The sequence below is a fragment of the Neolamprologus brichardi genome, chromosome 2, assembly GCF_056152115.1.
Source record: "Neolamprologus brichardi isolate AB-2024 chromosome 2, ASM5615211v1, whole genome shotgun sequence".
Taxonomy (NCBI): domain Eukaryota; kingdom Metazoa; phylum Chordata; class Actinopteri; order Cichliformes; family Cichlidae; genus Neolamprologus; species Neolamprologus brichardi.
In genome coordinates this window covers 552,388-624,476 of record NC_142105.1, presented here as the reverse complement: position 1 = coordinate 624,476, position 72,089 = coordinate 552,388, and positions in this window count along the sequence as shown.

The following is a 72,089-nucleotide window of genomic DNA, read 5'->3' as shown; positions in this document are numbered from 1 at the left end:
CATATTCAGGCTTTCCAGTACTATGAGGATGTGCTTATGACACTTTTATTGCAATAGGTTTTTATGTTAAAGCTTTTATCAGGGTACCCAACAAACAAACAAAGTTGCTGACATGTCCAGAAACATTACCTTTGCTTCTTTGTGGTCATTAAGATATCAATAAAATGAACGTATTTACATAAAACAGTTCTCTGGTCCTGGTTAAATAGTTGCCTAGTGGTAGGTACGGGGTCACAGCACAGAGCGGATGCAGCGAGGGCGTGATCCTGGAGATTGTGTTGGATGTCTGTCGCATCAGGTAGTAATGGGTCCAAAGGACATTGTATTTAATTCTCCTCCACATGCTCCGAGGGTCATTCGAAGAGCTCTCTTCATGCCCACTATCAGGCATTGTTGGGCTACATCTCCAACTCTGAATGCAGCATCCTACACCCTCAGGAGGGACCACACTTCTGGATTCATTCAGGTGTGATCAGAGGAGCCAAGGTATGTCACTTGTCTGTTTGTGGACACTCTTTCAGCTACACTGTCACCCCAACGGTTACGTACTGATGGAACATGGGGAGTGTGTCTTGCAGATGACCATGGTTTAAATCACTGGCAATTGCATACAGAGCCTCCGAGCTGATGGTGTCATGTAGCTCCTTTAAGGCAACATTAGCATGCAGGGGGACATAAACAGCAGCCAGCCAAACCAGCACCAGCCTTCGCTCACACGGATGTCCCCCTCCTCGTGTTTTCCCCACCGGCTGGTTCTCATCTCAGCAGAAGAAAGTCCACCTGAGTGTGTCGTTGTTGAGCTGGACTCTGTCAGCACAATAACACAACAGTTCTACTGCAGTTGAGACTGTGTAAGGATGAGATGCAGATCTGTTTTATTATCCAGATTATGAACAACAGACAGAAAAGGTGATGGCACAGCAGGTCTACTGGCTTTGGCGTTTAGCTTTGCTAGCAAATGCTAGCTTTGTTATCACACTGGCGAGTCATTGGTTCAGGTACGTGGATGACACCTGGCTGAAACTGAAATCAAAGGACATGCTCGCACTGACTTCATTGAAAACTCTGAAAACAGACGTGGTCAAACTGTCTCCTGTAATTCAAATGATTCTCAAAGTGACACATATATTACTATTTAAAAACGATGTTTATATGTGTCTATTTCTAACATGCTTAAAGGTGCAAATAAGTCAGGATGCCCAGGGTAAGTGTGCGTTTCACTTTGTGATATAGTGTCTGCTAAGCACTGACAGAGCGCCACAGTCCACGCAGAGGCCAAACAACAGCTCAGCTGCATTTAGCCCTTCATGCTGTTTTGTGTTATCCTTTCTTTTGAATGTGGCACACTTTACAACTCTGAGCCTAAATCATCGTGGTCTCAATCTGACTAAATGTTAATGGGATATATGAGTGCAAGAAGAACTGAGAAAGGCAATTGGTTTAATTGATGCAGCAGTAAGTCTCAGGGTCAGGAGGGTTAAATGTAGCAGCATACATAGGAAGCTGCTTTTCCTCTCTTTGCCTCAGCATCTTGAATTTGGAGGTAGACCAAAACCTTTGTCTTGTTAAATTTATAGGCACAAGTGGATGTTTTTGGCTTTCTCTCCAAAAGTTGATTCTGTTCATCTGGACGATTTCAGTGGGAGAAACATTTCATCATCATCCAGGTGACGTCTTCAGTCTCAGCTGACTGCAGGTTTCCAACCTTATAAACAGGACATTTGCATAATGACTGAAACCAGACCACTGAAGGAACATCGGGCTGGGAGGTCAGTTTCTTAATCATGATTATGCGTTCCCTATGCCATTCCCCAACTCTGAAAAAAGTAACGCCGTTATTCCCATCACTGGTTCAGAGAAATCAGAGTTACCCTATAATGAAATACACAGTGTGTTTCTTAATGCAAAACAATACATGGGTTAGATACTGAAATCTAAGAATGCACGCAAAGAAAAAAGATCCTCAAAGTAGAGTTTCAATTCAATTCAATTCAATTCAATTCAATTTTATTTATATAGTGCCAAATCACAACAAAAGTCGCCTCAAGGCGCTTCATAGATACAGAGAAAAACCCAACAATCATATGACCCCCTATGAGCAGCACTTTGGTGACAGTGGGAAGGAAAAACTCCCTTTTAACAGGAAGAAACCTCCAGCAGAACCAGGCTCAGGGAGGGGCGGGGCCATCTGCTGTGATTGGTTGGGGCGAGAGTGACTGGAAAGGAAAAACTCAATGCATCATGGGAATCCCCCGGCAGCCTACATCTATTGCAGCATAACTAAGGGAGGATTCAGGGTCACCTGGTCCAGCCCTAACTATATGCTTTAGCAAAAAGGAAAGTTTGAAGCCTAATCTTGAAAGTAGAGATAGTGTCTGTCTCCTGAATCCAAACTGGAAGCTGATGCCTGTTTGTTCCCAACGGCCCGGGTGATCTGATCTTGTTAACACTGCTGACAGGCTGAATGAGTCTTATAGAAAGCCTTGTCTTAGCCTTGATCTTTATAACCACAGATCCCATTTCATCCCAGTTTCAACAATCAGTAAGAAGAGAGGCTATCTGGAGCATGTGCACATTAATATTAATCTTTAACAGGGCTGTCAAACAAAACAACTGCTGCATAACGCCCGCCGCTATCTTAGTATGATTGGTCACATGACTGCATCACATGACTACAATGCGTCATCGTTTTTGAAAAGGCTCCGGGTTCGTTGTCCACACTGTGTCGCGGAAACAGCGTTTTCAAATGTATCCACTTTGGAGAGCGTTTTCAAAACGCCGTCTCAGTGTGGACGGAGAAAAGGAGAAAACGTGTTAGTGTGGACGTAGCCTCAGTTACCCATGATGTGTGCATAGCTGTGAAGCCAGTCTCCCACTAGTTTGTGATTCCTCTCTGCCTTTCTCTTCTCTTGGTTGTTTAACAGAAACAAAGAAGGCAGCCAGCAGCTCAGCTCTGCACTTGGTTACGCACAAATTACTCTAACGGAGTATGAATGTGTGGAAAAACAGAAACAAGTGTTTGTGTGTGAATGGGTGAAGAAGTTAAGTCTTTGACAGTAAGAACCACTGACCACTGTGACAAAACGCACACGCAGTGTGTGAAAGAATAACTTGCATTGTTTCATCAGTCTGTCACATTGTTGTGGAGGAATTTTGTCCCACTCTTCATTACTGTTTGTAATTACTTCAGTCTCATTGCTATGACACACTACAGTAACTTTGTACCACAACAAAATCCAGTAGGTGTAAAATCACATGTTTGAATTGCTATGTTAGTCAGAAGTAACCTTCTCTTAGTAGATTCTGTTAATTTGTGCTCAGGCATATTTTCTCTCTATAAAACTTGTTTTTCCAGGTCTGATCTACATCAGTTAGTCTCAGCCTCACTTGGCTGATTGAATCTGAAGTTTTTGCTGCTTTTGATCAGTTCAAACTGGCTGGTGTGATTGCACCAAGAGAGACCGAGAGAAAGAGCTTAAAAGCCTCCCTGAGATCTTAACACAAGTAATAGCAGAAATCCTGGCAGCTAACAGCCACAGAACCATGGTTTCTCGTTTTGAATGTGGAAGTCTGAAAAGATGATCTAACATTATTTCCCAGTTCACTCTGTTTGACCTTTTGTAATGAGTTCATATCAAGAAGCCCTTTTCTTACACACATAAATAATCATAATAAAAATATGTGGAAAACATTGTCAGCAGTCCATGATGCATGTGTGAGTGTGAGGATGAATTTTGAACGTCCAGTGAGAGCGAGAAAAGAAAGGGAGCGAGGAAGGATGAAGAAAGAAACTGAGGTGCTGACCATGCAGATTCTGCTTCAGGGGCACCCCAGCTAGCCACATCCATCAGGCCCTGATGCTAATGGCTGTTACAGAACTGCATCCTCCCCACCATGCTCAAATCACCAGCTACAGCCACACACATACACACGATGCAACACCCCCTCTTAGCCTGCATGACAAAGGAGACTTGACACAGAAATGAGTTGAAACTAATGACTCTAATGAGTCTCGCTGCCCCCCTGCCAATGTCTGCCGTCATTACTGCTGTCCCTGCAAGTGGCTCCAAATGGCTGTTTTTAGTCTGGCAAACTGCCGCTCCCCTTCATTGAACAAGTAACAGCAGGAGGAAGTTTCTTCCAGAGCTGTCCTATGAAGCCGTGTTCTCTTAGAAGTGTTTAGATAATTATCTCAGAGACTGATAAACCGCTCTGTGTCCTCTTTTGATTTTGGAGATGTTTAACCTGCACTGATTTCTGGAAGGGGGCATGTTTCCTACATAAAGAAAAAAACAGCTGTCAGTAGGTTTTTAACCCTTTAAGACCTACCATAGAACCAAGTCCGCCAGAGCTTATATTATGTTTTTACATGTTGTTTAATAATATGTCTGCATTAAGTGCATAGTAATTACATAAATTGCCAAAAAGTGCAATAAACTACAAAAACATTGAAAATCGTTTTTGTTTTTTTAACATATATTTCTAGTTAGAGAAATTTAAGAGGCTCATCCCTCAAAACTGTAAATACAAAAAAGTTGCACAAAATAGTTTCCCACCACAGGAAATTTATTTTGAGTGTCTTCATAGTTTTATTTTTGAAATATACCAATTTCTATATACTGCAGGAAAAACAAAAATAAATATTATAGTGCAAATTTGCAAAAACACAGTATATGCATCAAAATTAACTATTTCCAGCAGTGCAATATGAGTCCTAAGCATCCCAGAAACGACACAGAAAGTCATAAAGTCAAACACGCGAAAATGACGTCACTTCCGGTTTTGGGCAGGTCATTGCGGACATACAATAGTTCGTGCTGACGTCTATTCCAACGTAGGAAGTGTTATGAACAGCTGATCGGATCGGCAAAAGTGTTTCTGGAATATTATGTTTTTGTTGCTGCAAGTGCTTTTTATGCAGTTTTTGCAAAACTATATGTGGAAGGAAACTGTGACCGAGGACAAGCTGATGGCATAAGATGTAAGTACAACTCCTCCGGTTTCATATGCAAAAAAAATTATTGCGCTAGCTCACGTGGTTGCAGAGCTACCGGGATTTAAATGTAGTTGAGCAAAACGGAGCGTGCTGCTCTGACCGGTTTTAAAGGGTTAAAAGGAATCACTGCTCTTTGACACATTGGGGTATATACCATGTCTCATGTTCTTAACCAAAAGGAAATAATCTCACACCCTGACTGCCTAAACTAGCTGACAGATGTTGCTGCATAGTTGCCAAATACAGAAAGGTTCAAAAGTATTTTTACAAATTGGAGTTAGTGTTTTAACAATCCAGAAACCTTTATCAATGCCCGGACTTCATATGAACCAATGAAGCAAGGAGTGTCTTAGAGTCGGTCCCCAAAGGAGTGATCTTGTTAGACAACCAAACTTTCTGACCTGGTTGGTATGATGGACCCTGTGACGATCTGCCAGGCGTTTGTTTTTTTCTTTGGTCCTCAGGAGCGCTACTCCAACGATGGTGGTGTTGGACAGAGAGAACTGTGTGGTCTCCCTCAACTGCGGGCAGGAGTGGTGGCAGATATCCAAGAAAAACCTTGAACAGGAACTGACCAGTTGCTGCAGAAGTCATGGAGTTGTGGGCGTACTCCACCCAAGAAAGCTGTGGACTCCAAAGAGAGTGGTTAGCAAACATAAAGAGCAGCCTCCTGTCCTGACTGGCCCTCTCTGTTTGACCATTGGTTTGAGAGTGAAATCCTCACTACAGACTGGCCTGGCCCTCAGCTCCATACAGACTCCTTCCAGACCCGAGATGTTACTGGTTTCCTCTATCAGACACAATGTGCTCCGGGATGGTGTGATAGTGGAAAACGTTGTTGGTAATTATGTGAGCAGTTTCTCGGGCAGTGGGTAGTTTAGGGAGAGAGACGAAATAAGCTGCTTTGGAAAAACGGTCTATAACGATGAGGATAGTGGTGTTACCGGAGTAGCAGGGTAAGCCAGTGACGAATTCCAGAGCCATGTGTGAATTTAGTGCACCCAGTGAATAACTTTTCCTCGGACAGCGGTGTGAACATACAGGCGATTCGGGGTCCGGTTCCGCTCACTGGGCCTCTCTGATGATGGACTCTATTTTAGCGAGGTTTTTGTGGTCTCTCCAGATCACGAGTGGACGCTCTGTCCTCTCCAGTCAGTGCCTCCACACCTCCAGCACCAGCTGGATGGAACTCCTGATTGCCCACATCATAACTTGTGTCACATAACAGTCACCTCAAGGTGCTTTATATTGTAAGGTAGATCCTACAACATACACTACCGGTCAAAAGTTTTAGAACACCACAATTCTTACAGTTTTTTATTGAAAATTATACAGTTTAATTTCTCATTGCACTCTGAAATGAAAGCATATTACAAATACGCAAATCAAATCAAAATTTATTTCTTTAGCACATAATAATACAACAAAGTTGGCCAAAGTGCTTCACAGTCGGTCGGAGCAAAAGCATAAGACAGAATAAAAAACAGTTAAAAAGAGGGGAAGAAACAATTTGGTAAACAGCATAACTAGCCACGAAATAACAAACTAGTTTGAATCAAAAGCCAGACTGAAATAATACGTTTTAAGATGCAATTTAAAAGACTGGATGGACTCGCAATTGGTGAAGAAATTATAGACCAAATATATTCTGACTCATCAAAGTCGCCCCCTTTGATATAACAGCTGAACACAGCCGTGGCTTCTTTCTACAACAGAAATCAAATCTTCTCCCATATCTGTAGCAGAAGTTCCCATGAATGTGGACCTTGTAGCTGCTTTGCTTTCACTCTTCTGTCCAGTTCAAACCAGCTCGATGGTTTCAGTCTGGAGACTGTGCTGGACCTCCATGTTTCCAAGCTCACCATCTTGTTCTTTGTTCCTGAGGTGGTTCTGCCACAGCTTGGACTGTTTGGGTCTTTATCCTACTGTAGGATGAAGCCCTGACCAACTAGGTGCATACCAGAGGATCCTGCATGGTGCTGCATGAATGCTGTGGTAGCTGTTCTGGTTCAGGGAGCGTCTCTGTACCAGTCACTGACCCTGGATCAGCAAACAGCCCCAGACCATCACACTTCCTCCTCCATGTTTGACCGTTGATGCCACACACTGTGGAACTTTCACCTACTCCACGACGTACAAAGATCCTGCGTGAAGATTTCAAACTTTGATCCATCCGTCCATAAAACCTTCTTCCAGTCTTCAGTAGTCCAGTGTCGGTGTTTCATGGCCCAGACGAGCCTCTGTGTCTTATTCTGACGTCTGGCTTTCTTGCTGCAGCTCGTCCTGTCAAACCTGCAGCTCGAAGTTTCTCCTCACAGCTGAAACTGAGACTTTGGGTCTCCTGGGTCTTCATGACGCAGAAGGTCAGTGCCACAGGTTTGTAATCCTAGGGACCACTGGGATGTGACGTCTTCAGTACAGGAACGAGGTATGATGTCTTCCACAGCACTGGGACCCTCTGCAGACTAAGACTCATCATGAACAGTTTATGAAAGACTCCACAAAGCTGGAGGACACAGGCCTATAAGAAGCAAGACTCACCCTGTGTGGTCCAGCAGACGTGCCTGAGTTGAGTCTCCTCATTTGTCTGTGAACCTGGTCGTGAGTGAAAGTGACAGGTGAGGGAGGGGGGTCAGGACTTTTAGAGAAAGCTATTGTGCAATGTGGAGAAAGGAGAGAGAGTGCTGTGGCTGTGGATTCCAGGCTGACTACAAGGAAGTCAGTACAGAGATGAGCATTCAAAGTGAGTGTTTGACATTTTTCATAAGGTTGTTTTGGACATATCTTTATGGAGTCTGCCCTGTTGCTGCTCTCTTCTTTGGACTGATTAACTTGCTGCCAGTCTTCCTGTGCATGGTCACTCTCTGTTTCTGATTGAATGTTGCATTTTTACTCAGCCCCTGTCCTCACCTCTGTTTTCGATTAAATTATTTGCTGTCCACAGGAACGTGTGTAGGCTGAGTGGCCATCTTTTCCCAGCAGAAATGGTGTTGAGTCCATGGCCAGTTGTGCGCTGTCCTTTAGAATCTATGCCTGTTATTGTGAATGTTTTTAACAATACTCTCTGCATTAACTAAGAGTTAGGGTAGTACAGGGTGGGCCATTTCTATGGATACAGCGTAATAACATGGGAATGGTTGGTGATATTAAAGTCCTGTTTGTGGCACATTAGTATGTGTGAGGGGGCAAACTCCTCAAGATGGGCGGTGACCATGGTGGCCATTTAGAAGTCGGCCATCTTGGATACAACTTTTGTTTTTTTCAATAGGAAGAGGGCCATGTGACACATCAAACTTATTGGTAATGTCACAAGAAAAACAATGGTGTGCTTGGTTTCAACGTAACTTTATTCTTTCATGAGTTATTTACAAGTTTCTCTTTGTTCACAGCCATGTCAAAGAGGTTAACACGTGAGGAGCGGATCGAAATCGTGTTGATATCTGGTGAACGCAGTAACCGGGTCATTGCAGCAGATTTCAATGCAAGACACCCTACGAGACCACCCATCTCCCATGCTACAGTTAGCAAACTGCTTGCTAACTTTCGTGAAACTGGTTCAGTGTTGGATTTGCCAAAATGTGGACGCAAGAAAACTGTCACTAATGAAGAAGCATCAGTGGCTGTCCTCGCTTCATTCAGCAAGAGCCCACACTAGCACTCGCCGCATGTCACTGGAGAGTGGCATTAGTCGAACATCCCTTCGGCGAATATTAGCTACTCACAAATGGCACCCTTACAAACTCCAGCTACTGCAGCATCTCAGCGAGGATGACCCAGATTGGCACAGAATTTGCAGAATGGGCAAAACAAAAATTGGAACAGGACCCTCAGTTCACGCAGAAGATTTTGTTCAGTGATGAGGCAAACTTTTATGTGAATGGTGAAGTTAACAAACAAAACCACCGCTATTGGTCTGACACTAACCCACATTGGATGGATCCTCCAAGACTGTTGGAACAACAACAGTGATGGTTTGGTGTGGTATATGGGGAACAACGATAGTGGGTCCATTCTTCATCAATGGAAACCTCAAGGCCTCTGGATATTTGAAATTGCTACATGATGATGTGTTTCCCTCTTTATGCACTGAAGCTGGCACGTTCCCTGAGTTTTTCCAGTAAGATGGTGCACCACCACATTATGGGTGCCAGGTCCGAGCATTCCTAGATGAACAGCTTCCTGGAAAGAGGATTGGTCGTCGTGGGCCAGTTGAATGGCCCCCAAGGTCTCCCGATCTGACCCCCTTAGACTTTTATCTTTGGGGTCATCTGAAGGCAATTGTCTATGGTGTGAAGATACGAGATGTGCAGCACCTGAAACTACGGATACTGGATGCCTGTGCTGGCATTTCTCCTGTGGTGTTGCTATCAGTGTGTGAAGAGTGGGAGAAGAGGGTTGCATTGACAATCCAACACAATGGGCAACACATTGAACACATTTTATAAGTGGTCAGAAACTTAAACGTAAATAACTCATGAAAGAATAAAGTTACGTTGAAACCAAGCACACCGTTGTTTTTCTTGTGACATTACCAATAAGTTTGATGTGTCACATGGCCCTCTTCCTATTGAAAAAACAAAAGTTGTATCCAAGATGGCTGACTTCTAAATGGTCACCATGGTCTTGAGGAGTTTGCCCCCTCACATATACTAATGTGCCACAAACAGGACTTTAATATCACCAACCATTCCCATGTTATTACGCTGTATCCATATAAATGGCCCACCCTGTAGTTGTAAACTAAGTATAGACCAACAATTCTATGTTTTGTGTGTGTGTGTGTGTGTGTGTGTTTCTTTTTACATCTGTTAAATTCATGTGTGTAACCAAGTCTGTGTCTTTTGTTTGGGATGCTTGTGTTGGGACCGGGATAAACAGTCCAGGTCTCTGCTCCCATCTCTTGGCAGCCTCCTCTCTTATTTGAACGAACCATAGTGATCTTCACCCAAAGACCATCATTCCTGCCAAATCTCCCACCACCATCAGTGCTGGCTCCAAGCCAGGGACTGAAGATGCCAGCACTGGCCTCCCGCTGGGTGGCCCCCACCGGTCTACCAAGGTCAAATGTATTTAGCTCCACTTCTCAGGTAGTGATGGTGATGGTAGTAGGAGTAGGTTTAAGAAGACAGTGCAGACCTGAGAACTGAATAAACATTAAAGCTTGAGGAAGAAATAGGCTCATAAAAACAGAAGCTTGTTTTTTCTTTGTTTGTTTCGTTTTTGTGAAGATGGAGAAATTTAGCTAACTGGCTCATGTCCAAAACATGCACTCTGATAGGCTCTGCGTCTGTAACTTTGTTTGTTTTCATGAGGGCTCTGTAGGCTGTAAGATAACCTTTGTTATTTGCATCCATAGAGATGCACTATAAAACAAGATTAATGGGCTAGCAAAGTATGTTAAACTTGTTTTTTTTATTCATGAGGTTGCCTGTTTTTGCCCTGGATAGATCTCTGTAGTAACCTCTAATCAACACACTATTTCTTTCTTTGAAACATTCTTATTTAATATGATTTATTGTTACGTTTTTGCCTAGTCTCAACAGGACCTGGAAAAACTAGTCCATGCATCCATCTTTAGTAGGCTTGATTACTGTAACAGCACTTTACAGGTCTACCTAAAAAATCAATCAGACATCTACAGCTCATTCAGAGCTCTGCTGCTCGAGTCCTCACTAAGACCGAAACAGGGGACCACATCAGTCCAGCTCTGAGGTCTTTACACTGGCTGCCTGTCCGTCAGAGGATAGACTTTAAAGTTCTGATGCTGGTCTATAAAGCTCTGAATGGGTTAGGACCAAAATACATCAGTGACCTCCTGACCCAGTATGAACCTTCCAGATCCCTCAGGTCATCTGGATCTGGTTTTGGATCAGTTCCCAGAGTCAGAATCAGACACGGAGAAGCCGCATTCAGCTTTTATGCTCCTTATATCTGGAACAAAGCCTCAGATCAGCTGAAACACTCAGTTTATTTAAATCCAGGTTGAAGACTCACCTGTTCTCAGCTGCATTGTTTTACTTTTAAACTTAAATTTCAAAACTTACATTTTAAATACAGATTATCTACGGTTCCTTTTTTTTAAATTTTAAATCATGCTTTTTGTTTGTTTTTTAATGTCTCTGTAAAGCACTTTGAATCACCTTGCTGCTGAATTGTGCTATATAAATAAACTTGCCTTGCCTTTTCCTTCAGTAGGTCTGTGATACACAACTGGGATCTTCCTCACTGAACTCAACTTTCCGACACACCTCAGTGCTCCAGTGAGGTCTATTCAAAATTCTTCAGGAGCTGGGTTGTACACTGGTTATACATCCTTTCAAATCAAACCATTTTCCTCCTCACAACAGGACAGCATCGAGTAGCACGTGGCCAAATTTATCAGAATGCAGCCTTGTGAATTCAGCCAAAACCTCTGGAACATCTTACTTTCACCTTCGTTTGTTTATAAAATCTATCCAGTAGAAGTACCTTACTCAGATTAAGTCAACTAACCAGTCAGGCAAACCCATCTCCATATTCTATTTTAACATAAACTCATCCTTACGCCTTTACAAGCCACTGCACCATAGCCTCCAGCTGCCACTAGTTCCCTCTGAAGCCTTCTTTAAACTCCAGGCAGTGTCCTCCACATATTTTGGTTTTATATTACATTTATTTCCTGGTGCCCTTGGTGCAATCCTATTACAAAATTCTGGAAATACCACAATCTGGTGCTATATCTGCATTAAAGCTCGTAGAAAGGCATCTAAGTCAACAAAATAACAGCTGCTTTGTTAAACACAGATGGGGGAAAGCCATAGCAATTAAGAACCATAGAGGCATTCAATACATTTCTCGGATGCATGGGATAAAAATGAAATTAGGTGTTCACATGTATCCAAGAGCAAGTAATTATGTAGTCCTGTTATTAAATACCAGGACTACAGGACTAATATTCTAAGCTTTTCCTACTGTCCTCTTACATTAGCTAGCTAGCTAGCTGGGTCACAAAGATTGTTGGTTGAAGTTAATGTTAGAACTGTGCACACATGCTCAGTGCACACTCAGAGGGTTACGGTATGAAGGGTATGAATACACCTGGTAAAATAAGTAAATGTATTTCTAAAGGTATTGTTGATATGAAATTATTAATAGATGTTGGTCACAACACATTCAATCCAAAGATGCAAAGAAACCAAACCAGATATGCCCATAAACTGTGTAAAATGAAGAAATGACAGAAAAAGTATTAAACACCGTTACTAAAGTTTGTTTCATACTTTGCACACAAGCCTTTGTTTGTGATGACAGCTTCAGGACATGTCCTGTATGGAGAAACTAGTCACACACATTATTCAGGTGTGATTTTGGCCCATTCTTCCACAAAAATCGGGGTCATTCTAGCATCTGGATTTTCTTTCTCTGAAACCAAGTGAGGGTTTCCTTGGCTGTGAAGAGAGTTCAACTTCGGTCTCATCTGACCAGGCTCGAGTATTTCACTGGCTTGTCTAAATGATGTAGAGCAAACTTTAAACGTGCTTCAACATGCTTTTTCTTCAGCAATGAATCCTGCATGGTGATGATGCACCTTGATTAAAAACTGAAAAAAAATGAATTGATGATGCATATAGGCCATGGTGGTTGAGTGCGTTACTCAAATGGATTTCTTTGACACAGTTGTACCTGCTGATTCCAGGTCTTTCTGCAGCTGATCCTTGGCTCTTGGACAACTCTTGTGATAATTTGTTTTACTGCTCTTTCTGAAATCTTGCAGCGAGCACCCGGTTTAGACCCCAAAAGTGCTCACGGGAACCTTCACTTTAGAAATTCTTTTGTAACCATTGCCATCAGTATGTTTTGCAACAACAAGGTTGCAAAGGTCTTGAGGGAGCTCATTGGTTTCGCCCATTATGTGATGTTTTGTGTCACACTTGGTAATGAGACACATTTTAAAGGACCATCATTTGGGACTGAACCAGATGATATTAATTTGCACTAAGTGGCAGGATTGCTTCTTTATTACTGTTACATCTGATGTCATGATTTTTCATTTGTTTTTGCACCTTCCTTTCTCCATGCATTCAGTTCCTTAGCCCTGTGCCATTTCTCATTATTACGCATATCTTAATTTATGGATCTATGGTCTGATTTCATTCTATGTGTGGATTGGACCGACGTCTGGTGATAATTTAATGCCAGTAGCACCTATATATATACATACACATACATACATACAATTATGTATTTACTGTATGTATGACTCTACTTTGTTTTTCTCTAATCCAAACAAATTCAAACCTGTGCACCAAATTCTTGTTGTTAAAGTCAATAAAGATGTATGCTGTGCATCATTCCACCACTGAAGAAAATAAACAGCTCAAATAAAACATTAAACCCCAAAAATGATGTCATGGCTTGGTGATGATACATTAAGGACCATGTTAATATGAAGACGACATCATTCAGTGATAAGTAGATAAAAGCTGGTTATCTGGTGGAAGTGTTGACCAAACACTTGCACCTATTACAGCATCATACAACATTATACTGCATATACACATGATTGGAACATGTTCCAGGTAGAAGGTCCACACAGCAGCCTCTCAGGCCCAGAGCCAGGATGCTGTTGAGATCGCTGGCAATGCTCAGCCTGGTCACTGCTGCTGTTTGCTGGGACTGTGCTGGAAACCTTTGGCTGACCAGATGCTGGTCACAGTGGAGAGAGGATACACCTGCTGAATGGTGGCAGCGATGCTGAACCACACTAACTCGTCCCATCAACATAAGAGAGGATAGAGGCCACGTGATGAACTGTATTTCATGAATTGAATGAAAAGAAAGACATCACTTCATGTTGGAGTATATATACCAAATTTTACAGTGTTTATTTATTGGATAAAATAAGTTAAATGTCACCGTTATTACTGTCCAGACGGAAACGGCGGGGATGTCCAAATTCAGGCTGCATCCTCCTGAGGACCCAGCCTTCACGGTCTACGTATGCCAGGTCCTCCGAAAGCCAGGTAGGCCGGAAGTGATCGACTGTGAAATTGGACGTCTAGCCTTCAGAATTACGCCACGAGCTCTCTCGGTGGACTGAAACTCAGCCGTCTGCTCCTTGCTATCTAAAATATAACATAAATTCTTGACCATCTCACACTTCTGTTTAATCGGTTTTCTGTTTGATGTTTATTCAGCTGTGTGAAAACCCCTGAGGAACTCTCCCGAAGGAATTAATAAAGTTTTATTTAATCTAATAATTTTAATCTCAGCCAAACCGATTTACTCACAAACAAATAAAACACTGAAAAAGGCCAAACAACAACATTTTTGAGTTATCTTAAGTGACTGATACATCACGTTTAACCTGATAGCCAAAGACTGCGGGGGTCTGAAAACGATGTGCCGGGAGTTCGCTGTTCTCGTCGGCTCAGATATTTGACGTTTACACAGCTACATTCTCACCTGAAAATATGTTAAAAGTTTATTTTATGACACAGAAAGAGTAATAAGAGTAATATTAAAGCTAAGTAGCTGCCGCCATTGTTGGAAACTGGAATTGGCTGGGCTTCTAGGAATTCTGGGATATGGTTTTTCAATTTTGTTGTCCGGGTGGAATATCGGGAGGAATTCGGGAGAATGATGGCTCCAGGAGATTTCGGGACTGAAATTCGGGATTCTCCTGGAAAAATCGGGAGGGTTGGCATGTATGGGTGTATGACAGCTGCTCTACATTAAGAGTATTTGTAATATTTTAGGCTTCCAACATGTGCAAGCTCTTTAATGAAAATATTTTAATGCTAAGACATTTTTACTGTTTTTATTCATGATCAGTGTTATAAGACAAACAAACAAAACATTAGTAAAGCAATTATTCACTTGCATTCCTGAGTTTAGTTTCAGTGGTTGAACGTTACACTTGATTCATTTCTGACTTCTGGGAGTGGTCCAGTGTGCCGGCTCACATTTCTGTATAAACATCAGTTTGTTATTTGCCTGATAATATAATTTTTACTTCAACTTTATTTATACAGCGCCAAATCAAAACAACAGTCGCCTCAAGGTGCTTTATATTGTAAGGTAGACCCTACCATGGGGTGAGAGGCAGGGTCCTGGACAGGCCGCCAGTCTGGTGCAGCGTAACACAGAAAGACATTCACTGCTATGGGCAATTTAAAATGACCCAATAACCTAACCCCACTACGTACATGTCTTTGGACAGAGGGAGAAGCCCATGCAAACTCCACAGAAAGGCTCGATGGTGGATTTGTACCAGGCCCTTCTTGCTGTAAGGCAGCAGTGCTAACCACTGTGCCACCGTCCCATTATGACAGACACAAGTACTGTACTGGTTTCTGTGGTGCACTACAGAACATGGAGGCAGGCAAAAGCTGTTTTCAGAGGAGCGTGAGAGGAAGCTTATGAAGACAGTCACACTGCTTCCTCCAAACCAAGAAGAGGCCCTTCCAGACGTTTCAGTGGAGGCTTGTCAGAGCTGCCTCTCGATGACCACCAGAGATATCAGAATAGTTAAGGTTGACCAAACCAGAGATACTGGCAGCAAATATTTGTTTTGTATTGTTGGAGTTGAGTGTGCAGTTAGAGGTGGACTTTTTCACAGACACAGAAAAGGAGTTGAGTGGAAGCACACTTTCATTTGCTCAGTGTTATCTTGTGTTCTGCTTTAAGATGAAAGTGCTCGTGGCTGTCTGAGTGAATGACACGCTGTGTTATCTGTCGCCAGAGAGTCTGTATTAATTAGCAAACAACCGCCTAAACATGTTCTGGATCTGAGGGTTAAATCAAAACGCTGACAAAGAGCAGATTAAAGAAGTTGGCCCAGAAAGCTTCAAATCACAAGGCTGAGTTCAGCAGTGGGTGTTTCTATAAATATTCCCATCACTTTTCCATGCAGCTCCAGGGGAGGTGCACAGATTGCAGACGCCTTGTTACGCTTGGTTTGGCTGTTACGGAGGGTGTAGGGGCCGGGGGCCACTGACAAACACACACCTGAGATTTTCAAGGATCAGGTGTGACTAATCTGAACACCCTCATCCTAGAAGAAACGACTGTGTTGACTCTGCTCTTATTTTTTCTTTACAGGGTTCTTAAACAACAAAGTTTTTCTCTTTCTGTTAATATTTCATTGTTTTGGTTTTGACGCGTGACCTGAAAACACTAAATATTTCATCAGTGTTTCATGATTGGCTGACAAGTTAAAAACAATACAGTGTTGGGGAAAGGCAAATAAAACACAAGCAGGCTTGAAGAGGCATGAAGTGATACTCGAACATTTACATGAACTTTTTCCCCAAAAGTAAAGAAATGCAAATTCTCTTGTAACTTTTTTAACCATCACCATCTACAACGACGCCTTTTACTTGGCATGAACACCTGAACCAGGTCACACACATGAGGTGCTTTTCCTCCTCCTGTCTGCTCTTCCTGTCATTAGATTAGATTTTTTCAACATGGTCTTAAGTTGCCATTTTCCATCTGAGACAACAGCATAACAGCCTAAACAAAATCATTGGCTCGCTCCCTGCTTGAATCTATCGTCCTTTAACCTTCATTGCTCTTTGTGCCCTTGACCATGGCATGGCAACCTCAAGCATTAATAGTATCAGATTGATGGTATTGATAATATAAGATCTCCCTCAGTGTTTAAGCGTAGATGTACAGTACATGTATTCTGCACTGAAGCCTGAGGAAACAGGGTCAACAAGGGCCTACCTCTGTCAGTGCGCCCCAGGGCAGCTGTGGCTACAATGTAGCTGCCATCACCAGTGTTTGAAGGGGTGGATGTGGTGTAAAGCGCTGTACAAATGCAGGCCATTTACCATTTACCTTATCATATGAGGGGCTCATGTTATTACAGCTTTTGATTGATTTGATATGAAATGTATGAGTGATGCGTGTACATCATTCATCAGTGTCAAGACGACAAGCTAGTAATCAGCACATCACACAGCTGTCATTCAGGCCTGGCTGCACCGTGCGGTGACATCACCTGCAAGTCACAAGGAAGTGTACGTATGTGTTTGTTTAACCAAAAGAACCAGAACTAAACCAAAAAACAAAGGAGAGAATAGACTGGAAATGGTACGTCTCACTTATTTAAAGGCAGGACTTGCCTAAGTCTCAGTCCCACTCATCATAACACTGGTTCTACCATTGCCTGGCTGGTTTTAATGGTTCTCATGCTTTTCCCATCATGTGATTGAGGGTGAACCTGTTAAGGCTCTCTAGAGGCCGTGATTATAAGAGGCTCCTGAATGAAGACATTTAAAGCAAAAGAAGGGGAAAAGGCCAACTAATCAAGAACATCTGTTTGGTAAAAATAAAGGACGTAAAAAAGGGCGTTTGTGTTTACCCACCATGGAGGGCAAAGAAGGAAACGGGTAGGGCAAAGTATCTAGGACACCAACAGTGAAACACACTTTTAGATCACAGAGATGATGTTAAGTGTGTCACACAAACTGACCTATTTTGGATAAGCACCTATTTTCCTTCTTGAAATGTTAAACTTCATCTGCTTGAACTCATGTAGACATGAATCCAGGAGGAGAGGAGAGCAACCAGTAGTCCGTCTGCTTTTTATCATAATTAGGGGAACAAAAGATTATACATAAAAATGTGATGAGCAGTCATATCCAATAGGCCCACTCTCCATTTATTAACATTAATTATACACATTTTGTGATATGGAGGTTGATTAACCATATGCTCGTTATGGCGGGTGCATGTTATAATGACATAATTGGGGACTCAGACTTGCAGGTTCAATGCATAATGCATGCCTCTTTCTTTTTTTAATGATTTGATATACAGACTCTTAACTGGTGATCAATATCAAAGATTGTGCAGCCTACATGGCCCATCCAGCCCTTCAGCTATCCTTGACCAGCCCTCATGAGGTTAATGGAAGTTTGAATTCAAACATAAATATGCATCATGCAGGATGTCCCATTTCAGGCACCAAAAACTCTTCTCTGGGGATATTAGCATGGAAGAGGAATAAACTACCCAGAGAATGGCTTACTGTGATTTTTTGGAACAGACCTATGAGATCTGTAGATATGCATTTGCTATGAAATATGTCTGCTCACATTAAAAATGTCATAATCTGAGAGACTGTCCGGTGTTTTTCTGCTTCGGCTCTTTTTGTTTCCTGTGCCCACCCACTGGGGGGTGGCTGGTTCCACAGCTGCATCTTTCCACCTATAATCCATCAACAGCAATGAGCGGGATGTCATTTAAGACAAGCCCAGCCTTCCATTCTTCACCAGTTCTTCAGCTTTCTTATGGTAACTAGTCCTTCACGTCTCTCATTGTTTAAGTTTTGCCTGTACTTGCGTCTCCTTGTATCTTCATTCTCTTTTTCTAAGACCTCAATTCGATTTACCTGCAGCACAACTCACTGGACTCACCTCAGGATCCTCCATCCTGGACTCTTCACCCACTTTGCGATTCAGCCGGATGCTTAGTCGTCGTTCTCCCGGAGCTAACCGTCTCCAACCTGCAAGTAAGCTTCTGCTCTCCAAACCCATACTGACCTTCAGTCAAACCTCAGGAATTAACCGCTCTTTCCCTCTGTTCCCTCGTTGCCAGAGACTCTCGCCACGTTTCCACGAGTTCAACAATACTAAATAAAGCTTTAAGTCCAAACTGTTCTTTGATACTGCTTTTGGGTCCACTCCTACGTACTGGCTTCTTGGCCCCCTGACAAAAAAAGGCTGATGAATAACATAGACCTTTAACAAGACAGACTTATATTTGTCTTGGTGTTTTAACACTGTGTGGCACAACAGGGGGTGTTTTGTAAGTCGGAGCTAAAAATGAAACTAAAATAGTCGACTTCATTCGGCCTGTCAGTACAGAGAGCAGATTTCTCCTGTTTTAGTTTCCCTTCATTGACTTCCTGTTAAATCCAGAATTGAATTCAAAATGCTGCTCCTCTTGAATAATCAGGCCCCATCTTATCTTAATGACCTTGTAGTACCATATCACCCTATTAGAGCACTTCGCTCTCGCTCTGCAGGCCTACTTGTTGTTCCTAGAGTATTTAAAAGTAGAATGGGAGGGAGAGCCTTCAGTTTTCAGGCCCCTCTTCTGTGGAACCAGCTTCCAGTTTGGATTCAGGAGACAGACACTATCTCTACTTTCAAGATTAGGCTTCAAACTTTCCTTGTTGGGTTTGATTGATTTATTTGTTTATTTGATTGTTAATTTGGGATTGGTAGAGTCTTTAGTTTTTCACTGATTGAATAATTACTTAGAAACCTGCAGACATTAGTATAAAAGAATGTGCAGGGGCAGCTTGAGACACGAGAACTGACACCTGATTTCGGTCAAGGCCACCTCTTAGCTCAGTGCCTGCAAAACAACCAGCTTCTCCCCACCAGTTTTAACTGGTTAGATGCACATTCTCAGAGGAGCCTGAAGCACCACTGGTACAAAGAGGACCAGACTAATGCCAGGAAGAAAGCTAACACCCATTTGTGCATTTTCACCGTCTCCAGAACCTTCACACGTCTTTCATTCCTCTTCTCTTCAGAGCATGCCTCCACCTCTCTAGGCTCTCTCCACCCACCCCCTCCCTGCTCTCACTACTGTGGGACGGACCTCAGACCAGGCCGGTGCTGCAGGATGCTGTGGTAACTGTTTTGGCTCAGGGTTGGTTCCTGAAAACTGCCTTTTTGTATAATTCTGAAATATATGTTATTTTTCTGTTTTGTCTGACCTTTGTTTTGAACCTCTGGCAGTTCACCACTTACCTTTGTACCATTTCAAGCTGCTCACTGGACTTGAATGTTTGAACTGCAATAAATAACTGGAGAAATTGGGCTGTTCTAAAACTTTTAGTAGAGTATATCTTTAAAAATGTCATTAATCATGACTGAACACAACACTGGACTTACTACACATCCTTCCCTATTTTACATTGCTCTGAAACATGTGATCCTAATTTAACTTGAACAGTTCTGTCACATAAAAACATCCCGTATTTCTTCCTCTTCCGACTCGATGCTATTAAATCAGTGAACCCTGTCTCCCGTTGGCCTTTGAATGAATATGCCTCGGCCTTTTAAAGGTGCAGGTGCGACCAATCAGTGCTGATTGGTCTGGTGTCCCTCAGCTGGTCCTATAGGCTTTCACTGGAGGTGCAAGCTAAGGTTCCCAGGCAGCCAATCATGAGTGTTGTCACACTCACTCACATTTGCATGAAGGAGGGCTGCCTCACTTCTGTAATGCTCCCATTTGTGCCTGGGTGGGCGCCTAATAGCTTTGCAGCAGAGCTGCTCCTGCTTCTCTGGGCTACGTTACAGAAGTGCTGCTGCTCTGGCATCCCTTTCTTTTTTCTTGGATTGTCTGTGGACATTTCAGTAACAGGCTGTGCAGTAATTAGCCTCAGAGTGGGCTCTCTGTCTCATGCACAACTGACTTGGATTTCTGTGGTGACCCACAACGTTTGATCTTTGTGCGTGGCCTTGACTTATAAGTCCTTTTATACACCCGTGTTTGAGCTGTGGGATATACACAAAGCTGCTAATGTGTTTTTGATGCATTCAATGATTCAGCTTGAGCAGTTTGTGTACAGAACAACTTCACACCACTCACTGACTAATCAATACTGATCTGATTTAAACTGAAGCTTTAACCACACAGGGTGTGTTTGCTTTGGAAATATTAATAAACTGATGCTTTCTGTATGCAGAAGCTGACGGGCTAAAGCTGAGGCACTCAGTGTGTGTGTGTGTGTGTGTGTGTGTGTGCATTCACCCACTGGTGAGACACAGCTCTGAATCAATTAACAGTCCATTTGTAATTGAATAGTTGTGTTAAATAGCTGACAATAAATCAATAATTTAATAAACTAACCACCTCTCTGTTCTAAGTATAACAGACCTGTGTGCTTTCTTGGTAATTAGCATGGTCCTAGATATTCTCTGGTTTCCCAGGGTAGTGTTGTCAGGTTTCTCCTGGTAATTGCGAAGCTCTCAGAGAGTGTGCATGTAACATCGTCATTAGTTTCTCTCACCTTTTTCCTCACCCCTCAGGCAAAAAACTGCATGTGCAAATTGGAGAACAATATCAGAATAATGCTGCTCAATGTAAAAGTGTGAACGATTTGAAAAGTTGATCATCTAAAGTACAAAATTTCAATAAAAGTTTCAGAGAATCTGGAGACATTTGTATGAGCAGAGGGCTGACAATCATTAATGGATGCTGCTTATCTGCAGGATCACGTTACTTTAAAAACAGGTTTAATGACGGCATGGGCTCAGGATGCTTTCAGAAGTCTGTGAACACAGCTCATTGAGTCACCCACAAAGTTAAAGCTCCATCACAAGTGACATATGTGAACATGATCTAAAAACACCGGCGTTTGTCCGACCAAAACAAAATTCAAATGGACCGTGTGGCCGTTTCCTCTCTGATCTCTGATCATATTAATAACTATGGACCTGGCAGCTTCTACATCTGCAAAGGTCTCAACACGGTGTATGCATGTTTTAGAGGAACATCTGTTCCAGTCAGAGAAGCTACTGACCTGCCTGCAGTCCAGACCTTTCCCCAACTGAACATATTCTGTACATCATCTCCTCTCTGTCGACCACGACTGAGAGGAGATGATCCAGAGGTTCAGCAGCTGAAGCGCTGTTCAGAGAGGGTTTGCTGCACTGTGGCAAACACGGTCCTGTCCCAGTTATTTTTAGGTATTTTGTATTTTTTATATGTTTTCTATGTTCTATTGTGCATAAAATATGGATTTATGAGATCTGGAAATCATCTGAGGATGCACACTGGTCCGTACAGAGATAGCGCTTCTATTTTGGCGTCAGTACTAAAATATCCAGCCCGTTCTCACTCCCGAGGCGTAACATGGCGACGTTTTGTCACGTCCCGCGTCGTTCCTGAGGAACGCAAAAGGAGACCTTTGGCGTTCTTATGGTACGCGGCGGGTTATGGCGGAAATCCAGTGCAATGACGCTCCTGCGGTAATCGACGTTCCAGCCCTGCATTCTAGCCCTAACCATAACCTTTTTCCTGATCTTAACCATGACTTTAATGATGTTAAATAGCGTGTTTCTAAGCGATTTGAAGAAAAAGAGCGAACATGTGTAGATTGAGTCCATACGGTTCTCATATTTCCTCATTTTTCTGAGGTCGTCATTCAGGAACGTGGTGGGTAGCCGAAAACGTAATATGTTGACGATTTGTCACCAAAATGTTACGCTTTGGGAGTGAGAACGTGTTGAAATACCAGTGTAGTGTCAAACTGCTGTAACATGTTCGCTTCTCGTAATCTGTATTTTAAACAATTGAAAGTTTTTCTAAAACCTTTAAACACATTTTCTGAAAAACTCTACAAATCTCTTGGAAAATGAAACACAGATGGATTTCTTATTGCATAAATTAACACACGTGACAAACTCACCATCATCACGAGGCCACGTTCCATATTCAGATTCACATTTGTGGAGATAAAGTTTCCTGTGGAAATGAAATGTACACTGCAGTGCTTCAGCTTTGTCATGTAAATAGAAGGAGAAACAAAGCATTCACAGAAAAATGCAACAGAAGAAGTCTTCCTGTTGATCTCAGCCTCCTGCTGAGTTCTTGCTGCACCATCGTAACACCTGCACAAGTCCCTCAGCATCTCTGTGAAACACGACTGAATCGTTCCAGAGGAGTCTGAACAAGTACGACATGAGTGAGAGTAATTAGCACTTTGAAGGCCAATAAGTGTGCTAAATTATACACAAGTGTGAGATCAATGGGACTGTGCTGGAGTCATGTCGTTAATACATGAGCTCCATGAATTGTGTGCACAGTTAATGTTGTTGTGCATGGAAAACAGGGAAAAGGTGTAACTGAAAGCAAAGCACGAATAATATTCTGAGCATCACTAAAACTCGATTACATTTCAACAGATTTTCTTTTCTTTTCAAAGCGTTTTGAGGACTCACAGCTTTGATCCGTCTGATGTTGGAGTCGTATTTCAAAGACTCGTCTTAGACCACAAACCAAAGACAAAAGAGAGCGTAGATCGATTTTTGGAACAGTCATGGTTATTGACATTCACAATAACATACATGAATATAGTTTCCACTGTCGACACATACACACTGAACAATGTGCAACTTTCAGATGATTTTATGGAAAAGTTTTTTCTCTCGTTGTGGTTCCTGAATGTGTTAATATCTGCCTAAATGAAGGATCTCCGTAGAGGTGCAATAAAATCAGAGCTGGCACTTCTCCAGCCCAAACAGCTCCGACTTTGATGAGGAAATGAAGCTGTCCTGGAGCGTTGTCGCTGTAATGACATTTAAAGCCTGTCTGGAATGACAAACACCGTTTCCTGACATGGAAATAATGAAATGCAAAGTATGTTCAGACGCAGAGCTTTACAATAAAAGCCTTTTTTAGCTGGAAGCCATTTCTTCTGTTTGATGTTGTAACTGTACTACAGCGTCCGTAATCTCAATCACAATACATTTGATTTTAATTACTTTGGTTCTTTATTTTAATGAAACTATTCTGAGTCTCTGAGGTGATGAGCCCGACTCCAACCAATCAGAATATGTAACTTTAACTTTTATCTAAAAGTTTTAAGTGTTAAATTAAATTATTGTAACCAACACATATCAAACATTATTTACAGTTTTACCTTTCTCCAAAATACAGGATACAGAATCGTTTAAAACACCAAAGAAATCCCAAACCTGAAGACAAAGATGGAGGTTATGGGTTAAAATATAAGTCAGTTCATGTTGGTCTGTTGGTCAAAGCCTGGTGGTGTCGGCCAGATTCAGCAGATCAGCTGGAAGCTTGAACGTTTAACTTGTGCAGAGCCGCTGTTGGTCCAGAGAAGCTGTTGTTGTTTTGAATAATTTAAAAAATGATACAATTTTCTGTCAACTGTTGAGGGGAGACGACAAGGGAGACAAAGGGAGACGAGATGATCATCAGACTAACTGACCAAGACTGAACATTTCCCCGAAACAGCAAAAAAGGAATCAAAAACACAAAACCAAAGACCCCGAGGACAGCGCCTCACTTTGTTCTCTGCACTTCATGGTTACTCTTTGGCTTCGACTTCTTTTGCACACCTCTATCAGCTGGGAGTTGGTGCTGTGACCCTGGTGTTACACGCAGAATTACTGTTAAGGTTTTAAAACGATCCAAACTTAGAAGCATTTTTGGAGAGATGACGAGTAGAAATCTGATTTGGCTCTTTTAATGAGTCGACACACACATTTTTATGGACAGGATCTCCCGCAGGCCCACCACCCGCAGGAGGCGCCATAGGGGTCGGGTGCATTGTGTGCCGGGTGGCGGCCAGGAGCGGAGGCCCTGGCGGACTGACCCCCGGCTGCCAAGACTGGCAATAGGGACATGGAATGTCACCTCTCTGGTGGGGAAGGAGCCTGAGTTAGTGCGTGAGGTTGAGAGGTACCGGCTAGATATAGTCGGGCTCACCTCTACGCACGGCTTGGGCTCTGGAACCAGTCTCCTGGAGAGGGGCTGGACTCTGTCTCAGTCTGGAGTTGCCCCTGGTGAGAGGCGGCGGGCTGGGGTGGGTATTCTAATATCCCCTCGGCTTGCTGCCGGTACGTTGGGGTTTTTCCCGGTGGACGAGAGGGTTTGTTCCCTGCGCCTTAGGGTCGGGGAACGGGTCCTGACTGTCATCTGCGCTTATGCGCCGAGTGGCAGTTCGGAGTACCCAGCCTTCTTAGAGTCCCTGGGGGGGGTGCTGGAAGGTGCTCCACCTGGAGACTCTGTTGTCCTGCTGGGAGACTTCAATGCTCACGTGGGTAACGACAGCGAGACCTGGAGGGGCGTGATTGGGAGGAACGGCCTCCCTGATCTGAACCCGAGCGGTGCTTTGTTATTGGACTTCTGTGCTAATCACAGTTTGGCCATAACGAACACCTTGTTCGAACATAAGAGTGTCCATAAGTGCACGTGGCACCAGGACGCTCTAGGCCGTAGGTCGATGATCGATTTTGTAATCGTATCACCAGACCTGCGACCATATGTTCTGGACACTCGGGTAAAGAGAGGGGCTGAGCTGTCAACTGATCACCACCTGGTGGTGAGTTGGATCAGGTGGCGGGGGAGGACGCTGGACAGACCTGGTGCACCTAAACGCGTAGTGAGGGTGTGCTGGGAACGACTAGCAGAGGCCCCAGTCCGCGAGATCTTCAACGCACACCTCCGGCAGAGCTTCAACAGCATTCCGAGGGAGGCGGGGGACATTGAGTCCGAATGGACCATGTTCAGCGCCTCCATTGCCGAAGCTGCTGCATTGAGCTGCGGCCGCAAGGTGGTTGGTGCCTGCCGTGGTGGTAATCCCCGAACCAAATGGTGGACACCAGAGGTGAAGGGAGCCACCAGGCTGAAGAAGGAGTCCTATCGGGCTTGGTTAGCCTGTGGGACTCCGGAGGCAGCCGACAGGTATCGACAGGCCAAGCGGAATGCGGCTCGGGCAGTGGCTGAAGCAAAAACTCAGGTGTGGGAGGAGTTCGGAGAGGCCATGGAAAAAGACTTTCGGACTGCCTCGAAGAGGTTCTGGCAAACCGTCAGGCGTCTCAGGAGGGGAAAGCGGTGCTCTACCTGCACTGTGTATAGTGCTGGCGGAGCGCTGCTGACGTCGACTGAGAAAATTGTCAGGCGGTGGAAGGAATACTTCGAGGACCTCCTTAATCCCACTGACGCGTCTTCCAAGGAGGAAGCAGAGTCTGGGGATGAGGGGAATGACCCGCCAATTTCTGGGGGCGAGGTCACTGAGGCAGTTAAACAACTCCTTGGTGGCAGAGCCCCTGGTGTTGATGAGGTCCGCCCCGAGTTCCTGAAGGCTCTGGACGTTGTAGGGCTGTCCTGGCTGACACGCCTCTGCAATGTTGCGTGGAGATCAGGGGCAGTACCCGTGGATTGGCAGACCGGGGTGGTGGTCCCCATCTTTAAGAAGGGGGACCGGAGGGTGTGTTCCAACTACAGGGGGATCACACTCCTCAGCCTCCCCGGGAAAGTCTATGCCAGGGTGCTGGAAAGGAGAGTTCGTCCGCTAGTCGAACCTCTGATGCAGGAGGAACAATGCGGTTTTCGTCCTGGTCGCGGAACACTGGACCAGCTCTTCATCCTCTCGAGGATACTTGAGGGTGCATGGGAGTTTGCCCAACCAGTCTACATGTGTTTTGTGGACTTGGAGAAGGCATTCGACCGTGTCCCTCGGGGTGTCCTGTGGGAGGTGTTGCGGGAGTATGGGGTGTCTGGCCCATTGCTACGGGCCATTCGATCCCTATACAACCGTTGCAAGAGCTTGGTTCGCATTGCCGGCAATAAGTCGGACTCGTTCCCGGTGGGTGATGGGCTCCGCCAGGGCTGCCCTTTGTCACCGGTTCTGTTCATAATTTTTATGGACAGGATTTCTAGGCGCAGCCAAGTGGCGGAGGGCTTTCCCTTTGGTGGCCTCAGGATCTCATCTCTGATTTTTGCGGATGATGTGGTTCTGTTGGCTTCATCGGGTGAGGGCCTCCAGCTCGCACTGGAGCGGTTCGCAGCCGAGTGTGAAGCAGCGGGAATGAGGATCAGCACCTCCAAATCTGAGGCCATGGTTCTCAGCCGGAAAAGGGTGGAGTGCCCACTCCGGGTCGGGGATGAGGTCCTGCCCCAAGTGGAGGAGTTCAAGTATCTCGGGGTCTTGTTCGCGAGTGATGGGAGAAGGGAGCCGGAGATCGACAGACGGATTGGGGCTGCAGCTGCAGTAATGCAGACGCTGCACCGGTCCGTCGTGGTGAAGAGGGAGCTGAGTGTAAAAGCGAAGCTCTCAATTTACCGGTCGATCTACGTCCCTACCCTCACCTATGGCCACGAGCTGTGGGTAGTGACCGAAAGGACGAGATCGCGGATACAAGCGGCGGAAATGAGCTTCCTCCGAAGGGTGGCTGGCATCTCCCTTAGAGATAGGGTGAGAAGTTCGGCCATCCGGGAGGGGCTCAGAGTAGAGCCGCTGCTTCTCCACATCGAAAGGAGCCAGCTGAGGTGGTTTGGGCATCTGGTAAGGATGCCCCCTGGGCGCCTCCTGGGTGAGGTGTTCCAGGCATGTCCCACCGGGAGGAGGCCCCGGGGCAGACCCAGGACACGCTGGAGAGATTATATCTCTCGGCTGGCCTGGGAACGCCTTGGTGTTCCCCCGGATGAGCTGGAGGAGGTGGCTGGGGAGAGGGAGGTCTGGGCCTCTTTGCTTAGGCTGCTGCCCCCGCGACCCGGCCCCGGATAAAGCGGATGAAGATGGATGGACACACAGATGTTGGATTTGTCTAAACCTTTACCAATCCAGTGCCTACATCCAACCATGTTTGTAGGCGTGAGAGCTAAAGTCAGAGGTTGGAGCGCTGTTTTAACCTAAAGCAATGATAGGGTGCATGTTTGTTACGTATATTACATTATTATTAGCTGCAGATTAGCTAAAATATGTAGTCATGTAAAATGCTGAAAATCACCTTTCTTTGGTGAGCATAGTTACCTGTTAGCACGGAGGCTAACGTGTCTTGAGGAAACTTAAGGATACTTAACTGTATTATTTGTTTAAAAACCGTCTGTTAAGGTGAATTTAACAAGACTGTTTGTTGAGTCGGGCGATCAGCTGATGTAAATTAAGCTCCAAGAAGGGTTTGTTAGAGCAGCCGAGCTTTCAGAGTACCAATCTAGATTTAAGTCACACAAAATAACAACCTCAGAACTAACATAAGAGAAATTAATTTGGAAACTGTTTCCAGGGCATCACAGCTCATTGAAGGAGGATAATAAACTTCCATTACAGTAATAATGATCCTCGCCTTCAGGACAAACATCAGTAACAATATCTCCCAAAGTTTTGGTGAGAAAGTGACTGAGAAGAATCTCTAACACGGATCAGTGCTCTGCCTCCGGTCAGTCACAGCCATCCAAAGATACGCTCCAAGTCTGAGGCATCTTCTTCTGAAGTGTGCAGGGAAGTCAGGTTAAAGCCAAGCTACGAGTTGTCCCATTAGGCTGTCTTCTGCACATTTCCTCTCATTTCTAATCCCATCCACACCGCTCACTGAAAATCTTAGCACCCTCAGCTCTGACACTCTCTTTTTAATGGATCCAAGAGATGCATCATAGCAGGCCTCTCTACCTTCCTGTAAATCTTCCCTTTCGATCTCACTGCTGTCCTCCTGTTGCAAATCACCCTTGCCCCACTCTCTAGCCTGCACTCTCCTCTTCTGTGGCGGTGGATGGTCAACCCCGGGTATTTAAGCTCATCTACCTTCACTACCAGCTTTCCACCCATCTCCCTCACACACATGTATTCTGTCTTGATTTTACTGAACTAAGAAAATCTGTATTACAGAGACGAACTGATTCTCAGAGAGTTGTCCCTGGAAGAAGTGTTGTTGTGTGGCGATGGGCGTCGTGCCTGTGAAGCAGCTGAGACTGCACGCCGTGGAGAATGTTTGCCTTTTTAATATGCACAGTAATATCCATCCATCACTCTCTCTCTCCATATAAACTTTACCTTTTGCATGAGGCAGAGGGATTAGTGTGTGGGCATGCCTGTGCTCCACACACTCAGCCACATCCTCTGTGCATACATAAATCCTTTTACATTTGACCCTGCAGTGAGTCAGCCTGCAGGTAATGAAATTTGAAAGCTCCATGCTGCCTGTATGGACACCTGTGATAATGGCGTATTTTCCAACAGCCCAGGGAGTCAAGTCATCAACAGATGAGATGTAGCATGCTGCGCTACATGTTAAACAGTCATTTAATGGACTGACACTAGCAGTAGCTTCCACCTTGTCTCCATGGCAACCTTGTCGGGGTGTCTAGGACTGTTTGGTAGAGCTGGCAAAAGGCCGGTCAGGTGTGAAATTACCTCAGTGCCCGGCGCCACATGGAGCATGAAGAGAGTTTAACAAAAGTAACGTGGTTAACGGAGAGACAGCACACACCTCCCACGTGCACACACACACACACACACACACACACACACACACACACACACACACATGCATCTCTTTCTTTGATGTGATACGAACATAATTCCCTCCAAGTAGCATTTCTTCTCTGGGCGAGAGCGTCAGCGACAAGTTAAATTGGGAGGTCGATGTAGGCATGCTAATGCTGAATGCTGGGATCACTGTGAAGTAGAGGGAGATTTGCTTTGACGTGTCTATACCACTATTTCATTTTCTGTCTTCGTGTTGTGTCAACTTGGATTCGAGCGGTGCCAGCTGCTGCTGATCTGCTCATTTGCTGCAGGAAAAGCTCGACTCCTCAGACAGCATCTACACAAATGTGTTTGTGTCATTATGTACTTTTTTATTGGCGAAGCATTCTGATAAGATCATCTCCCTGTCACGTCGTGACATCTATTCATCTGGTTTCTTTACACCAGGGAAGGAGTCTTTCCCAACTGGACCGCACTAAAGAGATGAACTCGATATTCATTTGATCTGCATGTTTTTACAAATGTCACACTTTATACGCGTAACCTCAGTGATGAAGTGCTTCAGTGTTTTGCCCTGATGAAGTCAGCTGACCTCCTTGCTTGAACATGTGATGATGAGGAGAGCAGGAGGTGGAACCCTTCATCAGGGGCAGAGAAAAACCTCCTCTGAGACGTCGACTTTTCAGCATAACTCCACGCAAACCGGCACGAAGACGTCTGATACTCGCCCAGTTTGCCCTTCAGTCTAGTTTCTGGCTACAGCTTAAGCTCATACACTAGTCCTAATCTTTGGACTGTCCCCAACCCCCGGACCGTGGACCGGTCTGTGAGCCGTTTGGTGCCGGGTCCCAAGAGTTGAGGCTCAGGTGTGAAATTGATGGTTTTCAGGGGTTTTATCGTTAACTCGGTTTCCCTGGGTCTTTCCCGTGTGTTAGTTGTGTCTTATTTTGAAAGAAACGCGTTACCATAGCCACCAGAGAGCATTAAGGCCCAGAGAGGAGGATGTTACTCTCAGCGTTGGAGCATTTCAGGAGGACGCTGCTAATAAAGTTACACAGTGAATTCATGTTTATGATTATATTTACAAAACCCCACAGTTTTTGTCTCGGTCGTGTCGTTTTATTTTGTTGTATTTATCCGCCACACCTTAAAGTCCGGTCCGTTGGCGAGCGCTGCTTTACGCCTTTATGCTGAACACCCTCTGTACTGTGTTGTAGATACTCGGGGGAATGAATGAATAACACGGCCTCAATAACATCAGTTCTGTTGTACCTTTGAGAAGACGATGCTACATGTTGATGTTGGTGTTCCAGTGTAACTAATTCTTCTCTCAGTGAGATCAGTTTACAGCACACTTACATATTAGTGTACTTAATAACCCAAAAGGCGAACTTTAAAACCCGATCACCCCAGACTAAAGAAGCAGGTCGTACGTTCATCCTGTAGCCTTTTCTCAAATGTCAACTCTTTCATGCACATCAGAGGGGAAGAAAAACAACAAAACACAAAAACAAACCGTCGCTGTATTTATCCCAAATTGTAGTGAGCTGTAATGACATCACCACTGTGTCTGCTATGACATCTTAATTACATGCCAGACAGCGGTGGCTGATCTGGCATCTCTGCGAGCTGCTCCAGTATGATTTATGATGACAAAGATCACAGCGTGGCTGCAAAAGGATAGAAGACAAAGAGCAAGAGAGTCTGCCTGGGTGCAGTGCAGTGTGATGGAGGAACGCACACACTGAAAGGAGACGTTTCATTTTAGTCGTAATCAATGTCTCACCGTAGGATGTGTGCGATACACGGGCAAAGGCACATCGACATACCACAGCACTGATAGCAGCTGTTTTTGTGACCACTTCCTCGACCCTGGCAGTTCTGGCTGATGACTGTTGGTGGCTATCAGAAGCAAAGCTAGCGGCTCCAAGGACGGCGTGCAAGTTTAAATCAGCTTTTTCACAAACAATCTTTTGATTGCACTTTGCATGTAAAACAGTGTGTAAGCACGCTGATACAGTCCTGACAGCACCACCCGGGGATTTGAACCCCAGGAGACATCACGCTAATCAAGCGTAATTATATTACCAATTAGTCATAAAAACAAAAAGTTCATTTCAATAAATTAATAATCCGACTGGAGCTGTAAGGAAACGAACAGTTAAGTTACGGGCAGGACCGAGTACTTTGTTACATTTAATAACAAGTAACAGATTAATATACGAACACATTAGTAGTTGTGCAGCAGGTAAGGCCAGGCCAGTGTCATGGTCTCCCACACTTGCTCTCTCCCTCATCAATCAGTGTGTGCTTCACCTGAGTCTCTGCTCTCATGTTTGCCTGCATACTGTACTCACCTGGATGCAGCTGGGCTGATCATGATGAAAACTTTCCTTTTTGCTAAAGCATATAGTTAGGGCTGGACCAGGTGACCCTGAATCCTCCCTTAGTTATGCTGCAATAGACGTAGGCTGCCGGGGGATTCCCATGATGCATTGAGTTTTTCCTTTCCAGTCACCTTTCTCACTCACTATGTGTTAACAGACCTCTCTGTATTGAATCGTATCTGTTATTAATCTCTGTGTCTCTTCCACAGCATGTCTTTATCCTGTTTTCCTTCTCTCACCCCAACCAATCACAGCAGATGGCCCCGCCCCTCCCTGAGCCTGGTTCTGCTGGAGGTTTCTTCCTGTTCAAAGGGAGTTTTTCCTTCCTACTGTCACCAAAGTGCTGCTCATAGGGGGTCATATGATTGTTGGGTTTTTCTCTGTATCTATGAAGCACCTTGAGGCGACTTTTGTTGTGATTTGGCGCTATATAAATAAAATTGAATTGAATTGAATCATGGTTGACCTGCTGAAGATGGAAGCTTTTCCTCACTTACTCCTGGATTGTTGCACCACATGCAGCCTGGCCCCTTGCTTTGTGTGTACTCACCTGCCTTTCTGCTGCGCCCAATCATCAGAGCCTGAACTTTTACATCTGTGTTCTGTGCTTTTGTCCTGGTCCTGCACTTTGCATAGCACACAGGGCAACCTAGTTCAAATATAAAACACTTATTTAGTTAATATATTAAAAAGTGCAGTCAAACTAAAGCACGATCAAACAGTTGGAGGGAGAACAGTTGTTATACATGGTTCATAATTACAGATTTAACGCTGTAATCCTGTTTACCAGCAGCAGCCATAAAACCACCAAGCAAATGAATTCATTGTTGTGCACAAGCAACAGGCAGAGAACAGAAAAGGAGCATCTAAATGTGCTGGAACAGCTATTCTAAACACATAAATGCATTTTCTACGATCTGCCAGCAACACGAGACAGAGAGAGGATGAACGGGGCTGCAGGTACTGCTGCTAATTAAGCTCTGATAAGGGAGCTAGAGGGGGTGTTAAGGCTCTCCCCACCACAGGATCCATTTACACCATGGTTGGTTCTGCTGTTTGCTTCACTCTCGAGTTTCTCTTCAAGATAAAAACACAGTTAAAGACAAACAAGTGAACAAAGAGGAACATGTAACAGCTAAAGAGGCTCGTTCAGTTGTTCTCTGTCGCTGCAGCTTCTGCTCTCAAACATGTTTGACTGGGTCAGTCGGGTTAGCAAAGCTTTCTGTGTAATTAGCTGATTTCTTTTAAAAATATAGCTCTTTGTGAAGTGTTGATGAGGTCTGACTTCCTCAGTATGTCGCTGACCTTCGTCTCTCGAGACACTTTATCAAATGTTTGCCAAAATAAGATGAAAATTATTTCGGAGCACCGCCTTTGCTTCGGCTTTTTCAAGGATTAAGCAACATGAACGTCTTCCTGCTGTAAGTGCAAAACAAGTCTGGGAGAATAAAAAAATCAAAGTGTTGATAACGAGCTTTTTCCACATGAAAAACTCTGAGGAAAGGTGACATGAATATTTAGCAAGATGAACAATGTTTTATCGTTTAGCTCTGGAGTGCATTCAAGGTTTTGTTGCTCGCAGCCAACATCTTTGAATTGACTCATCAGTGGTGCATCAAAGGCAGCAGCAGTGACTGAGGAAGCATTAAAAGCAGATCTTTAGAGAACGATGGTGGGCAAAGGAACAACGTGGAAATCTGCAGAGTGGCAGGGAGCCAGCTTCCTCCAGACTCAGAGACTGAAAGCTGCCGTATGTTTGCTTGTCCTTGCATCGCCCTCAATGAACCAGATAATCGGCAACATGGAAGATGCCCAACAGAGGTGTGTGTGCAGCACAGAGACTGGAAGGCTGGGAAGTTACTGTAGTGTAAAAATGCATATTCATATTTAGCATGAAAAAGACTCGTGAACAGACTGCACAAACTAAAAGTTAATTAGAAGTCTGAGAGGGCGAGGGATCCTAAAATAACATATGTTGCCATTTCTTTATGAATATTCATTTTTATAATCATGTTTATAGGTGGAAGAAATGTTTGCACATTATGAACTAACTCAGTGGGTTTTTATGTTCTGCAAGGCTCCAACGTGGGACAAAGGAACCTTATCATCCATTCATTAACCGTTAATTTATCGACTTCTTCATTTGATTGTCAACATGACTGCAGAGAATGCAGCAGGCTGATTAAGGTTACAGTTTGCAAACCATAATGCTGTAAATGATTTTACAAGCTTTCTTTGTGTGTCATCAGAGAAAATGTCCAGGCTGCTTCATTTTGGAAGTCTTGTCTATCAGAACTTACAACAAATTGATAGTTATTTAAAAAAATCTGAAGGGTTTTATGATGTTTTAACCCTTTAAGACCTACCATAGAATCAAGTCCGCCAGAGCTTATATTATATTTTTACCTGCTGTGGAGACATTTTTGGGAGCATTTCAAGTTGCTATACATCAATACAACCATTACAGCCTAAACTTTAAGAATATGTCTGCATTAAGTGCATAGTAATTACATAAATTGCAAAAAAGTGCAATAAACTCGTTTTTGTTTTTTTAACATATATTTCTAGTTAGAGAAATTTAAGAGGCTTATCCCTCAAAACTGTAAATACAAAAAAGTTGCACAAAATAGTTTCCCACCACAGGAAATTTATTTTGAGTGTTTTCATAGTTTTATTTTTGAAATACACCAATTTTTATATACTGCAGGAAAAACAAAAATAAATATTATAATGCAAATTTGCAAAAAAGCAGCATATGCATCAAAATAAACTATTTCCAGCAGTGCAATATGAGTCCTAAGCATCCCAGAAACCACACAGAAAGTCATAAAGTCAAACATAACTTTTAAAAACACCAGTATAGGCTCATGAGGCCCTGATGGTAAAAAAAAAAACTACCGCGAAATGACGTCACTTCCGGCAGGTCATGGCGGACATGCGATAGTTCGCGCTGACGTCTATTCCAATGTAGGAAGTGTTATGAACAGCTGATCGGATCGGCAAAGCGTGTTTCTGGAATATTATGTTTTTGTTGCTGCAAGTGCTTTTTATGCAGTTTTTGCAAAGCTATATGTGGAAGGAAACTGTGACCGAGGACAAGCTGATGGCATAAGATGTAAATACAACTCCTCCGGTTTCATATGCAAAAAAAATTATTGCGCTAGCTGACGTGGTTGCAGAGCTACCGGGATTTAAAAATAGTTACGCAAAACAGAGCGTGCCCACTCTGACCGGTTTTAAAGGGTTAATGTACTTGCAAGTTATTTGGTTAATATGAAAAGGAAGTGCCTGATAATACGGTTTTTAGGGTTTTCCGTTGGAATTCCAAGGGAGCTGAGCCAATCGGGAACAAAGTGCATGGTGCCACCTGGTCAGTCAGTCGGGGAAATGGCTGCACAAACCCAGCCCCATGTGGAGTCATATCAATCAATCAATCAATCAATCAATCAATCAAGGCTTCATTTGCCACATGCAGGTTGCCCTCCAGTGAAATGGACTCTGTAGGCAAACACAAAGGAGCCACTGCCCTCCCTCACAGACCACAACTTCCTCTTCTTAACACTTCAGTATTTTCTTGCAGTTCGAAGGATTCCTGTTGCCACAAACTCTGTGAGGAGATTGAAACTGGGATGTGCTGCCATCATCATCATCGCAGCGAGGTCTGTGCGCTGCCAACCAGCACTGGCTCACCAGTCACACGAAGGAAAAGAGTTTCTTCAGGTCTGGGAACAAGGATGAAGTTGAGGAGTGTGAACTGAAGATGAGATGTGAGATTCTGGGTAGTTGCTACTGTCATATTCAGTGCTGCACGGTGGAGTTAAATGCAGGACTCAGTTAATTAATTATTGCTGTGCTATGCACACATCTTTTCAAAATCTTGTCAGAAGAAATGTCTTTGCTTCTTCCATTCGACCAAAGTCCAGTTAACAACATCAAAGACGTGTGGGTGGGGTGAAGCTGATCACGGGCACTGATCTGGAAATCATCAGCAGAGTGGTGCAAAGCCTGGACAAGACCAGTGAGCTCAACTGGTTCACTACTGGAACCACGTTGCACTAATCATGTCCTGCCATCAAACCATTCTGCAATGTCCCTGTGGGATTGATAAGGTTTATATCTGACTACTCAACATGTCACATGTGCACTATTTAAGCACTACGTGACACTTTTCAATGGATTATGCCCGTCGCAACCGACTGGCTTGGAGTGAAAACTGTGCAGATAGCCCAGTCTGAGGTTGCTGACTGTGAAGACTCAAAGGATCGCTGATTCATCAGATCAATTGTACGTGGACAACTGGACTGAATGATTTGGTTTGGACCTGTGGTTTCACAGGGAGACATTCGGTAATCAAAGGTAGGAGAAACATGGAAAATGTTGGAGCGTGTGTTAGATTCGATCATTGTTGGTTGCTTAAATGTGCAACCGTAACTAGTGCATTAGTAATGAGTGAGTGAGGCAGGTAGGTTGTTGGGTGAGAGGGGAGGGGGAGGGTGTGGGTGTTAGCGAGGCCCCAGGCACCGCTTCTCCACAGAGACCAATCTGGGGATTGAACTAGACGCTGCTGCTCCATGTGGAGGCTTTGCAAGCCTGAGGTTAGCAGACACAGGTGCATGCACAGACAGGTGAGCAGAGCCACATATGTAATAAACACGAGCGTGAGATAAAGGGGGGGTTTGTGAGCATCATGTGCAGGTGGAGAATTCCTGCTGAGTGCCAGTGAATGTCCACTCTTATTTTTCCTACATCCATTTTTCCCTCACACGCTGTCTTCAGCCTCGCATTTCCACACAATACAAACTATAGACCAAATTGTTGACGCCCATCCTGTCAGTGAGGTTTAAACCTGTCCTCTCCCCAACAGCATTATAGTAGAAGCTTCTAGTTTCCTGACAAACTTCTTCTCAGTCTCTTTAAGACTAAATAGATGTGGCTCTGATATCTTTAAAGCTGAGGCAAATATTTGGAGGTAATAATTCATTTTAGGGCATTAACTGAGTTTTATGAGTTTATTCAGTGTACAGAGCTCAAGGCTGCGTCCCTGCACACAAACAGACGCTGCCCGTGACTCTGTTGGCCGGGCAGCTCAAACAGCTTGGATGTGGGGCACGTGGTAGTTTGTGGGGAGAGACTGTCTGTTTCTTTCTCCCTGCCGTATGGACGCACAGACTGTAAACAGGCTTTCGCAGTGGTGGTTAAGCCTGCAAGAGTACACACATGGGCATGTATAGGCACACACTCTGGTTAGCTGAAACATGGTCCTTTGGCCTCTGTTCCACCACAACGAGCAACATTGGCTCTGCTGCTTTGCCTCGGACCTTCGCCTTCTGATTGCTGGCTTGTCAGTCGTCCCTCCACAAACCGCTCGCTGGTCCAGTGTCTAGCCCTCTACACGAGTGAGCATCTTCTCTGTGTCTTTGTTTGAAAACTAGCATGCTGGTCTTAGTTTAGATCACAGATGGTCCAAACGTGAGCTCCACAACACCATGTTTGACTGTCACACCAGCTGTGGAAACATGCCCCCTCCTGGCTTCCAGGCTGTCTGAGAGATGGCCTGGTGGCCCTAACCACCAATAGACAACTCCAAAAAAAGATTTTCCCAAGCTGCACGAGTCCTCATCAGCCATTCAAATGTCATATTTTCAGTGATACCTGGAAAGACTTATCGATTTCATGTGCGTAACAGCATTGGCACGATTAGTTCATCGCTGACGCCCCACACTTCCACAGAACTGTTCCCTGTTGTTCATTTACAGCTAGGCTGGTAATCTGTTGGTGTTGCCTCAGTTCAACACCGTGGATTTTAAATCAGGTAATCAATATCCGACTGAGGCATAGACTTTCATCTTTAATTTTATATCTTTTTGAATCTCACTCCCCCATTCTCAGAGGCTCACAAACTAAAAAAAATATTCATCACAAGGATTTTGATTGTTGACAGAAAACCTGCAGTGAGTGTCTGCCTGAGGTCAAGAACCCATGGATGCCATGAATGATGTGTTTCCTCTTGTTTGTGGGTCTTTGTGTTCAGTTTTGAAAAGCTGTTCTACTGGCTTCAAATCATTTGACTGACGCAGCCACTGAAGAATATCCAATTTATTTTCCTGGAGAAGCTGTTTGGGTGCTTTTGCACTTTGATTTGGGTCATTATCCATTTGCACTGTGAAGCTTTGTCAGTTCAGTTTTGCACCGTCTGGCTGAGTCTGAGCAGAGTCTACCCCTTCACAGCTCACTCTGCCACTTCTATCAGCAACCACATTATCAACAAAAGCTATTGGCCCAGATAGCACAGATGTGCGTGCCATAACATCGCCTCCACTACATTTGACAGATGTGTTCTTCAGGTGGTTTCTTCCCCTCCTTCTCCATACTTTTGTCTTTCTATCATATTTTTACTGCATTTGTTTTTATTACCATGATTATTATGATTAATTATTACATTAATTTTTGAGTCACAACTATGAACGCTCTGACATGTTTTCTAATGTGTCCTTGTTGTTTTTCAGGCTGATTTACACCATTTTTATTTACATCCAGGTGTCTCGACTGAAGAGCTCAACATGGATGCGTCTCTGGAGTCTTATCGACTTGGTTTGGTTTTGTGAAGCTGTTCTTCTTAATTGTGGACATGATTCTGTTATCTTGCACTCTTCTGCTGACCTGGTCAGATTGTTCCTTTGGCCACTACCTGATACTTTGGGTTTTTGTTGGTTTTTCAGCCTTCCTAATGTGCAATGATATAAAATACAGATGCAACACAGTGGATTTTAAATCGGAGCCAAAACTACAAAAAATTGTCTTTGCCCAACAAATAATGGAACCAACTGTGTTTGGATCATAACATAACAGAGAGCTATTTTTGCAGGAGCTTTTGACTGTCTGCCCCCTTCCATCTATTTCACATCAGGTCCAGTCTGTGACGTCAATCCTGCCACCAAGAAGTATCATAATATAGAAAAACAAGGCTGTGAGTCTCCTACTTTGACTGTATAAAGGAATGATGGTCAAAAAAAAGACATGTTCTTCAATGAAAAATTAATTTATACATGAAATATTGTAAAAGTTCAGAAATGTCATTGTTCAGTACCTGGATTCAGCAATAAATCATAGCTTTCAAGGTAATATTTATGTGGTTGTGTTATCTAGTGCTTTAATCATGTTATAAATTAATCATGTTAGCTCAGCTGAAGGCTGTCCTGATTAAAAAAGCAGTTCATTTGTCAGCAGAGCATCAGGCTTTGCTCATTTTCATAAAATGACAAAAATAGTTTTCTTCGTCTGTGAACTGAAGTCTGTCCCATCTGGGAAACTGCTGAAAGGTTTCTTGGTGTGTTTTTCACAGAACTGCATAATCCGGCTCTGAGCAGGTAATAAACGGACAGGTGAGCAGCCTGGGAGCAGAAGTGAGAAGACAAGTGTATCACGAAACACTTTCAGTATCAACGGTGAAATGGTGACTTAGCTGAACTCATGAATAAATTATATTCATTTAAGTTAAATTCATCTGCATAACACAATTGTTAAGTGTGTGGTTTTTGATTAATCCGAAATATTTGTGAGACAGGAAAAAGGTGCTTGATGTCATCTCAAATGTGGAAAAGAACTTTTTTCCATTAAACATGGAGAATTTGGTCATGTGATATTGTGCTATACAAATAACAACATTCAATAACAATCACCATACTCACGGTTGTGTCTTGCTAGTTGCTGTGTTATTGTTTTTGATGTCTCTCAGCAAAACCTCTGAGTGAATCTCTCCATGCATATTGTTCATGCATTGCTAAGTGAGCCCATAGCTGAGCCAGCTTTAACAATGTGGGAGATGAGAGCTTCTGTTATCCAGTCGCTGCAGGGTCACCAAAAGGGGAATCTCACAAATTATTATAACTCCAAATATGACACCGTCACAACATTTAAGGTGCCTTCCAGGAATGCTACCAAAACCTGCTGGTGGCCACATAAGCACTGAGTTTATCAAAATCATACTGATTTGTCTGAAAGTAGAACAGAGTCACAAAGTAAAACAGGAGTGAAGATGGAATGGATTATTGTGCAATAAGCTGAGCCGGATTGTAGGAAGTGATGAGAGAGGTCAGGAGCCTGCTGCTATCTCACAAATACCACACACACACCGATGTGTGTATGAGAGTGCCACAAAAGACACACGATCCCTGGTAGACCTGGGAAAGAGCTGCAAAGTGGCCCTGCTGTAAGAAATTTACAATGCTTAGCATGGCAGTGTAGTCATGATAGGGTCCTAGATCAGTGACAGCGTTCAAGGCAATGTGGTACCGGGGATTACTAGAACCTGACAAGGGTCTAAGGACTTAGAATGAGCACAGGTGGGCCACAAAGATACCAACATACATCTCTCTCAAGATCTGTGTTTATAAAGACTCTGGAGAAAGGAGATTAAATGGTTGATATAAGGAGAATTTGGTGTCCAGTGGATTACCTGGGAGTGTTGGTCAGTCTGGGTCACATTCATCACAAGAAGGAATATGTAGCGATCATGGCTGGCAAAGCTTTTATTGGCTACATTGTGCTGGAGTTAAGTGATCTAAACAGCAGCTATAGAGGACAGCTCACTGATGTGACTGTGGAATTTAAAGTTTAGATTAAAATATGGTGATTATGAGCTCAGTGTTGATATTCAGCAGCTGTTTCAGTCTGCAGAACGCAACACAAATTATACTGAAGTGATGCTTAAGCTGTAAAATAATTAGTAGCCTAATTACGAGAAATCCTCTCATATTAAAACAACCTCTGGTGTGTGCAGAAAGACAATATGGCAGCTTAAGTAAAACTAACCAGAAAAGAAGACGGAGAGCCAAAGAGCCAACGAGCCAACGAGCCAAAGAGCCAAAGAGCCAACGAGCCAAAGAGCCAAAGAGCCAACGAGCCAAAGAGCCAAAGAGCCAACGAGCCAAAGAGCCAAAGAGCCAACGAGCCAAAGAGCCAAAAAGCCAACGAGCCAAAGAGCCAAAGAACCAACGAGCCAAAGAGCCAAAAAGCCAACGAGCCAACGAGCCAACGAGCCAAAGAACCAAAGAACCAACGAGCCAACGAGCCAAAGAGCCAAAGAGCGAAAAAGCCAACGAGCCAAACAGCCAAAGAGCCAACGAGCCAACGAGCCAAAGAGCCAAAGAGCCAACGAGCCAAAGAGCCAAAAAGCCAACGAGCCAAACAGCCAAAGAGCCAACGAGCCAAAGAGCCAAAAAGCCAACGAGCCAAAGAGCCAAAGAGCCAAAAAACCAACGAGCCAAAGAGCCAAAGAGCCAAAGAACCAACGAGCCAACGAGCCAACGAGCCAAAGAGCCAAAGAGCCAAAGAGCCAAAGAGCCAAAGAACCAAAGAACCAAAGAACCAACCAGCCAACGAGCCAACGAGCCAAAGAACTAAAGAACCAACAAGCCAACGAGCCAACGAGCCAAAGAACCAAAGAGCCAAAGAACCAAAGGAATGTGTGCCGACTGTACACCCACTACACACATGACTGCACCCACACCCACCCAAGAAATTCCACTGTGACGTTTACAGATGACTCAGCAGTGGTCAGGCTCATCACTGGGGTAGCTGAGTGTGCACACAGGAGAAGCAGATCTACCCCACAAGATTCTGAGAAATAGCGCCAAAGAGCTACTGGTGTCTACAGATGCTCTGTTGAAAGTATACTGGTGTATTGTACCCCAGTGTGGTTTCCCAGCTCCACTGACCTCCGGAGGGTCATCAGCACAGCGCAGGAGCTCATCTACTGTGTTCTCCTCTCCTTAGAGGAGCTCCACAGCTCCCACTGTGGCATTCAGCCTGCAAGAACACATCGTACCCAGCACATCACCTGCTCCAGCCGTCATCTTTAGGAAAGCAGTACAGGACAACTAAAGCTTAGACAAAAGAGCACTCTTTGTTTTTCTGGGAGCTTGAGGGTCCTGCGCAGGATGTTCCTAGGACTGCGCTCTTCTGGACAGAGATCTCCAGTGTTGTTCCTGGGATCTGCTGGAGCCACTCACTCTATCTGGTGAGGGGGTCACTGCCCCGAGTGCTCCGATTGCCATTACTCCTTAAAGCAGTTAAGGGACTGTGTATAATTTTTGTTTTTCTAAAGTTGGCTATTCCCACTATAAGAGGAGAATTAGAGCAATTTGATCGAACCTGACGTCGTAATGTTTTTCATTTACAGTACAACAGTAAGCCTTTCTTAACAATTGCATATGTGTGGAGCAAAGGTTTTTGGTACACAGTACTATGAGGTCTTCAAGGTGAAATGGGGTCTGATTAAGTCCGTGTAACAAAGAAAAGAAATTTAAGCAGTCGGCAAAATAGTTTTTCTTTTGTTTCCTCACTAAAAATGTTCAGATACGGGCCCAACTGGTCCCAGCTTCCTGGCATTTTGCAGAAGCAGCTTCCAGACAAAGCACATCAAGTATTTCTGGTTTCTTACTGTAACGGGAGAACCCAATAACTGCACATCACTTCCCTTGTTTAATAAGATGCTTCTTAAATTAGGACTCATATTAATTTCACCTAAACATACAGATTTATAACAAGATTTGAAACACTGTGTCAAACAGATGTATTACTGTTTTCATCAGTATGGTTTGTCTGAGCTACAGTGCTGGTGGTTTGACATCAAAGACTGAATCATGTTAGCTAAGCGCTTTTGATAACTGGACAGCATTTATTTGCATTTACCTTGAATGAAATTATACTGGGATAGTGAGTCCAGCAATCCATCCTCTGTACAGCTCTCTGTGCTGCAGCAGGAACATTTGCTGTGTGCTCCGCCTCGTCCTCCAGCTCTGTTGGCACAGACAGAGCCACAGTGATGGCAGTGGTAATGAACCCTCCCTGGCTTCTAACCTCCTCCATATTAGCTGGGCAAACACAGGCAGACTTTTGGCTGCCACTCTCCTACAGTCTCCTAACAAGCTGCATCGATGCCCCCTGGCTGCCAGCCACAAAGCGATGGACCCGCAAATGTTGCATCTTTATCTGCTGTTGGAGAAAAAGCTTTCCCCCGTCTCTGCTAGAAGCCACAAATGTTTATCGCCTGGTTTTCCCAATGTGCACGGGTGGAACAGTAAACGTGAAATTCCACGCCACGGCTTCCATCGACCCCACGGTGTTGTCTCTCCATCCTCGTCTCTGTTTCCTGGCCTCTGGCCAGCACTGAGTCTCATTTTTCCACTGTTACAAGCCCCCATTGCCCCCGCCACCTAAAACCCTGCCCTTACTCTGTTCGTGAAAGCATCTCCTCGCCCCCAGATGCATTCTGGTCATTTTCTGTGTGGTTTGTTTTGGCAGCAGCTCAGTGAGCCATCACAGCCATTTAATGGCTGGGTGCTCCCCGGCTCACTGTGTTGTTTCTCACATTGCCAGAGTCTGTCACTCCAGACACACAGCCTGCGCTCCTGCAGCCTCTGTAATTGTTGCACAAACCACTGCAATAACGTCAGCTTTTATATATATATATAAGACTATAGCAGTGCTCCATCTTTTGTTGTCACTCACCATGTGGCTTTGCAAAAAGAAAAGCAAAAACTTTAGTTCATAACTGTGTAATTCAGCAGCATTTTGCATTAACAGCCTTGACAGTGACACAGAGTGCTGTGGCCTCTGCAGCAGTGTGTTAAAGCTACAGTAACAAACCACAATATGCACCGAACATTTCCAAACTCTCTTAACTCGTACAGGTTGAACAAACTTTGGAGATTACGAGTGACAAACCTGCTAGTACATTTAAATCTGGATTAGTCTTCATCATTAATCAGAATAGACGGTAACATATTGGCTGACCTTCTATTAGGGACAGGAGGATGCCTACTAGCCATATCTATGTGAGTGATTACAGCTTATAGCAGCCATTTAATGCACTGATAAGAATCAAAGTAGGTGCATTTTAATGAGGCTTATTTCAGGTGTGCAGTTTCCAGGTTATCAGCAAAGTTGATAATCGCACTGAGTACTGAATAATCAAGTAAACTCCAAGTGCACAATCCTGAAGCAGATGTAATATTTTCAGCTTCAGACAAAATGTATCAATCTAAGTATAGAAGCGAGCGGAGCAATAGGGGGTGTTGGCATGCTGAGAAAAGCTGGCAGTGTTTCAGCTGAATGATGGATAGATCACATCAGATCATAAAGTCGACGCTGTCATGGATGCTGTGTGTGGTCTTTAGGGCAGGGAGGAGAGAAGGATGATGTGAGACGTCTTTATCATAATACTTCTACATCCATTTATCTTATTATGACTCAAAAGTACAAAAATGATATATTCATTTAACAGACAGCTCAGGCTCACTGCTGGAATATACGAAAGAGGGAAAAACACCTTCATAGTTTTGTGTTTCCTGTCAGTCACAGTCAGTGGACGTAGCTCATAATTAGTCCTCTTCTGTCTTCTGTCATCTTCTTTGTACTGATGCAGCCGTCACCTGGCCAAACAGCAAATGAAGGAACAGCTTTATCTCTGTCCTCCCGCTGCTTTATCAGATACTTTAATGTCGGTGTTTTTAGAGGACGCCAGGCCACTGTGATCAATGGGCAGAGCTGGGCCCACCACGTCAGACCAGAGAAAGCGATTATGCGCATCATAGATTTTCCATATTCCTATAGGAGTCTAAATTAAACACAGATGACCTTACTTTACTATTGAAAATCATTGGCACTTTATATTTGCCCAACTTTATTTTGCCTTTGAGGACAATGTGTCCTGAAGTATTTTTTCCTCACAGATTCATAAAGAGAATGAAACCCATGAGAGTCTTTGTTCTTTTTTGGTCCTGCAGAAACAGATCAAATCAAGTGGCCTAATAGGTGTTGTGTAAATATATTAGTGCTGTCGATGTCACTTCTGTCACCATCAGATGTTGAAAGTAAGGCTGTGACGGCTGTTTTTCTATTGATGACTCTTGTGATTAAAGTGTGATTTAAAGTGTACATGTTTGAAAAATGTCACAAACAAAAGCAGGAGGAAAGGATTACAGAGTGTCGGGGTCTGTACCGCAGGACGGACGTGTGAGTCTGTCACATGCTGTTTCTTTCACTCAGCTGTGTAAAGGTTAATGCTTAAAGCAAAGTCTGTATCTTTACTTCCATGTTGCATGAATAATTTGAGCAAACTTTGCTTTGCTTGCACTGATTGTTGATGCGGATCAGTTTCTGCCTAAAACAGGTTCCGTCTGGAGTAAACAAACATTCTTTACTTAAATGTCAAACACTTAGCCATCAGAGGTAATCTTTCAAACCTGTCACAAGGAACGAACATGAATGAAACTGAAGCACCAGAATAGAGTCAAGTGAATAGAAGTGGTGAGCTGAGAGTCTGCATCGTATGCAAACAGCTACCAAACAGACATCATAATTTGTCATACAATGAGAACAGGACAAATCAACAACTGACAATGACTCATTAATATTAAAATCTGTAACATAATGTCTTGTTTAGAGTTTAGTCTGTTACTGTTGCTATTTTTACCATTTCTTCTTGGAGCAACTGTAACTCACATTATTTCCTTAGAGATTAATAAAGTATTCTGACTCTGACTGGTTCAGGATGACCTGCCATTATCCAATCACACATCTGCTTACCTGCATCTTTTGTTTCTCCTCCTCTTCTTTTCTCTTTTTTCTAAACTCAGCACCTGATGGCTTTGAACTTTTCTTGTCCATCTTCCATTGGTTTTAATTTTGCACTCCAGTATGAACACAAATCCCCCAACCCGAGGATTACCACAACATGATCTAACACACCTACACCTTAGTTCACAGATTCACTTTGTCTAAGGTTCATTTCTGGGATTTTGCACAACCCAGGATTCAAATCATGAATCCATGGTGGGCTTGGATTCACAACATTATGAATGAAATGTGCTCTACTTGGAAGCAGCCCCCCCCCCCTCCCCTTTCGACGGGTTGTGTGAGACTTTAAATCATCAAACTGTAAATCATAAATGTTAAATTGTTATTGATCCGTTTAACCCGAGTCCTAAAGTGTATATTTATTTTCTTACTCTTCTTATATTTATTGTTTGTTTGCTTGCGTTTTCATGTACAGAATTTCGAAAAAACATCGGTGCAAATTACAAGTCTGTATCATGATGTCTGGTGTTTTCGTGTTTGTTGGGTTGTTTTTATTTTGTTTTATTTTGCGAGTTGGTTATTAGACACTGCTCCAGCCGGTCAGAGAATCCCCCGCCGCCCCGCCCTCTCCTCTCTGTGCCGCAAGCAGCAAGCGCACCTCACACGGAGGCGCCCTTACTCCCAGCAAATGGGTCAGATGGGTGCCTCTGCCATTTCCAATATGCGCTGGCTGATGTCGGGCAGCATGAGTACGAGTAATTTTTATTTATTTTTTTCTTGCTGATGCCCGTGATGCCGCCCCCACCACGATGCCGCCCCGGGGAACCCCCCGTGTCGCCCGTATCAAAAACTGCTGCTGTCTGTATGTAGCAGGTTTGTCAGAGAAACTGAATTTTCTCAAAGCTCGACATCCCAGTGCACTTCAGACGCAGCCACACCCTCAGACAGAAAACGGTTCAAGGACAAAACTCTCAAACACAAGCTAACCAACACAGTGTATTTCTGTGCAGCGAAGAGTCCTCAGACCTCATTGGAGAGACCAGCTATTAGGAGCCACCTCGACAGGACACCAGTGTTCACATTTTGGACAGAGAAGACAGATGGTTGGAAAGAAAAATAAAAGATGCCAGTTATGTCCACTTTGGACAACCATCACTGAACAGATGAGGGTAGTGATCGATCCTGAAATATCGATTCCTCCGATACCAATCATTTATGTTCTAGAATCAATTCTCACATTAAAATATCGATATTTTAGTAATTTAGGGTAAATTTGTAGTTTATCATTAACAGGAACACAGTGGAAAGAAACTATAACATTCGGATTGTCTACATTCAAAGGAACTACTTCCTCTTCCGCCTTTCATAGTCATGTGCGAAATAAGGCTGTATAAATGTCTGGCAGCCCCTTGGCGTGCACACTCACAACACTGGCTCAGCGTAACTGGAGTCATGTGTGGACGTATTTTACCTCCACACACAGCCGAGACGTGGTTAGCGATACATGTGGCAAAAAAGTGCTCCAAGAGTGAGGTGTTGTGGCCATACTAGGGAGACATTCAAAAGGGCTGTTGGGGGGTGATAAATATATTTTACAGGGTTTATTTATCAGATAAAATACATTAAATGTCACCGTTATTGTTGGCCGTCCCGGAAGCAGCGGGGGTGTCCAAATTCAGAGGCTGCTTCCACCTGAGGACCCGGCCTTCGCGGTCTAAAGAAAGACGGGTAGTACGTCACAAGCTCCCTCGGTGGAGTGAAACTGCCGTCTGCTCCTTGCTATCTAAAATATAACCGGGCGCTGACGTGAACTCTCGACCGTCTCACACTTTGTTTAATCAGTTTTCTGTTCGACGTTTATTCAGCTGTGTGAAAGGAGGAACCCACCCGAGGGATTAATAAAGTTAGGAGATTTTCGGGAGGGGCACTGAAATTCGGGATTCTCCCGGAAAAATCGGGAGGGTTGGTATGTATGGTTGTGGCAACACCACTAACCTTGTCAAACACCTCAGAGTAAATCATATCACAGAATATGAGGCGCGTATGTTGAGACGAACTGAAGAGGAGGAGAGGGACAGGTGCTGCTAGGGCGAGACAGACGTCTCTCACAGAGTCCTTTAGTGCTGCAGGCAGGCAAGGTGTTCAAATAGCACAACTTCAGGTTTTGTTTCTATATGATGAATTCTGCATTATTAAGTGATAAGAACAAGTAATCTGATGTCCTGTAATCATTATGACGCTATAATGTGAGATACAATAAATAAAATACGTTTTTGTACAAAGTATCGGATCAGTATCGTCGATACCACCCTGAATATTACTTGGTATCAGATCGGAAAGAAAATCAGTGGCATCGCACATCACTAGATGAGGGGGCTTACAGCCACCTACAATAATGTCTTTTGATCCCTCCCACCTTGCGTCAGGTGACCTCAATAGGTCACATGACAGGTGAGACAAGGGCTGACAGTGGTTTCTCCTAAGAGCTCTGGGAGTGATGACCCTTTTCACACCTCGGCTCACAAACAAATGAGAGAGATGATTCAAACCACAGCACAGCTCCAGACGCAGAGGATCCCAGTTACTTTCAGAAAATGATGACATTAGTTTTCCAGTCGTCCATCTTTGTGAATTGAAATGTTATTAAGACAAAAGAGACTTTTCAGGGAATACTGTTAAACGATCAGTTTCTACTGCTGATTCATTTGAACTGCGGGTGTCTGTAAGGCACAGATCAGGATATTGATCGATTCAATAATTTACTAACACAGACTTCGAAGAGACTGACCTCATGTTTAACTGACCACATTCAGCTGATTTACTTTTTGCAGTGTTATGATGTCCTTTCTTTGAGTTTTTATACTTCATTTAGCAGACGCAGTCTCTACGGGGACGGCTTTATTAGCAACTCTGCTTCCTGGTCCCAACTCTTGATAGTCATATTATGGCTAACTTAATAAATATGGGAAGATTTCTTCCAGATGTTCCAGCTGCTCTGGAACACCTGGAAGCAACATTAATCCAGGTAAAAAAGAAGCAACATTTCAGGTTGTGATACGGTACCACAGTTAGGTCAAATAGTGAGTCTCTGCTCTAACATGCATTTGTTAGGACAGTGGGAGGAAGTTGGAGCACATGGAGGTTAGTCATGTAGAGGAGAACATGCAAACTGCACACATCAAGGATGTGTTTGGCATTGTTGCTGCAGAGCCGCAGCACCAACCACAGCATCACTGAGCCATCTGCTAATGCGTAGGCTGGATAGTGATGGCTTTAAAAGCAGCCTTGAACAGGACACAGGACCACAGTGGGTTTTAGATGCACACTTTGATAAACCCGACTTGCAGTTTTACAAAGCAGAATCATGTTTGTTGTGTCAAACACATTTGCTTCTTAAGGAGAAGCACTGTAGGCTCCACTTGTTAATCTTTCTGTTTTATATATTCTTTTTATTTTATTATTCACATTATTGTCAGAGTGGGTGGACCAGGGTGAAGGCCAGGTGGGCAAACACAGGAGAAGGCAGAGAAATGAAACAGTAACGAAGCACCTGAACAACAAAACAATAACTGAGACCGTTATCTGCGTCAGGACTTATTGTTTCTTCATCATTTCTTAGAAATTCTGAACTAGAGTTAAAAGCCGAGGAAAGCCAGCACATTTCCCTGCCTGTGTCTCAACATTCAGTTTCATTCAACAGCACCAAATCATGCCAACAGTTACCTCGAGGCACTTCACATTGTAATGTAAAGATCCTACAAAAGCATTTTCAGACAACATGCTTCCTTCACAGACACACATTTCCCCCTTATGCTTAACAGCTTTCTAGCTAACATTTGTCTTTCCTAGAAACTTGGGGTTAATATCTTGCCTCGAGGATATTTGGCACACAGACTGGGCGAGTCGGGGCTCAAACCACCAACCTTCCAATAAGTACGGCTCTGCTCCACCTCTTGAGTTATAACCACCCAAATTAAATTCATAAAATAAACTGAGAGCCAAGTGGGTATTTGTAGCTGGCTAGAAAATGAAAAATCCACGAGTTAACTGTAATGGTAGGGTTTATAAACGATAACTATGTCAAGGAAAAGCTGTTTGAGTCGGTGCATGGGCTGTTTGCAGGTCAACAAGCTGAAGCCTGATGCTGCCCCTCTGGCGTAAGGTCTGATGTACAGACCATCTCTCACAGCTGTGCGATGTAAGGGGCTGAGGGTGCAACCACAGCAGAGACAAGTACAACCAGTAAGGTCAACATGTTCACAAGATCTGATCAGCACTATTTTATATACCTGCGATTTAAACCCTGCTTACCTTGGAGAGAGATTTCTTTTCCAAAGCACCAGTTTACACAATCATAGATTACTACATGCCCATCACTGGGTATCTTACTTTCTGGCATTTCCACACAGAGAGAAGGAGAATCAGCACATTAGTCTCCTTCATTAGGCGCTCACATGTCTGTATTTTGCCTCATTTGTAGTATGAATTAGCTCATTCGCTAAGACAAGGTAGTCAAGTGAACAGTTTCAATGGCTATAAGGTTTCTAAAGTGCATCCAAACATCAGTCAATTCAAAAGTGCTTTACTCACAGAACAACAGCTGTACAAGTGAAACAGACTGGTTTGATATCTATCTAAAGCCTCGATGACGAGCTGTTCATTTGATTCAGGTGTGTTGGAGACCCTGATATAAACACTATAGAATTGCTATAAGCTGGAAAATTAAGGTTGTATAGTACTTTGCATTGATTATTGTATTGGTTTGACTCGCCTCTGTCAGTGCGCCCCAGGGCGGCTGTGGCTACAATGTAGCTGCCATCACCAGTGTGTGAATGGGTGTGTGTGAGTGTGTATGTGAATGTGTGAATGGGTGTGTAAAGCGCTTTGAGGTCCTTAGGAACTAGTAAAGCGCTATACAAATACAGGCCATTTACCATTTATTGTTGACTAAAATCATAATAAGAATAACCACAATAGTTCATTAAACTTCTTTATTATTATTAAATGTTCAGATTGAGTCCATGAGGAAGGAAAGCAGCAGCTAAGCTGTCAGAACAGATTTCCATTTATACACTTAAGAAAAGGAAGTCACTCACTGTGACTCCTTATGTGTATTCTTTTGTTAATAATCCTCCAGTATTTTTCACAGCTTCTGGCAGCTTTTATATTTAAAAAGCACCACAAAATTCTCTCAGCTCCGAGGCTTTTTAATGCTGAAAATGTACTTCCTTTCACTAACGCTAATTGTTGTTGTTCAACAGGAATACGTAGATAGTGGGGTAAGGTCAGAATAGATGTCTTTTTTCTGTTCTCATAGGACAGACGAGCTCAGTTTGATTTTGATATCACAACAACAGTTGCCTCAAAGTGCTCCTCGTACACAGCAGCAGCATGACAAAGGGGGACATCAGGACCGAGGAGCAGCAGGGACTAAAGGGTCACCATGAGTGAGGCAGAGCATCAGCTGGGAGTGGCAGTGACTGTTAAACAATACAGCAACAGAGACACTATGACAGACTGTGCACACTTCATGACCGTAATTCTCACTTTTATTTCAAGCTTAAGATTTCATCCCTGCATCAACAGAACGTCTGTCTTCTCTGAATGGGGGATGGAGAGTCCAGCAGAGGCAACGTAATGGAGAGAGCTCAAATGTGAGCGTGATTTAAAAGCACCAATGAGAGTGAAAATGTGAGCGATGTGGAAGATGAAGAAAGAAATGTCTCTCAAGACAAAAAGGGCTCTGTGTCTCTTCATGAGCTGTTAAAGTGTGCCGCTGGGAAGATGGTGGGAAATGTTCAGTCCAGCCACGAATCATTAAGGGAAGTGGATTTGGCCTAAAACCTAAATCTAAATGACTGAAACTCTCAGGGTTTAGTTAGGGGCCAACCCAGCATCACGGCAACATAGACACGCAGCCCACCGAGTGCATTTCATGCTTTAGCATCCCTAAAGGTGAAACGGACTCGCTTGTAGAAGTTGCGTTACCTGTACAAGGAGATGACACATTTAAAGCCAGGTCGGTAGTGAGCTGTGGGGGACCGTGGAGTGTCTCCATCCCTGCAGCTTGTCTTGCCACTGGTAACAAGTGCAGTTTACTTCTGGAGATCTGTGACACCAAAGGTCTGAAAGTCTGGCAAAAGGAGAATGGTTTAATATTCCAACAGCATATGTCACCCCTGAAATACAGACGACAACACCAGCAGCACTGAATAACAGATCACTGGGTGTTTGTAGACTGTTTAACCACTCAGGCCATAATACAACATCTGGGACGTAGTGTTGGTGGCACAGGACACTGTCGAGGTCACAGAGGTGAAACAGCATGTGCCACAGGGTGTTAGGGTAGGTCAAAAAACCCTTTGGCTTCATCATCTGCCAATTTGTACACACATTTATTTGAATTCAGTAACAAGCTAATCATGAGTATATATTTGCCTGGGCGCACAATCCCAATAACCAACCTAACATAGGCAGTGTTGCAATGACGAGATGGTGCTTAGAGGAGGATTTAGACCATGTGTAGCACCGACTCTTCAGGTCCACTCTTCGTGAACAATCCTGAAGATGTGACAGTATTTTTAGAGTCGGGCTGTGTTGTGCAAATGAGCCTCAATACAAGAGAACCAAGTAGAACATTTATGCCAAATCACACAAGAACTAGGCTGAAATGTACTATTGTTTAATGTGGAACATCATCTCAAACACACTGCCAATGGAGAAAAAGTATACCTGGATAGAAAAGCGTGGAATGGAAAATGATCAGTCATGGATTGATGAGAATGGATGCTCTGCTGGAGTGACTGCAGGAGTAAGAAGAAGATGTTGGCTAAGAAGATAAAGTCATAGCAACAAATTAATATTTTGTGTAAAGACAAAAGGATGAATCTGCATGTCCTTCTTTAATCTTCCATTCATAACAATGCTGAGTAACCCAGATGTTTAAGACATCAAAGCATTTAAACACAGAGGAGTTTCACTGTGTTTAGCCTTTTTCACACAGGAGGCTGCTGTACAACAGGGCGTCCTGTCCAGCCTCCATCAGGGATGTGGCAAACAACACTAGAGGCCAACTTCACTCCAATACCAAGAGTCACCATCAAGTGCGAGATCTACCGAGGAGATGCTCTGTTTCTGAGCCGTATGTTAAAATATATCTGGACTGGTGGTTATTGTTTGCATTTTCCTTTCTTTTATTTAATTCTGCTGAAGGAGCTGCAGAGTTAAATGTAGTCTGGAGGAAGGATGTATTTTAATATCAGTCTTATTAAACTTATTCTGAAAGGTAAACTGTCTTGGACTGTGTCAGCCTCAGCAGTGGTACAGAATAGATGATCTAACATATGGTCTTTACAGCACATATATGTCTCTGAGGAAGTAAACAATGGGATGTTTACTTCTTTGTGTCTATATCTGCCTGCAGATATAGATATAGAATAACAATGAGCAATGAAGAAATATGTAAGGTAAAGAGTGGGGGGAGTAAACAACATATGTAGGAAATGCTGTGCAAAGTGCTTTTACTGAATAGAGTGCACAGTTTTAATAGCCTGAGTAAATAAGTGTGTTATTGTAAGACATTAACTGAGCAGTGCCCGGGGTGGGTGGGCGCTGTGGTTGTGATGGACTGCACCCTCCTGCCAGGCGGGAGTGCCACAAACGCTTTATGCCCAGGGTGGGAGGAGTCAGCAGCGCTTTTGCTTGCCTGTCTCAGAGTCCTGGAGTTATACAGGTCTTGTAGGCAGACTGCAGCCAATCACCTGCTCGGCAGGAGCATAGCAGATGGTGACGGAGGATGTGAGGATAAATTCAGCAGTAAAATATCACCATCACATTGGCAGGTTGTATTTCTTCAGCTGGTGCAGGAAGTACATCCTCTCCTGTCCCATCTGGAGGAGGGAACTGATGTTAAAGCTTCCAGTTTATTCAATTCAATTCAATTCAATTCAATTTTATTTATATAGCGCCAAATCACAACAAATGTCGCCTCAAGGCGCTTCATAGATACAGAGAAAAGCCCAACAATCATATGACCCCCTATGAGCAGCACTTTGGCGACAGTGGGAAGGAAAAACTCCCTTTTAACAGGAAGAAACCTCCGGCAGAACCAGGCTCAGGGAGGGGCGGGGCCATCTGCTGCGACCGGTTGGGGTGAGAGAAGGAAGACAGGATAAAGACATGCTGTGGAAGAGAGACAGAGATTAATAACAGATACGATTCAATACAGAGAGGTCTGTTAATACATAGTGAGTGAGAAAGGTGACTGGAAAGGAAAAACTCAATGCATCATGGGAATCCCCCGGCAGCCTACATCTATTGCAGCATAACTAAGGGAGGATTCAGGGTCACCTGGTCCAGCCCTAACTATATGCTTTAGCAAAAAGGAAAGTTTTAAGCCTAATCTTAAAAGTAGAGATAGTGTCTGTCTCCCGAATCCAAACTGGAAGCTGGTTCCACAGAAGAGGGGCCTGAAAACTGAAGGCTCTCCCTCCCATTCTACTTTTAAATACTCTAGGAACAACAAGTAGGCCTGCAGAGCGAGAGCGAAGTGCTCTAATAGGGTGATATGGTACTACAAGGTCATTAAGATAAGATGGGGCCTGATTATTTAAGACCTTGTATGTGAGGAGCAGGATTTTGAATTCAATTCTGGATTTAACAGGAAGCCAATGAAGGGAAGCCAAAACAGGAGAAATATGCTCTCTCTTTCTAGTCCCTGTCAGTACTCTTGCTGCAGCATTTTGGATTAACTGAAGGCTTTTCAGTGAGTTTTTTGGACATCCTGATAATAATGAATTGCAGTAGTCCAGCCTGGAAGTAATAAATGCATGAACTAGTTTTTCAGCGTCACTCTGAGACAGGATATTTCTAATTTTAGAGATGTTGCGCAAATGGAAGAACGCAGTCTTACATATTTGTTTAATATGTGCGTTGAAGGACATATCCTGGTCAAAAATGACTCCAAGGTTCCTCACAGTGTTACTGGAGGCCAAGGTAATGCCATCCAGAGTAAGAATCTGGTTAGATACCAAATTTCTAAGCTTTTCAGCGCCGAGTACAATGACCTCAGTTTTATCTGAGTTGAGAAGCAGAAAGTTAGTGGCCATCCAAGTCTTTATGTCTTTAAGACATTCCTGCAGTTTAACTAATTGGTGTGTGTTATCTGGCTTCATGGACAGATAGAGCTGGGTGTCATCTGCATAGCAGTGAAAATGTATGCTATGTCTTCTAATAATGCTGCCTAGGGGAAGCATGTATAATGTAAACAGAATTGGTCCTAGCACTGAACCCTGTGGAACTCCATAATTAACCTCAGTGTGTGAAGAGGACTCTCCATTTACATGCACAAATTGGAGTCTATTAGATAGATATGATACAAACCACTGCAGTGCAATACCTGTAATACCTACAGCATGTTCTAATCGCTCTAATAGAATATTATGGTCAACAGTATCGAACGCTGCACTAAGGTCAAGAAGGACAAGCACAGAGATGAGTCCACTGTCAGAGGCCATAAGAAGATCATTTGTAACCTTCACTAAAGCTGTTTCTGTGCTGTGATGAGCTCTGAAACCTGACTGAAACTCTTCAAATAAACCATTCCTCTGCAGATGATCTGTTAGCTGTTTGACAACTACTCTTTCAAGGATTTTTGATATGAAAGGAAGGTTGGAGATTGGCCTATAATTAGCTAAGACTGCTGGGTCTAGAGATGCTTTTTGAGTAAAGGTTTAACTGCAGCCACCTTGAAGGCCTGTGGTACATAGCCGATTATTAGAGATAGTTGATCATATATAAGATCGAAGAATTAATCAATGGCAGGACTTCTTTGAGCAGTTTTGTAGGAATGGGGTCTAAAAGACACGTTGATGGTTTGGAGGAAGTAATTATTGAAGTTAACTCAGAAAGATCGATTGGAGAAAAAGAGTCTAACTTAACATCAATGGAACTACAAGTAGCTGTAGATAATATTACATCTGTGGGATGATTATTGGTAATTTTTTCTCTAATGATAAAAATTTTATTTGTGAAGAAGTTCATGAAGTCATCACTAGTTAACGTTAAAGGGATGGTTGGCTCAAAAGAGCTCTGGCTTTTTGTCAGCCTGGCTACAGTGCTGAAGAGAAACCTGGGGTTGTTCTTATTTTCTTCAATCAGTGACGAATAGTAAGCTGTTCTGGCTTTGCGGAGGGCTTTCTTATAAAGCAACAAACTATTTCTCCAGGCTAAATGATGATCCTCTAAATTTGTGACACGCCATTTCCTCTCCAGATTACGAGTCGTCTGCTTGAGGGTACGTGTTTGAGAATTATACCACGGGGTCATGTACTTCTGATTAGAGACCTTAGTTTTCACTGGAGCTACAGTATCCAGAGTCGTACGTAGTGAGGAGGTGAAATTATTAACAAGATAATCGACCTCTGTTGGGGTAGCGTTCAGATAGCTGCTCTGCTCTGTGTTGGTACAGGGCATTGACGATGATAACAGTGGCTGGATTATATTCTTAAACTTAGTTACAGCGCTTTCAGAAAGACATCTACTTTGATAAAGTCCACTCTCCACTGCTGCGTAATCAATTATTGTAAATGTAAATTTTATCAAGAAATGATCAGACAGGAGAGGGTTTTCAGGAAACACTGTTAAATGTTCAGTTTCTATGCCATATGTTAAAACAAGATCTAGAGTGTGATTAAAGTGGTGGGTGGGTTCTTTTACATTTTGAGAGAAACCAATTGAGTCTAACAACAGATTAAATGCCATGTTGAGGCTGTCATTTTTAGCATCTACATGGATGTTAAAATCACCCACAATAATTATTTTATCTGAGCTCAGAACTAAATTAGATATAAAGTCTGAGAAATCAGACAGAAACTCTGTGTAAGGCCCAGGTGGACGATAGATGATAACAAGTAAGACTGGTTTCTGAGTTTCACAGCTGGGGTGGACAATGTTAAGCATCAGGCTTTCAAATGAATTAAAAGTCTGTCTTGGTCTTTCATTAATTAATAGACTGGTGTGAAAAATTGCTGCCACACCGCCCCCTCGACCTGTGCTTCGAGATTTCTGGTAGTTAGAATGACTCGGGGGTGTTGATTCATTTAAGCTAACATAATCATCCTGCTGCAACCAGGTTTCTGTAAGGCAGAGTAAATCAATTTGTTGATCATTTATTAAGTCATGTACTAACAGAGACTTGGAAGAGAGAGACCTAATATTTAATAATCCACATTTCACTGTTTTACTCTTTGGTTCAGATGTGGATACTGTATTGTTCTTTCTTTGTAAATGTTTAAGTTGTTTGTTGCTGGTTTTTAGTTTGTTTTTTGTCTTTTTGGAAGCAGACACAGTCTCTATGGAGATGGGTTTTTGGGGGGGTAGCAGGAGGAGAGAAGCTGCAGAGAGGCGTGTAAGACTGCAACTCTGCTTCCTGGTCCCAACTCTGGATAGTCATGTTTTGAGGGGTTTAATAAATTTGTCCATATTTCTAGAAATGAGAGCTGCTCCATCCAAAGTGGGATGGATGCCATCTCTCCTAACAAGACCAGGTTTCCTCCAGAAGGTTTGCCAATTATCTATGAAGCCCACATCGTTTCTGGGACACCACTCAGACAGCCAGCAATTTAAGGAGAACATGCGGCTAAACATGTCACTCCTGGTCTGATTGGGGAGGGGACCAGAGAAAACTACAGAGTCCGACATTGTTTTGGCAAAGTTGCACACCGATTCAATATTGATTTTAGTGACCTCCGATTGGCGTAACCGGGTGTCATTACTGCCGACGTGAATTATGATTTTATTGAATTTACGTTTACCCTTAGCCAGCAGTTTTAAATTTCCTTCAATGTCGCCTGCTCTGGCCCCTGGAAGACAATTGACTATGGTTGCCGGTGTCTCTAGCTTCACATGTCTGAGAACAGAATCACCAATTACCAGAGTTTGACCCCCAGCGGGTGTGTCACCGAGTGGGGAAAAACGGTTAGACACATGAACGGGTTGGTGGTGTACCTGGGGCTTCTGTTTAGGACTACGCTTCCTCCTCACCGTTACCCAGCCTTTCCCCAGCTGCTTGGGGTCTGCCGGGGAACAGCTAGCGGGGCCTACGCTATCTTCGGCTGCACCAGCTACAGGGGCCTGGCTAGCTAAGGGTGAGTGCAAGGTGCGAAGCCGAGTCTCCAGATCAGTAATCCTGGCCTCCAGAGCTGCAAATATGCTACATTTGTTACAGATATCATTACCGCTAAAGGAGGCCGAGGAGTAACTAAACATCTGACACAATGAGCAAGAAAGTGCAGAAGGGACAGGTGAAGTAGCCATGGTGCTAACGGGTCGGCTACGAGCTAAGCTAGCGAAACAGTACAGAGACAGTAAGTGAATACTTTGGCTATAAATTAGGTAGTGAGTACACAGAAAGTGTGCTTCGGATGAAGCACGTGAAGATTATACTGTGAAAAAAAGAATGTATTTAGAAGTTGTTAATTAAACTGCTAAGCAAATAAGCTACTCAGAAACACCACTGTGTTTGAGCAGGAACAGGAAGTGATACTATACCACAGAGCGAGCGAACACCAAGTGACAGCGCCACCGACAGGAACAGCCCAGAAAATCCCACACGAAAGTCCGGAGAGTGCCGGAGAGAGTTTATGATGGTGCTGCCTGAATACTGTGGTGTCATCATCACTTGAGGAGTTTGATACGCTGGTGATTGGAGCTGTTGGTGATCCACCTGACGGTGGGAACAGTCACATTCAGCTGGGAGCTCGTAGTGCAGCAGAGCTGGGATTTATGGGCCCGAGCTGAAAAAAAGTCGAGATTAAACATGTTTTTTTCAGTTTTTAAAGTTTCAAGTTTCAGTTTTTATCCATTTTAGTGCATGTTTTACTGGACTGTTAGTATTCAAAGCAAGTGGAATCCGTATGCTGTTGATTATCTATTCTAATCAAAGAATGTAGCAGGCTTTAGCTTAGCTTTAGCCCACATAATAACTAAGAGCTGTAATTCCCAGCATGGTTGGAAATATATGTAATAAGACTGTTTATGAACACTGTTAATGTATAAACTATTAAAATTGTATAAAAGTCGACAGAAATAATGATTAAAGCTCTGAAAACAGAATCAGTCAGTTTGGATCGAACAGTCTGTTGGAAATAAGAGAAACGTGCTGCTTGTTTCTGCTACTTTTATCCATCTATTCACTTCTTAGTCAGTTTGTTAGTAAATCCCTGTCACGCTCTGTGGGTAACGATTCACACCCAGGTAACCCTAACCAGGCACAGAGTTTATGTTTTCTGTCTTGTAGAATAAATATTTTGGCAACTCCTCCTAAGTGAATTCAAGTTCTCCACTTTGTGGCTTGTTTCATGCCTTCTACAAACTTCAGCCCAGCTTGGTTTTGCTTGTAGAGCAGCTGGGACTGAATGATGCAGGCAGCTGACTCCAGATCAGAGAAACGGTGGTCAGCTCCAGACAAAAAGATGTGGTGGAGTATGAGTATCCACAGTGACTGCAGGCGTAACTGGAAGACTCAACACAGAAGCTCTGACGAGCAGGATGACTGGGCTCTGTTTCCTGCAGAAACTGTGATCCTTCACTTTGCTGGAACTTCCTGTCAGTCCGTTGTAGTTGCTCAGTGTCTGTGGAGAGTAATATTGGAGCTGGTAGCACTAACCGACTAAAGCAGGTGACAGAACAACGTGCCAGCCATCATGCAGAGTCCTCTCCACCCTGTGCAACACTGACTGGACAACAGCAGCTTATTCAGATCCACTGTTGTACAACAAAGTGTTACTAATAAAATCATCCTGCAAAGAATTTATTTTTAAATATTTTATTTGACTTCTCTTATAATACTGTTAGTTTTTTTTACTACTGTTATTATTACAAGTATTATTATTATTGTTGTTATTATTGTTATTATTATTATTATTATTATTATTATTATTACTGTTATTATTATTATTGTTGTTGTTATTATTATTATTGTTATGTTATTGTTATTATTATTATTATTATTATTGTTGTTGTTGTTGTTGTTGTTGTTGTTGTTGTTGTGAGGGAGGAGTCTCCATGTATCGTGTCTTTTGAATGACGTGGACTCTTCAGGTTGGTTTCTGTATGAACTGAGGTGGTTTCGTTGGCTCTGCGCTGTGAGGACTCGCTGCATCGTCCTTTTCGGGACTGATACTAACTTAAACAAGTATCACATCATGTGCCAGCTCCATGCTGCCTGTCACTGACACTTTAATTCACCCGTTCACTGTGACACCTGCTGCTGTTGGTCACTGCACTGCTGCCCATGTATAATTCACCAGCTGCTCCATTTATTCATTTGCTTTGTTTATATGTTGTTGTTAGGTTGGATTTTTAGCTGTTTGCTAATGATCCTGCTGTATGTCCTGCACACGCAGCAGAGTCTTTGTGCTGAGATCAAATGGCTGCTGTAGACTTCGACGTAGAGGAAGGATAATGAATGGAAACAGATAGATGCTCTGCTCCCACACAGGCTGCGAGACACTGCTGTGTTGTGATTCGACACTGCGGCCCTCTCACATGTGCGTGTTTGCTGTGGCAGTTAGCACTCAGCCTTTTGTCTGTGGAAAGCTGCTCCACATCATGCAGCCTGTTTGCCACTGCGATTCACCGCCTCCTGCTGCGCTGCGCCAAAACGCTCGTTTCTGGGTTCTGATGTGCAAACAGCCACCAACTCAGTGCAGCACAGGAACATCCGTTTGTGTGCCACCCACCAGCCTCAGCCTTCAACACGCAGCACACACAACGCCACTTAGCCATTAGGGAGGTAACTCAGCGAGAAATTGAATTTTGTGTCGTTATCTGGTGAATGCAAAGCGGCTCGTATGAAAGAAAGAAAACAGAAAGCAGAAGGGAGGAAGAGGGAAGTGGACCTGAAGAGCTGGAAATAGGCTGAGAGATGTGTGAGGACAGATAAGAAAGACAAGCAGAACAAAGAAGAGGAGGATATTGTGGAGTTGAGCCTCACCAGCATGAAGAGAGTGTGGCAGGCTAGCTGTTTGTCCTCCATGGCCGGCTCTGTTTGTCTTGGAGTGAAAATGACGGCGAGATCTGTGACTCCAGAGCTTTAAATGAATCAAAACTCCCGCATCAGCACTTGGTGAGCACAAAGACACTGAGTTTGCATCAGGAAGACTGTGTCTGAGAAAGTGTGTGTGGACAGACGTGCACAGGGACCGTGTGCATTAACCTAAAATAGAAGGCAAGTTCTCCCAGGAAGGTTGTCCTCTAATTGACTGGATTCTGTGTGAGCAGCACTTTTTAAACACCCTTTGTTGCCCATTTTGTGGTGATTAAACAAGCATTGCTTTTAATTAGCTTATCTTAGTATGAGCTGCTTTACTCAGCAGACAGGAAGAAGAGGCAGAGCACACGGAGAAGACTAAAGCCTGGCAGAGCTTCTCTTAAAACAGGACTAACAGGTGAATCCTCGGATATGTTTCTGAGGTAATGACCTGCTGTCATCATTCAAATGGCAAATTAGGCAGCTTTGTTTCCCTCATAAAAGTAAACTATTCACATCATATTTCCCATTTTTTCAGTTCCTTTAAACTTGCTGTTTCAGCCGTTCACAGTGCTGCTTCATGTGAACATAATCGAAGCTCTGTCTGTTCCCAGAGCAGAGTGGGTTTGGTCTCAGCTGTGGCTGACGACCAGTAAGAATGATGTTTAGCAAAGTCGTGAAATGAAACTGAAGGTTTTTATGTACCACAGACTTCTGAGGCATCAGTCATCAAACGGTTACTTCAAACAGCATCATTTGATTCAGCGGTCAAAGCTAATTATAGAACGATTTCTGACCTTTGTTTGTCTGCGTGACAAACAGTTAACTGATGACTTTAGGCAGAATTGTTTATTTGAATAGTTTTGACTCTGTTTGTCCTGCTGGATCTCAGTGAAGCATTTAAAAGCACTGATCACTATTTAATTACACTATTATAACACTTCACTGTTTTGGATCTTATTCAATCCATTCGCTGTCCTTCAGTGTGCGTATCAAACAAACATGTAGGACTGTCTTCATTTATTTGTGCAACATTGTAACAATTTGAAACATCCTGTGTCAGAGTTCTGCAGTTATTACTAAACGTTCCCTGAAAAGCCTTCAGCTGTTCCCAAATGTCACAGCAACAGTACTGACTGGGACAGGACAAACACAGCATTGCTCCCACTGTAGCTCCTCTTCATCAGCACCCTGTTATATCCACATCTGAATTTAAAACGACGTTGATTAAAAGCAGGCTCTATCTTAAAGACCTGGTATTCTAATGGAGCTATTCGCTCGTTCAACAGTACAGTGGGAGTCTTCAGCTTCAGGCCTCTCTTCATGATTCGAGTCTGGGAGACAGACACCATCTACTTTAAGATTGACAGCACACATAGTTAAGGCTGGATCATGTGGCCTTAGTTTACTGTAGGCTGCTGGGAACTTCCCATGATGCTTCACTTCTCTTCACTCTCTCTCTGTGACTATTTTATAGCATGTCCTGTTGACCACTCTCTGCCCCTCCCTGAGCCCGCTCCTGTTGGAGGTTTCTTGTTCTTAAAATTGAGTTTTTCTTCCAGGGTTTTGTCTAATTGTTGGGCTTTTCTTTCTAATGTTGTTGGCTCTAACCTATAGGACCTAAATCACCTTGAGGCTACAGTTGCTGTGATTGGGACACCCACTAACCTGACACGTATGTCTTTGGAAAGCTGGACCGGCCAGAGGAAACTGGATAAAGTTCAGTGGAGGTCATCACTGCCCCCTGCATTTAGCTGGGCAGCACTGTCACCTCTCAGGCTGGCTGGGGTTTGCATGTTTTCTCTCTGCCTGTTGGGTTACTTTGGGTGCTCCAACAGTCAAAAAGAATATATAGGTTAAGTGGAGGCCCTGTGATGGACCTTTACCCCCACACACACTTCAAGGAATAAATATTCCTCCAGATTAATCATTTCTTTCTTTCAGCAGGCAGCGAGGTGTCGGTGAGAAGGCCCGAGGAACCCAAGGAATGTGAGAAGAAGCGCGATGGAGGTATGCAGGTGAGCTGTGAGTGGGCTTCCCTTTGCTGACTGAGTGCTCATTGGGCACTTCTGCCAGTAGGAGTATGAGGAATGGTTAAACCACTAAACCAAACGAGTGTGCACTGTGGTGACACACACTTGGATGAAGACATATTTTCCAAAATAATACATGAACTTGTGATATTCTAATTAGATGCACACAGCATAACAGTGTAGCAGTAGCTGAAACGATGTGGCGCTACAGACTGTGGTCCATCCTCAGTGAAGTGCTAATCACCAAGTCAAAAACCCTGACATCATGGGATTGTGTACACGCACCAGAATAAATCATGTTTATGCATTTTAAGCTTTTCTTATGTCATTTTACATCAGAAAAGGTCAAGGTTAAGAAAACCAGAGAGACACTTTTGTGTTACAAACTGTCCTTAGCAAAGCAGATGATGTCAAGTGCAAAAACATGTGTTTGTCCAGGGAAAAGCCTGAATATAAGAGAGAACGATGTGGTGCTTTGGCTTCATCTGTACTTTAATGTTTTCATGTACAAGCTGCCTGTAACCTTATCACACGTGGATCAATCCAGATGAAATAATAGAACAACACCACTGAGCGTCTTTCAGCGTGTTGGGCTCTGTGTGATTTCAGTGTTGTAAAAATATCTCACTTAGGTGACAGTGGTCAGGGTTCAGCGCTCACTTCACCCAGCAGAGTGTCAACTGTGTGTGTGTGTGTGTGTGTGTGTGTGTGTGTGTGTGTGTGTGTGTGTGTGTGTGTGTGTGACAGAGGACAGAAGCACTTGTCTCACATTTAGCTGCCACTGAGTCCCCTTTCCCCTTTTCCATGCTCCTGTGTGTCAGGCAAACTGCTATGAGGCCTGTGTGCAACCTTCAGACTGTCACAGGCTCTAAGAAGCTCACTGTGATGAAAGTTGTAACTAGATAAATTCAGTCGCGTGTTCCATGTGAAAGCAGCTTCATGATTCAGAATCCATGCACATTCAAAATAAACGTCCCTGCTGACATTAATGAGAGAAAAGAGTAAGATTAGCATTGATTTAGCATCTTTGCTGGAGAACACACGGTGATGAGGAGATGCTTCATTCTGATATGATAAATAATATTTCTCAGTGACTGACAGAAATGTCAGATCATCAGACTAATGTATGCCAAACACTGCAGCCCCTCCTGTTTAGTCCTGCTGCAGTTTGCACTGCTTGTTCTGTAGTCCATGCCTTTCAGGTTGTGCATGACCTGCTTCTTATGAAAATCACTTACCAGCAGCAAGTAAATTTAATTTGTAAAGAAAGCAAATAAACAAAAGCAGTGTTGTATAAATAAATATGTAAGTTTGCCTCATTTCAATATCAAAGTGGACTTAAAAACACAACAAGATGCTTCAAACAACAGCTGTGTTTAGCAATTGTATTGACAGTTCAACAGTTAATAATCATTACACTTCATTTGTCAACATCAATGGCAAAAAGTAGACAATCGCTCTGTTATGTATCAATGTTACACAAAGAAAGACGCCCGTTCCCTCAAAACACACAAAGCTGACATTGAAATCTGAGCTTCGGTTGTTTCCCAGTTCAGAGTCATGTGATTTACATCTTTAATAGTGACATATCATTTTAACATATCAGTTAAAACAACATTTTATTCTGAGACACACGTAAATAAGCAGCGTGGGAATTTGTCGTGTCAGACTCTTGTAGTGACCCCTGCTGCTTCCACTGTTCAGGTTAAGAAATCATCTGTCTGAGGAGATGCTGCTGTCAGTTCCAGAAAGGTTAATGGGAACATCGTCCCTTCAGCCCACGTGTCTTTTATTACTACATAAATTGATTATTAAGGAGATATGCCTAACATTTCTGTGTAGACACACACACAATGCCTGATGATGATAACTGGGGCTTCAGGAGGTTCTCAGAGGAGATGAGATGTTAGTGTGGGTGGCTCCTCCATTCAGTCAGCTCTAATTTGGTCTGGCTATGCTGCAAAAATCAGACACACAGCTGTACATCAGCCACTGTGTGTGGTAAATGCAAACATCTGTGTTGCAGCTTCAGTGTGCACGTTCTTGGATCTGGATCTATCTGGTTGTTCAGTCCAGTGTTGCCAACTTAGCGACTTTGTCGCTATATTTAGCGGGTTTTCAGACCCCCTAGCGACTTTTTTTCTAAAAAAAAGTCGCTAAAAAAAGACCTGAAAGTGCATATCGCTTTTACTCTCAACAAGCAGCGGGTGCTGTAACGCAGTCAGTTCTTCTTTTACTCTTTTACTGTTATGCTGTTTTGTGGATTACAAGGTTTAAAACTACTTATAAACACACACACAGTAACTCCACCAGAGTGCCTATTTCGGGTCACTTTTGCCGGTCCAAGCCCGGGTAAAGGAGCAGGGTTGGAGTTGTGACATTAAAAAAAACAATAATTGCTAAAATAAATTTAATTTGTAGCTCTAAATAAACTCTAAATGCATTTAGGACGTTTTTTACTCACTTTATGTCTCTTCCACGATGTTATTTCTCTCTCCAACAACGTAGGTTACAATTATATTAGCATGACCAGTTATGCAAATTAGGTGATGACGTCATTTAGCGACTTCTAGCGACTTTTAGGACAGCCAATAGCGATTTTCCTTACTGAGGAGTTGGCAACACTGGTTCAGTCTGACATCACTAGCCGTGTCTGGGCCTAAACTCCGCTGCAGGTCCATATATCAAACATCATCTATCTAAATACAATATAGCATGTCCTGACTGCGGGGTTTTGGAAACAAATTCAAACGTACAGCTCTGTTATCACTTCCAACATAAATGAAGACAGAAAACTAAACAGCAGTGACGTTTGTAGGGTTACTGAAGTTTGGCTAGCTGGTATATAATGATGTGCTACGTGACCGCTAGCGACACAGCTATGTTAGCATAATATAAACAAGCTAACCTGTTTTTTCCACGGGATAAAAGTTAACGTGAGTGTTCTCGGTGGTCAGGAACAAATGTAATCGCATGGCAGGATGCTGTAAAAGGACCAAACTTCAGTCAGGAGAACAACTGAGATAATCCATCCACAATACGAGGTTAGTCATTCATATACTGCTGCATGGGCTGGGCTGTAGTTACATCCTAAGGTTTTAAAAACTGAGCTTAAATAAATGATTAGCGGTAATAAAAGCCGAGGGAGGTCAACAGTGATCACTGACTGTTTTAGGAGCTTTTTGAGATTAAATAGAAGAAAATACAAAAACTAAACATGTTAACAACACAAAAGCATATTAAACGCAGACTACTTTAGGCCCGCAAGCAGGATTCGTCACGTCATCACTTAACGACCGGATACTTTCCTGATTGGCAAGCAGCCACGATGTGGCGGCTTCTCTGTATTATCGTTGGGGTATTTTCCTTACAGTATCGGGCACCTGGAGGTAGCTGCTGTCGTGATTTGGTGCTATATAAATACAATTCTAACTAATTGAATGACTGAGTCAATTGTAATTTAGTGTCCGTTTATGCTTCCATGCTGGCAACAGCAGTGACCAGAGGTTTGAAGGTAATCACTTCGTCCTTTTTCCAGTTTTGGCATACACATTCACTTGGCCTCACAGAGGAGACGATTCAGTTTTGGTGCTCAGTCTCTGGGACTGCATTCATGCATCAATTATCATCTTCACAGTGGCATCACAATCTTCTGAAAAAGTACCTGCTGTACAAGGATGGTCAATGCATTAAAAACAGGCATAGCTGCAAAGAGCTATGATGTGGTTTCACACACATTTTCAAACTAATATCTTCTGACACGGCTGCTACTTTCCAGCCACGATCTAAAACTCAGAACGTCAGAAACCTGACACTTTAACATCACTCTGGTGTTTCCCAGAGTTGGTACAGCATCTCTGCTCGGTCAACAAAATTCTGCCTGAAACTCAGACAGATTTTTGACATGTGAACAACAACCGAAGGCTGATTTATTTCACCAAGTATGTGATGAGTGGAGGAAACCCAGTGTTAGAAAGCTGCTTCCATTCAAGGAAAAGATTTAACATGGTCACTGTTTCATTTTTCATTTCACTTTAATAAAGTGAAATTAATAAAGTGTGTATGTGATCCCCTATCACTCCCGAGCTGACGCTGGGAGCCTTCTCAACTCATTACCTGTATAAAATGCAGCTTTCTATAGAATCAGTCGGTCTATCCAGATTCCAAACTGAGCACCATGGACAAGACCAAACAGCTCTCCAAGGATTTTAGGGACAAGACACAAGGCTGGAAGAAACATCTCCCTCAGTCTGGAGCTCCACGCAAGATCTCACCTAGTGGAGTTTCAATGATAATGGGAACGGTGAGGGACCAGCCAGAACTATTTGGGAGGAACTTGTCAATGATCTCACAGCAGGTGGGACCATAGTTGCTAAGAAAACAGTTGGTAACACACTACGCCGTAAAGGACTGAAATCCAGCCTGAAAGGCTCAAGCACATGTACAGGCCCAGTAGCGGTTTGCCAGGGCAGCATCGTGGCATTGGCAAAAAAAAAAAAGTTGCTGGCACCCATGCTGCCCCGACATCCTGCCAGCACATTTTGGGGATTGCATGGGCACCAATTGGTTTTCTATCACCCATTTATGGGGAGTAAAGGCGTGTTTGTGAGGTGCGCCTGCTGCTTGCTGCACAGGGAGGAGAGGGTTTCTCTGGCTGGCTGGAGCAGCATCTAATAACCAGCTCGCAAAATAAAACAAAATAAAAACCAACAAACTGGGCTGTCATCACGATTAATCCATTTGGAGCGCAGAAGGACTCAAAATCCCTGAAATGTCAACACAGTTTGTCCACAGTTTGTCTATTCTGTGCTCCAGATGGGTCGATTGCATTAAAAATTTGCACCAATGTGTTTTCTAAATTCTATCGCACACATATACGTGAAAAGTGAGCCGAGGGCCCTCGGTGCTGCTCCTGAAGTCTCACACACAACCTGTCCAAAGGCGGGCTGCTTCCAAATAGTGCACATTTCATTCATAATGTTGTCAAGCTCGTTATGTATTAATGATTTTTCCTGGGTTGTGTGAAATCCCAGAAAAAAAACCCTATATAAGGTTTATGGTTTATGTTGTGAGGTTGGGTGTTGATACTGGAGTGCAAACTGACCGATGGAAGATGGACAAGAAAAGGTCAAAGCCATCGGGTCCTCGGTTTGGACAACAGAGAAAAGAAGAGGAGAAACGAGCAAAAGACTCAGGTGAGCAGATGTGTCTTTGGATAACGGCAGGTATTATGTATCCTGACACAAGATAACATTCATTAGCAGGGATAGTGATACACTTCTGTTTATCTTTGTTAGCCACTTAGCTATGATAGTAAACAGTAGACAGACAGTAGACGCTGATGTGGCTTATTGAATCTTTTGGACTGTGTTCAGCACAATATTAATTAGCCATTAGCTGGAAGAGCTGTGCTGCTGATTTCTCTGCTATTCTCAGTGTGTGATGAATTATAATGGCCGTTTGTTAGCTGTTAGCATACTCGCTCTCTCACTATATAAAATGTTTATCTGGTTACATTCAGTATGGTTCCAACAACAGTTTTCACAATAACATAATGTGCAATCCTCAATATGGTTTCTGTGTACAGGCTGGTTTGAAGTTTGTCACTGAACATCTCGATGACTGAGAGGAGGACTTTGTGAAAGTGTTGTGGTCAAATGAGACCAAAATCCAGCTCTTTGGCATCAACTCAACTTGCTGTGTTTGGAGGAGGAAGGACTCAGCATATGACTCAGAGAACACCGTCCCCACTGTCAAACATGGAGGTGGAAACGTCATGGAAACATCATCCTGATACTGTGGTGTTTTCTAAACCAAACTAAGTTCAGTGTTAAACCAGGTCAGTGAATACAATCGATGATAAAAAGTGGATAAAGACAAATCGCAAAACCTAGAAGTTCAAATCCAAATCATAGTCTCCTGGCTGATAAACTTACACCCCTACCCACCCATAGATTTCATGAAGATATATGCATTTATGTTAAACTAATTAACATGTTACCTTAAAGCATGTTAAAAACAAACCAAATTGGATGGAAAGGTACATTATGACATTTTGTAAGTTGTCAATGACACAAAAAGTCCAAAAAGCGATAGCATTGTCAGTAGTGAACTTGCTTCTGCTGCCCTCAAATGGTCCAAAAAAGGTAATTGTTGTAGATTTTAGCACATGTGGAGTAGATGCGATCAAATAGAAGATTCACTGTATGACAAGGTGGTAACAATGAAAAATGAGAGGTGTTTATCATGAACCAACTGTATCATTATCTTCTATATATTATCATTTCTATGACCTCTGTGTTTGTGTTTCTGGGAAGAATTCAAATTAAAACTTACTTTGAGTTGTGGCTTTTTAAATAGATCTGAGTTCATCTGGTTTGATTGTGGCCTGCAGGCTGGATAGCAGCAGAGCGTGTCCATCGCTATCAAAGGAGAAAACATCAGAAAAGCAAACAGAGCTTCCATCGTTTGATTTGTAAGTCAAATTGACTGCACTGCGGTGATTCATTGCTGCCTGCAAGGTGATTCAAGGTACGTTGGAGAATCCACACAAAGCTCTCTGACTTTAATCCAGGTCCTACTTTCACTCCCAGCTCAGTGTTCAAGAGGTACTGTCATCCTTGACCTAAATTCCATGCCCCCCTTCCCTCCTATCACCCACCACCTTCCTCTGTGATTTCATCTCCAGCTCGGTTGGGTTTTGCCTCTCTAAGAAGAGGAGAAAGCTGTCGGTTACAGGCTAGCATGCTGTAAAGGGGAAGGAGGGGAATATGAGCTAATGAAGTCTGCCCTGAGTGGGAGCAGCCGTGCCGTTTTTCTGAACTCCACTTCAACTTGTTAACATGACATGTTAGACCTCTGCAACTGCTCTTCTCTCTTCACTTGCCATCTTTCCATTTTGGCGTTCATTATCAATCAGTCCCCAGCCAGTGCCTCCCATTTTCTCCCTTTCCTCCCCCATGCCCTGCAGTGCTGTTTTGCTTTCTCCCTCTCCCCTTCCTCCAACACTCCCTGTCATCTCATATATACATCTATCCCCATTAATACAGCAACTGAAAGGGCCCGAAGGTGACACTGTGACAGGCAAATCAAGCTCTTGTTTTCGGGCATCACTCACACCCGTCAGTGACTTTAATATGATTTCAGAGGCCATTTGCATTCCATTTGTGGCTATTGAAAGTTATCAATCTGCCTTGTTTCCCCTGGTGATGTTGACTGACTACCAAAAATCCGCACAAACAAAAAAAAATGAGGAGGAAATGAGCACCCGCAGTCTGATCCGAAAAGTCAGTCTAGGGTGGAAAAAGCAAATATGTGAAGTGTAGTCACAGAAGTTATTAAGCTTTATTACAATATGACACTCTGAGCGATATGAAGAAAAAAAGACTCCTAAGCAAATTATTCTCAGATTTGGTGAACCACCCATTTACGTTAACCCTCTTTCCTCCAGTATCTTCTCTATAAAAACTGTCAGAGCCTTGCAGTAACCCTCTCCCATTATCAGGATTGTTCTGCCACATGTTAGCCAGTCCACATGAGTAACTGCTGTTAGCTTCTTCACCCAGTAGGTGTAGTAGGATCATAGCAAGTCTTTGTGCTGTCCAACTGTTAATACTGGAGAATCATTGCTGGACATCTGCCTTTGTCATGTTGACCGGCTCTAGCTCTGCGTGGTCTGCACTTAGGTCTACTATTCCTTTTGTGTTCAGAGTACACCATGGATAGATCTTTGGAGAGTAAGCCATTAACTCTCTTCAGTCTAGTGACCAGAGCTTAACCAGCATACATCCAGGTTGGCGTCCAAACCAAAGATGCTTTATTTGTCACGTCCATAGTTAACACACTCGTTGACACGCTCCTCGACTATGCAAAGGGGGAACTTTATATACATTAGTGAATATATACAGGAGGACATTATGTGCAGTAAGTGAATTATGTACATTAAACTGATTAAATAAAATGTCAATCTGGAATTTTCAAATGTAAAATCTGAATGGATGGCTTGGGGGTAGAAGCTCCTCTTGAGAAATGAACCGTCTCTAATGTTATGTTAGTTTCCTCTCACACAGACCTCAGTCATATAGAAAGTCCACTGATGGAGCTGAAGCTTTGAGTTTCTGGACAGAGGAGTGTGTTGGAGCTCCTCCTTCTTTGGCTGGGTGCAGGGTTAGTCAGATCGATGTATAACTTTCTGTAATGTGTTTTTGCAGTTTTATCCTGCCTTTTTTTTCAAATTAAGAAGCCAAAACAATTGAGCACTCTGCAATTATTAAATGATTGTTTCTTAACAAAGAGAACTTAGCAGATTTAAAGTCAGTAAAGTTGTTTCTCTGCCTTTGGATTGGCAAAAAGTTCCCGTAGAGCTTATTTGGAGCTTGGACTGGTTTCCATGTTCCACCCAGTATCACTGGTAAGTCATCATACAGCAGCTGAGCTTCTCCAACTTTGACTTCATTCATCTGAGCCACCACAGGCCATCACTGTATCATCACCTGGATATTTCATGTTGGGTGGCTGTAGCTCAGAGCAGGTCAGCCACTAATCAGAAGGTCAGTGGTTCGATCTCAGGCTTGCCAAATATCCTTGGGCAAGAGACTAACCCCATGTTTGATGGTGGCGCTAGTGTCCGGCAGCCTCGCCTCTGTCAGTGCGCCTCAGGGCAGCTGTGGCTACAATGTAGCTGCCATCACCAGTGTGTGAATGACTGAATATAGTGTAAAGCGCTTTGGCGTCCATAGAGACTAAGTAAAGCGCTTTACCATGTCATCCCCGTCAGAAATACACTCACCGGGGATCTCAATGGAACTAACAGCTAACATCAAAATCCAATACAACCAATTCTTCAACCTTCATGGAGATCTGGACAGACAGCTGATGTCATGCTATTTAATGTCGCTTCACTTACCAGTAAGGGTCTACAAGGAGAAATGAAAGTATCATCTAAAACCATGCCTCAGTATGTTTCATTCGACTCACTGTCTTACAGATCAGTGCCTACTCTCACTGTATTTGCTACAGTGTGTTTCCCTCCCAAGCTAAATGAGGATTTTTGTTGTTCTGTGTCCTGTCGTGTTATTTTGCTGGGTGACTTTAATATACATGTGGACAATGTCACTAATACTCTTATGAGGGATTTCTCCTCATGTCTTTGGTCAGCAGAGTGTTGATTTTCTCTGGCGTTACTCCTCAGAACTGTCAGCATCAAATCAGGAGATGGTAACCTTTGAAGTCCAGTTGATATTATCTAAGTTCAACTCTTTTCACTCTATAATATTAAAAACATTGTAAGGTCCATGGGAGAAGGCAGTTATGCCAGTCTTCCTAGTAGAGACAATGTATCTACTCCTGATGAACCTGTGTCTCCCTACAGTGATGGACTACACAGACTTGCTCCCTGGTTCCCCCCAGAGTTACCCCAACTTAAAGGTAAAGGTCGTCGCTTGGAACGCCTTTGCAGCAAGACTGGTCCTGCTGTTCGTAAGAGTCCGTATAACCAACAGATGACCCCCTATGAGCAAGCACTTTGGCGACAGTAGGAAGGAAAAACTCCCTTTTAACAGGAAGAAACCTCCAGCAGAACCAGGCTCAGGGAGGGGCGGCCATCTGCTGCGACCGGTTGGGGTGAGAGAAGGAAGACAGGATAAAAGACATGCTGTGGAAGAGAGACAGAGGTTAATAACAGATATGATTCAATGCAGAGAGGTCTGTTAACACATAGTGAGTGAAGAAGAAACACCCAGTGCATCATGGGAATCCCCAGCAGCCTACACCTATTGCAGCATAACTAAAGGAGGATTCAGGGTCACCTGGTCCAGCCCTAGCAAAAAGGAAAGTTTGAAGCCAAACTTAATAATACTAAGATAGTAATGTTCATCATCAGCTCTATAGAATTCCAAATAAGGCACACTGTTTGATCGTCCTTCTAGTTTCACTCTGACAACTACTGAAGAAATATTTGGATTTATGAAGAAATCTAAACTTTCTGGCCTTGACACACTTTCCAGTCAGGTGCAAAACCCCTGCTTATCCTCTCTCTCCTTTAATAACTGATAGTATTCACTATTCCCTAATCTCTGGCTTTTCTCTCTAACTC